The sequence below is a fragment of the Megascapheus bottae genome, chromosome 9 (assembly GCF_031878675.1).
Source record: "Megascapheus bottae isolate mThoBot1 chromosome 9, mThoBot2.hap1, whole genome shotgun sequence".
In the NCBI taxonomy this organism is placed as follows: Eukaryota; Metazoa; Chordata; class Mammalia; order Rodentia; family Geomyidae; genus Megascapheus; species Megascapheus bottae.
Genome location: NC_143517.1, coordinates 44,849,595 through 44,921,683, shown reverse-complemented (window position 1 = coordinate 44,921,683; position 72,089 = coordinate 44,849,595).

The following is a 72,089-nucleotide window of genomic DNA, read 5'->3' as shown; positions in this document are numbered from 1 at the left end:
GCCATACCTAGCACACAGTAGGGATTACAGACTTTTTGCCGACATCACATCTAGAGATGTGAAGCGTCAAATTTATTAATTACATTGTTTTAATAAAGAACCAGTTTAATTTTGTTAAAAACAGACTTTCATAATTAAAACATGTTTATGATTGTTTCACAAATAGTAATATTCCTCCATTCTATTATCCTATAACTCCCTTTCTAGAAGCATCGTTTTTAGGTCACATTTTTAGGTCATTTGTGTTTTAATGACTAAACTCTAGAATCCCTGGCTTATATCTTTATGAGCACTGGTTGAGTCTATGTTTCCAAGATCTAAATGAGACTAGACAACAATGACATTTGAAGACACTCACTTAAGTCATTTCAGGAGGCATTATATAGCACTTACACATTTCTTACACTGTTATTTATGAGGAGGATTTAAAGTAATTATTTTGGAAGATCATCTGTGAAGAGTTTGTATGTCACTAAATTCTAGAAAAAACTATTACAAACTCCCTCAGATAAAGAAATTACTTAATCATTGTTCACTCTGAATTCTCTCTCTTTCAATTCTTAGGTCTCCTTAAGTTAGATAATGACTATAAAATATATTGTTCTGGGAATTAGATACTTCTCCAGGGCAGAATCTTAAGTTCATATAAAAAATAGGCTAAAAGCCCAATAAATGGTGACGATTTGCATCATGTCTCCCTTTACATTTTAAATGCATGCCTTACCAAAACAGAAATTCCACATAAATGTCTGGCACTTGGATTAGTTTCCCTTCAGAATTCTGAGCTTAATTTTCTAGGGGACTTTGGACAGAAACAGATTAAATGAGTCCAGAAATAGTTCAAATGTCCATGCATATCAACGACCAACGACCAAGTCTTCAAGGCCAGGATCCAGAGTCCAGTAAGAACAGAAATGATGGGAAGCGTCTCTCTTGCAGAGCAGGTGGAGAGTGAGCTGTAACATGGCTGGAAGATTCCTCCAAATGCAAAATTCTTTCAAAAGCCACAAACTCCGCACTAACCAGGAATGACTTGCTCAAGGAAGGGTTGGCAAAACATCCTTAACTGAACCTGACACTCCTCTTCCTATCTCCTCATTTAGATTGACTTTCTCAGCCCGGTTTGAAGCCAATAGATTTCAAACTAGAACTGAAACAGAGAAATGTTATGGGTTTCTATTGTGACTTGCCCAACATGATGTGTGATGGCTTCTGTTAGGTGGTCAAGTTCATTTTTAACAACTGTGGAAGCAAGGGGTTTTTTCTCCTTCTCACCACCCCATGGGAATATAAGATCCACAGGTTCTTTCAAAAAATGAACTATGGGGGCCGGGAGTTTGGCTTAGTGGTAGAGTGCTTGCCTAGCATGCACAAAGACCCAGGTTCGATTCCTTGGTACCACATACTTAGAAAAAGCCGGAAGTGGTGCTGAGGCTCAAGTAGTAGAGCTCTAGCCTTGAGAAAGTCCAAGGACAGTGCTCAGGCCCTGAGCTTAAGCCCAGAACTGGCAAAAAAAAAAATGAACTATGGAAGCTGAGGAACAGAAGGAAGAACCATCACTGAAGCTGAGAGCAAGAAAGCAGTTCAAGGGTTTCTCTAATGAAATGGCTCTCAGATGTCCTGCAATGGATATATCTTGCTTAATAATTCAAAACTATCTTGCTGGTTCAGGCTAGTAATAAAAGTTTTTTTTCTAATTACCTCATGTAAAATTTCTGCAATTCTCCTAGGATTTTTAGCAGTCTTTAGTTTCATTTGTAGACACCAAAAGCTATAAAGTCATGGCCAAATTAGAAAAAGACTGAACAAAGGGAAGAGGAATGTAATGGTATGTTAAAAAAAAAAAGAGGATGCAGAAGGCCAGTAGTAAGGTGGTGGGGAGAAATGATTCCTCAAAGGAAATATAGTCTGGAGGTAGAAGAAGTATGGTGGAAATAGGGTGGCAAGGGAAGAAGTGTTTCGAATGGCCTACCATGCAGGAAAGGTTGGTCTTCATATTTCTGCAGATAACATTATACTACTGATAAGCCAGAAGTAAGGGCCATCTGTTGTGAGTTTTATTATCTTACCGACTTCAATTTAAGATCAAATTAAGGAAGCTGCTAACAAGAGTAAAAAGCTAACAATTCACTTTATAGATTAACGGGTAAAGAAAACAAAATATTATAGAAACATCAAAAAGGCTGAAATGGTGTCATTTGCAGGCCCATGAAAGATATTGGAAATCATGTGTTAAATAAGTCAAATACAGAAAGAAAACTGTCACAGGGATCCTTTCATATGTATAGCTAAAAAAAAAAAACCTCATGGTTATGAACAACAACTTCAGGAGCAAAAATAAAGCAACTGAAAATAAACAAGAAGAGAATGAGGATTGAGGGGGGAGAAACAAAGGCAGGTCAGAATTTTAAGGAGCTGGATAAAATAGCTATGCATGCATTTACTGAAATTTCAGCATAAAATTCATTTATTTATATAATTCATGCCACTTAATAATTATAATATGAGAACAATGTTTTATATTATCCAGCAGAGTCAGGAATTAATACAGTCTACTGTTGGTTGAAAAATGCCAACTGTATGACAAAATTCTAAATCACTTTAGACAGCATCAAATACATAGACAAGAAAGTATACATAAAACATGCAGACTCAGAGGCCAGGAGTTTGGCCAAGTGGTAGAGTGCTTGCCTAGCATGCACAAAGACCCATTTGATTCCTCGGTATCACGTACATAGAAAAAGCCAGAAGTGGTGCTGTGCTCAAGTGGCAGAGTGCTAGCTTTGAGAAAAAAGCCCAAGGACAGTGCTCAGGCCCTGAGTTCAAGCCCCAGGACTGTCACAACAAAAAAATGCAGGCTCAATGTGTCACACATACACACACACACACACACACACACACACTCACACACACCATGTATCAGCATTGCCTTCAGACTTCACTGCTGTCTCTTAATTGTCCTGTTGCTACTTTGTGTTTCTAAGATAAATGGGATCATTTAAATAGTGAGCTTTGGTATTGAATAGTGATTTCAAAGTAAGAAGAAAGTGCATCATATCTTTATTTCTGTACATTAAGCCAAATTTGAGGGGCATGAAGAGTTTTACTTCCTTTCTGTGAAATCAGTGATAGTCTTACCAAGACATTCTTAAGTCACAATATTTTTCCCAGACTTTTTCTGAAATGCATTCATTGTGTATTCTTTAGCTTTCTTTGAGAATGTACATTAGGTTAATTAGTATTTAGAAAGCTTTCTTTGGGGTTTTATCAACTGTCAAAATAAAAACATGTCTAATGAAAAACAATGATTTTTTTCCAGAAAAAAATTATTGTTCACTCAAAGGAACATAGGCTCAATGGTTTCCCTCATTTGTCATAATTAGTATAAACCTTGGACTCTCCTAGCAGAGGTTTACAATAGGGCAAAACCTGGATACATAAGGCCATATAGGATGAAGCTACATGAAAGGACCTCCAGGATATAGAAACAAGAGCCATATAATGTGTGATTGTTGTTCTTAATGTACTATGTTATTTCTCATCTCTTTTGTTGTCCCTTGGTTATCTCATATTGTTATAGTATCTTGCCTTGTTATCTGATATATTGTATATATGTCTATTTGTTTATTTGAAATAGGATAGGGCAGGGGGGAAAACAAGATGAGGGGAGGGGAAAGGGGAGGGAAATGGGAAATGGGAACAAAAACAAGATAAAGGGTAGCAATGTTTGTGAAGTAACGCACCTTCTATCTAGTGAATATAATGTAACCCTTCTATTAATTACAATAAAATATATTAAATAAAAAGAAAGAAAAATTATTGTTCAATAATTTTAAAATAAAAGAATTAGGAAGCAAAATCAACAGTCTTAACTTGGAGAAAAGAACAAGAGGTGCAAGTAACAGAAATTGCTTTTCACCAGGCTCACACCTGTAATCCTAGCTACTCAGGAAACTGAGATCTGAGGATTATGGTTCAAAGCCAGCCCAGGCACTAAAGTCCATGAGACTTCAACACCACTAGAAAACTGGAAGTGGTGCTGTGGTGCCAGGGATAGGGCAGTAGACTTGAGCTGAAGAGCTCAGGGATACCACCCAGGCCCAGAGTTCAAGCCCCATGATCAACATACACAAAAAAAAATGAAATGTTCTTTTCAAAGAATGGAAACTAAAAGAAATAAAAATAGACACTGAAAAATTCAACTTTCAAAATATGAAACCACAGTTAGTTAGAAAATATACAAACAGAAAACTGGAAATTAAAAAAAGAGAAGTAAGTTTGTTTTACATACTAGAAGAAACCAATAATAAATGAAAGACAAAGGAGCCTAATTATATTTAAATAAGTAGAGGTCAGATAAATAAATCACAAATGCTTCAGTAAAGAATTTCTGGATAATATTAAAGGTCTATATTTCAGTATAAAGCAAATAAAAGATGCAGTAACATTTTGGATATTGTGCTATATTTTTTAAATGCATAATTGTGCTTATAATATTTGGCCATTCTGGAGACACCAACTTCAGTTAACAGTCAAATTTCTATTCTAGGACTCTGCATGTTTGACAGGACGAATATAGTTTATACATATAAAGTTTCTTATAAAGTTTATATATCTAATGGAAAACAAGAAAAACTACCTGACAAGGATTCAGTTTAAGATTAGAAAGGTCTACAAATTAGTTCTCATGGTTCTGAAATACAGAAGATAAAAAAACTTCTTGCACAATTACATAATTACCAAGAAGACATAGAACTAGATTTACCTACACTTCCACAGACTTCCTACTAAATTAAATTTCTGGATGAATCAAAAGTATGAATGAAATCTGCTTCCTGTACTCAAGACTGAGATTCTAAAACATTCTTTTTATCAAAAAGAATGACTCTAATCCCTGTTTTCCACGATCCTTGTCTTTCCTGATTTTTATTACCCACTTGTCTTCGAAAACTCCTCTGAAGCCAATGACATATGAATATTTTATTGGTGGAACAGGAACTCCCATGTTTGTGATTAAGGACTACTTCTCCAATACCAGTCCCCTTTTACTTCATACTTTCTCCACTAACTACTTCAAATGCTCTAAACCCAAGTGACCTCATCTGTTAAGCACACTGTTAAGCTTAGGACCTGAGCTCATCACAAAATTTTGTCCACCATAATGCAATTGTAAATTAAAGTTTTACTTAGCTAGATAATATTCTAGTGTAAACATCATTATGACAATAAGGTGTTGTCTTGATTTGCTATTCTTATGAAAAAAACAGGCAATTCATATATTACCTATTCAGGCTCTGTAATAGAAGTGTTTGTTACTATATTACCATTCATTCTATGATCACATATTTATGGAGTGCCTAACATATAAGGTTTTGCTATAGAGAGCTCTAGATACTATCTAAAAATTTTGCCCTCTTTCCCTTGCATTTTATTATGGGATTTAAACAATAGATACAGCCTATGTAAAAGGCTATTATATTTTCATGTATTCCATGTATTATATTTCCATAATCGTTTACATAGAAGGCACATGATAATAAGAAGTGGAAAGATGACTCTAGTTTAAATAGTTTTGAGAATATGAAGGGCTATCTTTAGGAAGATGAAAATAATGAAGGCACAGAATAAACAGAGACAGCAAGCCCTTAGAAGAGTCTAGCCACTGTCCCATCAACATGGCTTAGGGATAGGAATTCACACTAACCATGTGGGGAAAAATCACTCCCAACAAGTTTCATGAAATGAATAGCAATATTATCTGAAGGAGGAAGACATGACTCAAGAGTGATTGTGAGTGATTGGGAGGGGGGCAGGAAGGAGAGGGAGAGGGAGAGGGAAATTTCATTAAGGTAATCTAAGCAATTTCATTAAAGACATCTTTGGGCATAATGAGTGATGAGCAATGAAAATCATTCACCAATATTTTAATAGACATTCACTAGAGTTTCACAATAATGAATCCTTTATGTGCCTTGGCATGGTGATGCAATCCTGTAGTGACAATTACTCAGGAGACTGAGGTGGAGGATCACCTGAATCCATGAGTTTGAGAACAGCCTGGCATGACAAAAGTCTTCATATCAGTAACTAACAGAAAACAAAGCATTCAAGATTAACTTAACAAAGCATATATCATTACATAAAGTTAATAATTAGACTCTTCCAAGAACTTTGTGCTATGCAGAAAGTTTAGAAATATTTTACTAGCTTTCAAATTTCAAGTTGTTTAAATGCATAGAAGAAAATAGCTTGTATCACCCATATAAAAGAAAAATAGTAAATAATGTGAGTATAAAAATATCTGCATATCCCAAGAAAGGCAAGAAAGAAAAAAATTACAGTGAAAGAGAAAATATAGAGTAGCTAAACATATGTAAGCAAAACATTTTTTTCTGGAAAAATAAGGAACTTTAGATTTGACAGTCCAACAAAACAAACACTGGGAAACTAGTACTTCACAGGAGGGGAGGGAGTAGAAGAAAGCAAGTTGAGGAGAAATACAGTCATGAAATCCAAGGCACATCCTGAAAAATTAAGAAATTTGAGCAAAGAGATAGGTTTGGAGAGGATAGGAGAGAATGATAAAAGGGGCAACATTGATCAAGATGAATTATATTCATAAGTTTGCATTGAAGTCATAAATTCAACTGATTTTTTGAATGGCAACCCCTTTGTACAATTACCTAAAGATAATTTAAAAATAAATATACAATCCAGTTTCATGTGGTTAACAAGAGACTTGAAAAGTCAAAATAAAAGTAGAAAAGGAAATGTGCAATAAAGGAAATTTTATTTGGGAATAAAGGATAGGATTGCAATTTGAGAAGCACAGACACAGTTCAGGTTGAACTCTGAAATATTCAGAGAACAAAGAAAAGGAGTTTTATTAGGACAGAAGAAAATCTGTGTGAGTTATTACTCTGTGTGAGTTCATTGGCTCTTGGGGCTGGTAAGCCCTTACCGTTAAGGAGGCAGAGTTAATATGTAAAGTTAGCTTTAAGGTCATAGTTAGCAGTTCTGTCATCAACTGCTAAGTAAACATCTCCATAAAGCTATGAGAGTTCCTGGAGCATGTGGTGTCACCCAGTAGTTTCTTCCTTCTTTCAAATAGCCCTTCAACAATCCAATTTTAGTGGCATGACAGGAATGTCTCCATTTTACATAATAAACTTTTACAATACAAAGAAGGTTAAAATACTAAACACATGCTGTTAAAATAGAAATCAAGGCAAGGTTGAACTCTATCAAAACAGAAAAAGTATTTTTTCAATGCAAAATACATCATTTCTGACACCTTCCTTTAATCTACACATTTATGCATATTTAATTAAACTACCAACAGGACATTTTGAAAAGGCTACAGGGTTTATTTTTAAAAATTCAAAGATCCAGGAAGACCTAAGTCATTCCTAAGTGATTATCTAGGGGGAAATGACTTATTTTAGATATCAAAATTTTTAAGACAACATAACAGTGGAATAATAAAGCTAATAATAGTGGAATAATTAAACTAAATGGAGATATCAGGAAAGAAAGTAAAATTCATGAAAAACGGTGAAAAAAATGAGTGGCATGTAAATTAGAATATCTGTGTGGGAGGAAATGGAAACCTGACAGTCTAAACAAAAACAGTTCCAAATGGATTAAAAATCGGAAGTTAAAACTTTTAGAAAACTATGTAAGGAAATAATCTTATAAGAATTTCTTAAGACTAAATATACACATTGAACAGTATTTCTAGGGGTTTAAAAGAAAAAGACAAGTCAAAGAAATAAAAAAAGCAAACACATCATAGACAGATATGCCCAGGAAAGGAAATGTAAGAAAGCAATGTGAGGGTGGAAAAAAAAATACTAACATTCACTAATAACAGAATAATATTTCTTACCAATCTCACCTGCAAAGATGTGAAGTGTTAGACCCTGAGGTAATGAAATTATAATCCAAAAAGTGCTCTCATTTCCTATTGTTGGTCATGTCAATTTCTTTAAAAGCCTATGAGCTTCATGTAGTAAAACTGACAACAGTGTTTCCCTCCTACATAGTTACAGAGAACAACAAGTTCCCAGTACCACTGTTTGTATCATTTACACCACCAGCGACCACCCAGATTTCCACGAAGGAGAGCCATGACTGCAATGCCTGCGATAAAGTGGTATACCACAGCAAAAGTGATACGCCCCTAGATACACATGCAAACATGGATGAACCCCCATCCCAAACACTTGCTGAGTAAAAGCAAGTCATGAAAAAAAGACCTGCAAATCTATGTAGCTAAAGCTCAAAAAAAAAATAGGTAGAACTAAGTATCATATTTTTTTAGAATATTCCTTTACAAGATATGGGGAATGACAACAAACACAAAGGAATATTAGGGTAAACTTCAAGCTTCTGAGTGCTGCCTCTTGTGGGATAAGAGGAGGACATGAAGCACATGACTCGACCCAGAGAGGGCAGCAAAGGTGTTAGTAAGGTTTGATGTCCTAGCCTGGCTGGTAGGTTCATAAATGAAGAGGTTCTTAACTTCATTACTATTGCTTCTGTATATAACTACATTTTTGTATGATGACATATTTTAACTTTCGTTTGAGGCTTATGTTTCCCATACATGGTATATTTTATGGTTTTTTTTGCCAGTCTTGGGTCTTGAACTCAGGGCCTAAGCACTGTCCTTGGGCTTTCTCAAGGCCAGCACTTTACCACTTGAGCCACAGCACCACTTCCGGCTTTTTCTATGTATGTGGTACTGAGGAATCGAACCCAACTCTTCATGAGCGCTAGGCAAGCACTCAACCACAAGGCTACACTCTTGACCCATTGTATATTTTATGAATTTTTACAAGGTGAACTGAAAGTTTACCCTATTCTCTCTCCTCAGCCTGGAACCATAGAATTATGTAGCCCCCAATCAAGATTCTTGTGCAGGCACAGAAGAGAAGCATATTAAATTTCTTTATATGATTCAGACATAAAAATTCCAATAACAAAGTTCAAAACACTCTAGGATATGGAAACAAGAGCTTTGTCTTGTGTGATTGTTGTTCTTAACATACTATGTTATTTCTCTTCTCTTTCTTTGCCCTTTGATTAATCTCATATTGTTACTGTATCTGACTTTGTCACCTGGTATATTGTATATATGTTTATTTGTTTATTTGAAATAGGAAAGGGAAGGGGGGAAACAAGATGATTGGGAAGGGGTGGGGAAGGGAAATGGGGACAAAACCATGAGAAGGGGTGATGTGTGATTACTTCTCAGTGTGTGAGAAGTAATGCACCTACTATCTGACAAATGTAACTGTAACCCTCTATACATTCTCCTGACAATAAAAAAAAGTTAAATTTAAAAAACAATGTTCAGAATAAAACAAGAGTACCAGGACAGATAAAACAGCCCATTCAGACTTTAGGGATATTGCTAGGAAGAAGAAATATAAATGATAGCTTGACTTTTTAAAATTTATACACTACAGGCTACATTGGCCACAAGAAATATATTTTTTAATGGTCTGGTGCCAGTGGCTAATGCCTGTAAACCTAGCTACTCAGGAGGCTGAGATCTGGGGTAATGATTTAAAGCTAGCCAAAGAGAGACACAGAAAGTCTGTGAGACACTTATCTCCAATTAATTACCAACGAAATATGAAGGGGAGCTGTGGCGCAAGTGATAGAAGGCTAGCCTTGAGCAGAAAAGCTCACAGAATGTGCACAGGCCCCAAGCTTGCATTCAAGCCCTAGGTTTTGAACAAAAAGAAAGAGGAAGAGGAGAAGGAGAGGGAGGAGGAGGAAAAGAAGAAAGATGAAAGGAAGGAAGAAAAGAAGGAAGAAAGGAAGAAAAGGAGGGAGGGAGGGTAGGAAGAAAGAAATGTCTAAAATTTATAAATGTTGAATGGTTTGTTGAATGGCAACTTTGTTGTATAATACTTAAAGATGAAAATAAAAATTTTAAAATGTATAATGTGATTTAATTCAAACATAAACACTTTTTACATCAAGTGTGAAACTTATTCCAGGCTGTCTAGTTTGTGTTCCTTTATCCTTTAAAATGAAGCCCACAGACAATTGAAATGAAAATGGTAATCCATGTAAGTCACTTGCAATTCTGATGTTCTTGTATGGAGCTAAAATTAGCAGTGTATTGCATCGCTTCATAAGTATGTTCCGAAATTATTAACAAATTCTCCAAGAAGCTAACCTTCTTCCAGGAAGGCTCTTAACCTCAGCAGGGAAAAGTCCTTCTGCTTCTTCTACAACAACGATAAGATGAGGCAATTATTTCCTGACTTCCTCAAGAGATTGTAATGAATGATTGCCAAAATACTTAAAGGGAACTAATTGTGGTTCTATGGAATACAAGACAAACAAGTTACTGTTATATATTTGATCCTTTTTTCCCCCTCTAATGAACTCATCAAATGATTTTGATTGGTATCTTTCCAAAAATTATAAATGATGAAAAAATATGTGTTGTCTCTCAGCGGACAGTTGAACTTTGTTCAGAATGCTTAAGAAAACATCCGGTGGGATGTTTGCTGATGAAACTATGTCAACTCATCTTCAAGATTTCTCCCCGAGAACAGTCTAACAGTTACAAGTCCAAATACCAGGAATAGTTTTGTATCACTGAGATCTCATCTTCTAGTTGCTGAAGAGAAGTTCCAACCCGCTACTGCTGGAGGCCTGGACAAACTGTTTACTTAAGAGCAAATAGAAGGTTAAAGGAAAACAGTGTTAGGGCTCGGCACAGGAATTAAATTCAAGACACATTTTCAGCTAATGCAAAGTTTGTGTGTATGTGTGTGCATGTGTGCAATACTCTTCCACTGAGAAACATTTCAGCATTTAGTAATTAGCAAATAAAAGTACATAAGGAGACCTTTTACAGACAAGACCTAAGCCATCGACACACTAGCCTTTACCAGATGAAATGAAGTTATTATCTGACCCGCAGAGAGTGTTCTTTCATTTCCTAGTGTCTTGTCTCCACCTCCCTCCCCACCACCTCTGGGGTTACAACAGCATGTATCTTTCTGATAGATTCAGAGACAGGGACAAAGGTCATGAATGTGTGACTTTACAAAGAAAGGAATTTGACAGGAGATTACTTCAATAGTTCTTCTGTTCTTTTGATCTCTTAATCAAATTAAAAGTAAAAAAAAAAAAAAGAGTTCCATGAATACAGGACAGGCATTCTAAAAAAAAAATAGTCTTATTTTTCACAATTTGAATCATGTCAGCAAACTCTATGGGAAGAGCCTATGAGGAAGCAATTCTTCTATGGGAGACTAATTGAAACTTAGAAGAACATGAAGTTTTAAGGACAGATGAATCATATTATTAATGTTTTCTATTTGCTTAAATTCATTTAAAATATTTATATGTTCAATGTACACCTGGGTAATTATAATATACCTACTATGTGATTGGCACTGAACTAACTAGACATCAGGAAGGTCTAGTCGTGATCCACATGGAACTTAGATGATGTAATTCCACATCATCCCACAAGTGTAGAAGGAACAGTTAACTAACTGTGTAAGTCAGGGAGCTAGAGATATGTAGCAGGAAGAAAGAGTGATGATCAATATCATATTCAAAAATGAAGGCTGGGAGTTTGGTCTAGTGGTGGAGTGCTTGCCTAGCATGCACGAAGACCCGGGTTCGATTCCTTGGTACCACATACATCGAAAAAAAAACCCTGAAAGTGGTGCTGTGGCTCAAGTGGTAGCGCTCTAGGCTTGAGAAAAATCCAAGGACAGTGCTCAGCCCCTGAGTTCAAGCCTCAGGACTGGCAAAAAAAAAAATGAAGGTAGTTAGCTTAGCAACAGATTGAGGATTGAGGACTAAATGAAGACAATCCTGACAATTTTAACTTAAAAGCAAGAAGGGAAGATTTTGAGTTTCAACACAGTGACAACATTCACTTTTCCTCAGAAACTGAACAGAATGTTCTCTAGGCTAAGAAACAAGGATGGGAGAATCTGGAAGAGGCTCAGATTATTTTCTGCACACCTCCTAGACAAGGTCAGATGCCAGTGACATGGAAGGTTGCTGAAACATTTTGAGATTGAGATGCCCCCAAATAGTATGAGACTCTGATGTCTCTCTCTACACATTTCTAATGGTCATATATTCTTGTCATTAGTTTCATTCCTTTAGATTGCACAACCTAGTAGAATGTCGTACACAAGCTCCATCGAGCCACTGGACATACTGGTTCAAACCCTACCTCATCCCAACCATGAGTTCCATTCTTTGTTACTCTCTCCCATTCAAATTGCTCAACAGCTCTATGGAAGCTCTCAGTTCATAAACCATATACCCTCTCTCTCTTTTTTAAAAATTTAATTGTCAAGGTAAGGTACAGAGGGGTTAGGTAATGAGTACATTTCTTCTAGAACATGGTTGCCCTCCTCCCTCAATTTCTCCCCTAATTTCTTTCTCCCTCAATTTCCCCAATTTATAAAGTTTATTTCCAACTTATTGCCTTGTGAGTATCACCATCACATTGGTTTGCCCTTTGTCTCACCATTTGGTTGTTTCCCTTCCCTCAGTCTTCACACTCTACAAGATACTCTCCATTCCCATTTTCTAGTTATTTAATATTCTAATTCAGAACCCAAGAAATTTCTCAGTTGCATTTTCCCTCAGGAATGTCTTCCCTGAAAGTCCAGGCCAGACAACATTCCTCCTGTAATCCAAGTTAGAATCATTTTTTTTTATATTCTTCACAATAAAAATAACTAGTAAATGGAATAATTAGTGATTCTGTGCCACTTGTTTTTAGTAGAATAAGTATTATGCTTCACAGTTGAAAGATTATTTTTTATTTTATTCCCAATCCATTTGTAACAACTAGCTCATAGTATACACACAATTATTATAGACTATGATTAGAGAGGAATGAAAGACAATGAAAAGAGAGACAGAGAGAAAATATACACAATTCAGAAGCACACCCACTATCTTTCAGGTAGCTTAAGTGGGTCTGGCTCCTCTGTGAGGTTTAAGCCAACACCTGTCTATACCCCTTACCACTATGCTTTATGAGTGAGCAGCTCAAAGGAGGCTAATATGTACTCTTTCCATAACTTTGGGGAGAGATGTCCTAGTTTTGTCTGAAATAACAAGATAAGAGGAAAATACAAATGGAAAATGTCATCGTTTTGGTGGCTACATGGAAGAATTTCTGTGGAATACAGACATATCAACTCAAACTTAACAGAGTTCCAAATTTAGAAGTAGAGATAGAAGAGCAGAATGAAGCATGACTTGAGTGGAAGAGCTCCAATCCAGCCACTGTGCTACCATGAATTCAAATCCAGGTACTGACAAACAATAACAACAACAAAAATGGGGGTAGAGGGGTATGAAAAGTGATCATAAGAGAAAGAGAAATTGGTTTATGACATCACCCAGGTCTTTGATTTAGCCACATTTGAAGGTTTGGGTCCCTATGCAGAGAGTTTTCTATCACACAAACCAACCTTAAATTAACTTTTCTTTTTTTTTTCTTTTTTTTTTTTTTCTTGCCAGTCCTGGGCTTGAGCTCAGGGCATGTGCACTGTCCTTGGACTTTCTCAAGGCTAGAGCTCTACCACTTAAGCCTCAGCACCACTTCCGGCTTTTTTCTATGTATGTGGTACCAAGGAATCAAACCCGGGTCTTCATGCATGCTAGGCAAGCACTTTAACCACTAGGTCAAACTCCCGGCTAAATTAACTTTTCTTAAATTTAAGAAAATTTAAATTTACTTTCAATTTCTTGAAACTCACACATATAGGAGTGATTGAATAGTTTTGACAAAAATTAAACTATCCTGATAATATAAATTTACATCTTGTTCTCAAGGTATCCTGAGACCCAAGAGCAATTTCTAGCATATGAGAATACCTTATTTGATGACTGGCTTATAAGTGAATAAGTGAATACCAGTAACTAAATATTTTCAAAACCACAGACTGAGGTTTTAAAAAAAAATGGAAAAACATAATCTCAACACCAAGCCAGACGCCAGTGGCTCATGCCTGTAATCCTAGCTACTCATGAGGCTGAGATCAGAAAATAGTGGTTCAAAGCCAGCCTGGGCATGCAAAACAGAAGTCGAAGTCTGTGAGACTTTTCTTTCCAAGGAGCCACTAGACAATCGGAAGTGGCTCTGTGGTTCAAGGTGTAAGGCAGTAGCCTTGAGCTGAAGAATTCAGGGGCAACACTCAGGCCCAGAGTTGAAACCCACAACCGACAAAACACACACACACACACACACACACACACACACACACACACACACACGAAATACAGAGGTCTTACCTGACCAGTAGAAGTTTGACATTGAACAGACAGAATGGGTAAGCTAGAAAGTGACAGTTAAGGCATGCACATTAGAGGTCTATGTCATAGCTCTAGCATTCGTCTACTGGGAGGAAAAAGCACAGAAAGAACATGGAATTCAAGTGGACATTTAACGCTGAGTGAAGTCAATCAAGCTGTCTTCGTAAGACACATACACACATACACACACATTATCACACACTAAACAAGTAGGTTACAGTTTCAGACATAACTTTGACTATGTTGGATTTCATGATCCAAGGACAAGGCTAAAATAACACCCCGGAATTCCAATTCTAATTCAAGGGGAAGCATTTGGGAGACTTTTATGCTTGTCCTTATGATCTGGGAATTAAGTTGTGAGAATTAAGTTGTGTTATGGTCCTGGGTTTACAGTTTGACAAAAATCTTTGTGTCTGAGAAGGTAATTCTTTCTTCTTCAGCTGAGTATTAAATTTTATGAAGATTTAGAAATAAAATCAAATCCAATTATCTAAGCTGACATATATGATGAATTGGTGAAATTACTGAAAGTTTATTTTTCCAATGTTTCAGTTCCATCCTCTAGTTAATGCTTCATAAACAGAATCCATTGTCATTACAGACAATGATGTTAAAGAGTTCTGTCATTTCTCACCACCAGGAATTTTTTTGTTTCTTAAATGGCATGCTGTGAGATGGGTTCCTACGTGCAATACAAAATGACATTTCCAATGGCTCATTCAGCTGAATCATATGTAACTTTTGTACTAGTCTAGGAAAATATGAAAAGCTTATGAAATTGGACTAAATTGTTATATAATTTGTGAGTACTTATCCTTTGTAAGAACTTTATAACAACTCGATATTCAATATCCAAATCAAATATTTCCATTTTTTGAATCCTAAGTACAGTTTCCAAGTCCATTTTAGGATTCTGAGTTAGCAATACATAGTACATATGTCCATTCTTACAATAACCATACTCCATGAGAATTGCTTCTAAACCATCTCCCCTTCTGCACCGACAACTCCAAGTGAGCAGAAAACCTTATCTGTTTCTATTCCTAAGCTCTAAACACTAAGCAGCAGCAAGAAGCTAAGTTTGGGGATTCCTTTTGAATATCAGTACATAAACAGAAAAGATTTCTCCATTAAACAGCTTCTATAGCCAAACTGTCCCAACCACAATTCTGCAACTATTATTTGTCAAGAGCATTGCTATTTTGTGCTCACTATCAATGTTGAAAACTTCTCCCTTAATCCTAGCTCCTGTTTTTTTTTGGCTCTATGTTAGTTAATGGCACCAAGATTCACCAGCTGCCTAAACCTGAAATTTGGAAGTTTAACTTGCCTCATCAGAATCACCACACATACATGCTCATCTCTCTTTTTTTTGCCAGTCCTGGGCTTGAGCTCAAGGCCTGGCCACTGTCCTCAGACTTTCTCAAGGCTAGAGCTCTACCACTTGAGCCTCAGGACCACTTCTGGCTTTTTTCTATGTATGTGGTACTGAGGAATTGAACCCAGGTCCTCATGTATGCTAGGCAAGCACTCTACCACTAGGCCAAACTCTCAGCCTCTTTTTGTTTTTTTTTGTGTGTGTGTTTTTTTTTTCTTCAATCTTTTCTTTATTCACTTCCAGTGGCATAGAAACAGCTTTGTGAAAAATATTATATTTGGAGTGGATGCAAAGATAGTGTCTTTCAAGCTCTGTAGTGCTAATTGGCAGCTCTGGTATTGTACTACATTAATATAAACAAATATGGGCCAGGAGTGTGGCCTAGTGGTAGAGTGCTTGCCTAGCATGCACAAAGACCTGGATTCAATTCCTAGGTACCACATACATAGAAAAATTCAGAAGTAGTACTGTGGTTCAAGTGGCAGAGAGCTAGCCTTGAGTAAGCCCAAAGACAGTGCTTAGGCCCTGATTTTAAACCCCAGGACTTGCAAACAACCAAAAAGTACAAAAGTTCCCAAGTCAAATTGAAGCCATTTTAAAATTATTTTTTAAATTATTTTAAATTATTCATACCAGGAATCTGTCATTCAGCAAATCAGTTTATAAGCACAATGCATCTTGACAGATATCATGCCTTTCATCATTCTCTCCTTACCTTCCATATCCAACCCCTCCTATCAATTTTCCTTGTTTCATGGGATAAAACTGTAGCCATTTTTACTGAACATAGGAAGGTATGTTTAAGAGAGGAGAAAATTAGCTAGATTACTTTTTCAGTAACAAAGGCCGTTTTGTATTTAAGGTGCATTCATAGCTTATGTATTTTTAAGACTTCTCCATTAAAATAAAGAACATTATGTGCACAAATTACAGGCTATGTATGATTGAAGATGATTTCTAGTTATTTCCATTATGAGGAATGAAAGAAAAAGCTAACATTTCTCAGAACTAAAATTCACTGACAATCTAAAAAAAAAAAGTACAAGCTGGTACTGTTACATATTTTTCTGTTTAAAAAGTAGTTGCAAGTTTAATATGCTTTTTCAAACTACCTTTTCTATTTTGAAACAATTACAAACATTTCATGGTAGTCAGATTCTTCTGCAACCTAATTTGTAAATGATTTTATTCAGTTCTGTGTAATAGAATTTTTATGAGCTATCTTTCACTGGGAAGCAAAGTATTCTTCAAATATTAATTACATATAACAACACTTGGAAGAACCATATGTATTAACTGTAACATTGATTTCTTTATAATATCCAGAAAATCAAGTTGCTGAGTCATTATGAATCATGATCATTCTTATTTCTTTTAATGTGTACTGTTGAATATGTCTCCAAAAAGAATGTACTCCTTCATATGTGAAATACATTAAAGACAGTATTGTAAAACCACCTTTACCACATGGCACAGCTACTAGCTTCTAGGCTTTACCACAGCAGATAGAATAGCTGTTGTATGGCAATAAGGAAAGTTATCTGCATGGAAACACTTGAATATTGAGGCAAACATACAGTAGCAACAGTTTTTCAGGGCTCAAACCACAAGCCTGTATTCATGCCAATCTTGCATTCTGGTCATATAGAATTTATTCTCCCCTAACTAGGTTACTGCTCTCAGGAGCTATGCAGGAATGCAATGGGACAGCATGAGCAAAGCAGAAAGATAGCCCGCCAAATGAAGACTCTGATGCTCAGACTGATCTCAAACTCTCCTCCTCCTGACTTAGCCTTCCACTTGCCAGCACATTAACAAGGCTCTGAACTAAGGCTCTAAGAGAGAGCTTTTCAAAGTATGCTTTTCTCTGTATGTGGTCTCTGCATCTACGTGTCAAGTCAATTTTAATCCCACTGATAGCTACTATTATAGTAACTATGTCAGCTGTGGCAGCCTCAAACTTTGATGAGCCATTTCTTCTCAGCACTCAAAGTATTGCACATAGTGACAAGTGAAATAATTTGTAGTGCTACGTGTTAGGGCTACTTCTTTACACATCTTATCTAGTAGATGTATGTCTTATAAACCTTTTTCTGCTCTCATCATTACCAGTTAGAAAATATCCAAATAGATGCAAGTGTCCAAAAGCAAAGATCTCACTTAGGAAGAGGTAAGATCAACATCAATTCCTTGCCTGTGTATCCTTGAGATCTGTCTGTCTGTCTGTCTGTCTACCTACCTATAGCTATGTATCTATAAAGATCAAGATATAGATATAGATTTTAAAGCCTTTTAACAGAGAATTGGTAACAAAACACTGTTGAGCTCCACCGGATGGTAAACCACAGAATCCATCAGCCTATCCCATCCTCCACAGCTTACCTTGTAGCCAGATACCATAAAATTTTACAATTAGGCAAGAAACCTTCAAAGAGTTCACTCTCTTCAAAGAATCAATTTTCATCATTAAGCCCACAATTTAAGGAAGCAAAATACGCTTAGTGGGAATGTGTCCTGGTAATTATCTATACAAAATAAGCAGCTCTCGACACACAAAGAAGAAATTGACCCATGTAGACTCATGTTTATAGAAGCAATCTACTACTTTGCACAGGAGGCTATATATTGGGCAGACATGGCTCCTTAAACCACTTTGGAGCCACTGTGAATTAGCTGTTTGGTATTTTTCTAAAGCCAGTAATTAAAGGACAAATGCTGACCTAGGGGCAAAGTCAAGTTCTTTATGGTCTTAGAGACAATATGAGTAGTTGAAAGACCAGAGTAATTTAAGAATGAATAGGTTTACATTTAGAAAGAATATTAATAAGTTTAACTTCTGCAAAAGTAAGTTTTCCTATAAGTTTATTGATTCCTTTTAAGTCCTAATTTTGTAATTATTGAGCATTTAAATAATTTATATCAACAACTGCTCCTTTTTTTAAACACTATGAAATATCTGCTAAAAAGTCCTATTACAAAATCTTGATAGAAATTTTTCTTCAAGTAAGCCAGACTCAAAGGAACATAGGCTCAGTGGTTTCCCTCATTAATCATAATCATTAGAAACTTTGGGCTCTCCTAGAAGAGATTTACAATATAACAAAACCTAGATACATAAGGCCATATAGTTTGGTGCTAAATAAAAGACCTTCCAGGATATAGAAGCAAAAGCCATATAATGAGTGATTGTTGTCCTTAATGTACTATGCTATCTCTCATCTCTTTTGCTGTCCTTGGTTATCTCATATTGTTACAGTATTTCACCTGGTTATCTGATATACTGGATATATGCGTATTTGGTTATTTGAAGTCTGATAGAGAAGGGAGGAAAACAAGATGAGGGACGGGGGTGGAGGGAAGGAAATGGGGACCAAGACATGAGAAATGGTATCAATGTATGTGAAGTAATGCACTTTCTATCTGGTGAATATAATGTAACCCTTCTATTAATTACAATAAAAATATATGAAAAAAAGAAAGTTTTCTTCAAAAGTGAGGGAAAAAGGAATAAATGATGAGAAATAGGAATTACGACAAATCACAAATCACAGCTTGGGATGTTGTTGTTTAGTGTGGCTGAGGCCCTGGGCTCCAAGCCTACAAAAAAAAGTGACTAATTTCAAGTAAGGATTGATTGATGGAATGGTTTTACTATGTGTGTTTGTTAATTAACCCCTCTTAAGTTTATTCAAGTCACTGAGAAAGCTTTTTCTGACATTTTGTTGTAATCATTTATATTTCAAAAAATAAGAGTTACAGTTTGGAAAGGATCTTCATACTGGAAAGAGCTCAAGTATTTTTTTTAATCTCTAAATTTTTATGTCATAAAATGAGAAAGTCTGATTTTTTTACACTGTGGGCATTTTGTAAATATATGAACCCACTAATATTGACTTATCTATCTTATGTTGTAAGAATTGGGTATGTTAGCAAAAAAAAAGTTATAAAGGCATTAGCTGATTTTTTTCTCTTGCTGAAAATACACATACTATGTGTGCCAAGTATACATATATAGGTTACACTTTAAAAATGTCCATAATACTAATGACTGATTTAAAAGACTAGTACATACACTAAAGTTTAGATTAACAACTCAACCAATGATAAATTAGGGACTAAAATGATGGTGCAGAGCTACAGTAAGCCATTTGTATAAACTTTAATGGCCCTACAGTGAAAGAGATGGCATATTTTCTTAGAAAACAGTTTTATTTAGTAGTTTCTTAAAATTTTAGTGACAGATATGACTGCTCACAAAACTGATTAAAAAGTGATAAATGAGAACAACAAAAGATAACAGTTAACAGAACAGAGCATTAAAATTTATCATCACTAATAAGTATAGCTCGTGAATCATGATGTTAATGCTCTGTCTCCTATGGAAAACAAATAGTGTGACATATCTATTAATTCTGACACAACAAAAGAGAATTTCATGTTTCTTCCCAAGATGTTGCTAATATACTTTTCTTGTAAGTAACAAAGAACAAATCTTATGCTGCACATAAAGTAATGGAAAAACTTTTCCTGAATATATCCAAAAGATAATATAATAATACCAAAGAAGAAAAGAAATCTACTCATAATTCAACCGGCTGAGAAAATTAAAAGTGCAGAAAGATAGACTTCAAATCTATCTAGAGGTAACTAACCTAATAATGAGGTTGTCTCTTCTTAAAGTTGTGCATTCCTTGTCACAAATATGAAAAACATAGTTTTGGTAGAGTCTAGTGGACAGTTGTTTAAGGAAGCTGTATGATAGCATCTTGTATCTCATTTCCTGCATATTTATGTAGCCTTTGCTTGTGCTGAGCTATTAGAACCAGGTGCTACTAGAAATGGAATCAGACTGTTCATCATACTACTTCTGATAAATGCTATGTCTTGCCAATAATGCTCCCAAACTTTAGCTTGAGCTTAAATTCCACTAGCAAATCCAAATTCCTGAAAAATCTTGTCAGTTGGCACTATTAATATAAAGCAAGGTAGACGAAGACCTGAAATTAAGTCACAATGTGACTGATATCAAGGAATTAAGAATTTGATGGCCCAAGAATTGGTCTCTATTACCATCTCAGGATCCTGCTGTGATATCTGGACAGCACTTGTGGTATAACAGGATATGGTCCATCACATCTTCCTTCCCATCTGTCCTTGGGTGGCTGTGGTTTAAAAACCTACGATCACCAGTCAGACACTGGTGTCTTATGCCTGTAAACATAGCTACTCAGGAAAGTTCCTGAAACTCTTATCTCCAATTAATCACAGAAAAAGCTAGAAGTGGAGCTGTGGTTCAAGTGGTAGGGTGCTAGCCTTGAGCAAAAGAAGCCTAGGGACTGTGCCCAGGGCCAGAGATAAAACCTCAGGATCAGCCAAAACCGAAAACATAAACCAGAGATCAGAGTGACTATATGTTTACCTAGAATAATCCCCTCCATATAACTGTTGCCCCACTATACTAATGAATGGAACCACTGTTGTTCTTAACCTTGTGTACAGTGGGGATTATCACCTACCTGTGATCCTGGAGCAACTACAAATGGCCTTCCTTTTGCATGGCATGGTATTGGAAGCATATGTATGCCAGAACTATTTCCTTTCTCTTTTTTTTAGAAGTTTTTTTTCTTTTATTAACGCTGATTTTTACATCATATTTTAAATGACAGGTTTAACAAACAAGTGTTCAAGAGGGGAATCTCTATTTATAATCACTGGGACTTAGTACTTAGAACTTAATCAAAATTAGGCTAAGGATTTGTATGTCATAGAAACATATTAATTGGGGGTTTGGCCTAGTGGTAGACTGCTTGCCTAGCATGTACGAAGACCCAGGTTCGATTCCTCGGTACCACATACATAGAAAAAAAAAAGCTGGAAATGGTGCTGAGGCTCAAGTGGTACAGCTCTAGCCTTGAGAAAGTCCAAGGACAGTGCTCAGGCCCTGAGCTCAAGCCCAGGACTGGCAGAAAGAATGACATCTCCCCATTTGTAAGGAAATGGAAAGACTTAGAAAAAATCATATTAAGTGAAGTAAGCCAGACTCAAAGGAACATAGGCTCAATGGTTTCCCTCATTTGCCATAATCAGTAGAAACCTTGGACTCTTCTAGCAGAGATTTGCAATAGAGCAAAACCTAGATACATAAGGCCATACAGTATGATGCTAAATGAAAGGACCTCTAGGATATAGAAACAAAAGCCATATAATGAGTGATTGTTGCCCTTAATGTACTATGTTATTGCTCATCTCTTTTGCTGTCCCTTGGTTATCTCATATTATTACAGTATTTCACTTTGTTGTCTGATGTATTGGATATATGCGTATTTGGTTATTTGAAATTGGATAGGAAAGGGGGGAAAACAAGATGAGGGTGGGGGTGGAGGAGAGGGAAATGGGGGCCAAGACATGAGAAAGGGTATCAATGTATGTGAAGTAATGCACCTTCCATCTGGCGAATGTAATGTAACCCTTCTATTAATTACAATAAAAATTATATGGAAAAAATTCTTTCTTTTTTTACAGATAAACAAAACAAACAGCCATTTTGGTATGCCTGTCACTTCACACACACAAAATCATCTAAAGCACTTCCTGTCTATGCTTTCTATGCTTTTAACAACATACTTCTGAAACAATCCAGCTAACTGGATTCGTAGCTCCCCTCTCTTCTTTCCTTGTTCTACATGCAGCCCAAATATATCAGGGAGACTTTTCTAATGCCAAGGAGACAGCTGTTACTGCAACTAATGTATGAGATAATCATCATAAAAATAAGAAAAGTTTTATTCTGACTCAGTTTCAGAAATTCCAGTCCCTGATCTATTTAGTGTGCTTCTTTGAGCTTGTGATGGGGTATTCGGTGGCAGAACAAACCTGAAGTTCCCATCACCAGCATGGACTGAAAAGAGGGTGGATGAGAGCAATGTCCTGCAGTTTTGAGCGGGATACCCTTCTGTATGGGCAGGCCCTACCTTTTAATAGTTTTCCCTGCCTACAAGTATTAAGACAAGTTGTGGACCACGCCCTTAATACCTTAGCTTTGGGGGCCCAGATTTCATTATTTCACGCACATTCCAGAGAACAGTCTAGATCAAAACCCTAGCATGACTTCACTTACCTTTATGGTTAACTAATATTGCACTATGCAAATAGGTGACATTTTCTTCATGCATTCACCAATTGTTGGACACTTAATTATTTATATTGCTGAATCGTTGAAAGTTGTGTGCAATGATACTAAGTGTGTGGCTATCTCTACTGCACACTTACATTTTCCTTTTGATACATGTCCAAAGGGGTCTGGTAGCATCATATGATAATTCTACTTGTAGTTTTATGAAAATCCTTAATATTAATCTCCTCAGTGGCTTCACTAGTTACATTCCCACCAAGAACCTATGAGATTTTGTTTTTACCACATCTTTACCAGCTTTCCTTTTTTCCTCAAAATTGGTTTAGTCTGACCACCATAGCCACTCCGTTTGCTGTCATAACAACGCTTTTCCTGGGCACAAAGAGAATCCTTGCCTTCTTGTACTGTGTTATTTTGTGAGGTTGATGCTTGCCACACTTCTTACAGAAAGTCTGGCAGGTTTTTTGAACATTAACCATGATGGCAAGAAGCCTGTAGCAGTGCCAAAAAAAAAAGTTAAAATTCTTGATTTATTTTTTTTCCTTTTGCCAGTCCTGGGGCTTGAGCTCAGTGGCTGAGCACTGTCCTTGGGCTTTCTCAAGGACAGTGCTCTACCACTTGAGCCACAGCACCACTTCTGGCTATTTCTATGTATGTGGTACCAAGGAAGTGAACCCAGGTCTTCATGCATGCTAAGCAAGCACTCTACCACTAGGCCAAACCCCAGGTCACTGAAATTCCTTAATTTTTTAAGCCCTTCTTTGTCTTTGAAAAGTAAGGTGTAATTTTTCAATAAGGGAGTTCTTGGCCAGGTCTTGCTTTAAAATCCAATCCATTAATATAGGACATTTTATTGAAATGTGTGTGTGTGTGTGTGTGTGTGTGTGTGTGTGTGTGTCCATCATAAAATTCCTCCAAGGTAGATTTCATTATTATTTCAGTTTTTCTAATGAAGAAATTGATATTGGAAAGAGTTGAGGTGATGTTACAAAGAAGCATTTGCTGACATTATTTTCTCATTTTTTTATTCCACATGACTCCTACTAATCACTACAACAGGAATCATTGCTTCTGTGGTTCCAGATTCATAGTGTGGCTATTATACAGCCTCCTTCGTTTTCTTTTTAAGTGACTTTTTTCTCCACCTCTCTGGGTTAGCACCCGTGAGACTTGGTAGAGTGTACCGGCTAATCTTTTCATGGAGTCAATAAGCAGTTTGGCTTACTGACCCTATTTGTTTTATACCTTTCATTCCACTTCTGAGAATTTCTATTGCTCTTTCTCTAGGCTTGTTCAGTCATTCTCACAGAAAAGCAGTCATTGCTTTTCTGAAAACATTAATGATTCACAGGTGAAAGGCTGGCTGATATTATATTATATATTGATATATATGTGATTACACTCAAATAGGCACATATTTCTACATATGATAATATATATACACATATATGTATGCACACATGTATATATGTATGTGCACACATATATTTATACATACATGAATATACATATACACACACACATGCTTTTATCTCTGGGAAAGAGAAAGAATATCCAAAGCAGAAGAGCAGGTATGAGACTAGATGACACTATTCACTTATGAGTTATATATTTATTAAAATAAGGCTGGTAAGCACCTAGTAACAAAAAGTTCTAAAAGCCAGGTCTGGGTGTCTCACCTCTGCAATCGTAGCTGCTCAGGAGGCTGAGACCTGAGAATCATGATTCTCTGGACAGAGAAGTTCATGAGATTCTTACTTCAAATTAACCAGCAAAATCCAGAAGTGAAGCTGAGGCTCAAAGGGCAAATCACTAGCTTTCAGCAAAACATCTCAGGAACAGCACAGAAGCATTGAATTCAATCCTGAGGATGAGCACACACACAAAAATCCTAAGGCTCTATGGAATGTTGAGAAAGGCACTTTTATTTTGAGAATAGTGGTCCTTTCATTTTCAGTGCCAGGGACTGAACTCAGGGCCTTATACTTACACTGTTTGCTCAGGTGGCACTCTACCTCTAGCCTCACTTTTGCTGAAGTTGGGAAGGGAATGGAGTCTTGCAAGCTTTTCTGCCTGGTCTGGGTTTTAACCTCCTGAGTAGCTAAAATTAAGCACAACCCATTGTGACAAGGCCTCAGCCCCTTCTTTGATTGCTTATCTTTGAGGATGGTTCTCATCTATAATTTGTCTCACTTTATGGCCTTGATCCTAATACTTGAGTTTCCCTATGTCATGGAAAACAAATAAACATCCCATCATGCACAGCAGTTAGTTGAGATGGAATATATTCAACTTCTTTTTCACTCAAAGTGTTCTTACACCTCCATACTCTAATCTCTGACTCCCAAGTAGCTAGGATTACAGACTGGGGCTACAATACCTAGCTCATTATCCAGCCTTAATGGAAAAGTAGCATAAACATTTCTATTAACTATGTTTGATTTTTAAAACATGTATACTACTTACATATTTTATAATATAGAGAGTCATATTCAATTATACTAAATCATGAACTAACTGCAGACAAGTACTTAGTTTTATGTATTTGTTACAATTTAAGCAATTTCAATTTTAGGGAGGGTACAGCTCTCTTTGAAAGGGCATTAATTAATTGGGAGGCGGCAGGGGTGGGGATGGAGCCTAAAATAAATGTCAGGTACCAATATCAATTTTGACCAAAGCAGAAAAGCGTATATGCTTTTTATTTTCTCATTTTTTATTTCCAAAGACATTTAATTTTCTTTTTTCCATATATTTTTATTGTAATTAATAGAAGGGTTACATTATAGTCACCAGATAGAAGGTGCATTACTTCACATACATTGATACCATTTCTCATGTCTTGGTCCCCATGGCTGTGTTTCTAATTCCAGTGAAGTGTTGATTAAAGTTAAGCAAAGTTTTGTTTTTGTTTTTGTTTTTTGCCAGTCCTGGGCTTGGGCTCAGGGCCTGAGCACTGTCCCTGGATTTTCTCAAGGCTAGCGCTCTACCACTTGAACCACAGCACCACTTCTGGCTTTTTGCTATGTATGTGGTACCGAGGAATCGAACCCGGGTCTTCGTGCATGCTAGGCAAGAACTCTACCACTAGGCCAAACTCCCGGCCCCAAAGCAGAGTTTTTTTGTTTTTGTTTTTTTTTACTGTATCAAATTTATCTTTATTCAGCCTGGCCCATGCTGAGTACATTCCAGACAGATACAATCAATATTATTTTGAAAGACTTAAGTTCTTTTTCCAGGAAGAAATTCTCAACAGGAGGGACATTGTCCTAGTAAATAAACAGAATAGGACAGTTCCAAAGCAGAGTTTTTTAAATAAAAAATAAATAGACTATTTGGCTTATAATGTGAAATTTCAGGTTAATATTTACTTTGTTAGCATAAGAATAATAATACACTTTGAATGCAGTGCTGTTTCTGATTATTATGATAATCCCCATATATAACTGACTCTCTGAAGAGACTTTTTTCTGAATTTGCAGTAGGACCATAATCATACTATAATGTATTTCATGCTGTTATTTATGAGCTTCTTATCATTGTGATGCTCATATTTTAAATAGAATTTGTTATTTAAAATAGTTTAATCTAAATGTGACTGTGGAGTTGAGGCTACGTGATCAGAAACAGGCTTCCTTGACATTTCATCTAAGAGTAATAAGATATGTGTCAGTTAGGAAATGTAGCCAAATTTCTGGGTAATGTTACATCTCAATTTATGTACAGCTACTTCATTAGATAAGCAGACTTCGTAGAAAACAGACCTCCAAACTAGCTATAAAAATAATAATAACAACTGTTAACAGTAATTCCATCACTGTTGTTGGTATTCCGCTTTATTTGTTTTATTTTCTCTGTTTGGGTTGAGGTGGATTATTTTAAGGACTGGCAGGGTCAGAAAATATTTCTAATATTGAAATGGAAGTAAAAGGAACTTTACATGCTGAGAGATGAAGAAAATAATTTAGTTTCTCTCTTTCAAAATATCTCTAAGTAATCGTGGAGGTTAAAAAATTTAAAAAATGAATATAACAATTTAGGTCATGTTTTCTCTTTGTTGTTTTTCTAAATGAAATAAAAATGGCAGTAGTTGGAGTCGGGAGTTTGGCCTAGTGTTATAGTGCTTGCCTAGATGCACAAAGACCCGGGTTCAACTCCTCAGCACCACATACATAGAAAAAAAAAAAGCCAGAAGTGGTGCTGAAGCTCCAGTGATAGAGCTCTAGCCTTGAGAAAGTCCAAGGACAGTGCTCGGGCCCTGAGTTCAAGCCCATGACTGGCAAAAAAAAATGGCAGTAATGAAAATACAATGATAACCATCCAATCAGTAAGCCAGTATAAATAAATAGAACAATGAATGGATAGGTATAATATCAGAAATGCTTTAAGATGAGACAATATGGCAAGAAGAAGTACACAAGGATAAGTGAAATAATTCAACAACAGCAATGCTACTGTTTGGAAGAAAGGCTGAACTTAATGTTTGGGCAAGAGAAAACCTTACTTCTAGGAAAAAAAAAGACAGGTATGTCCTTCCCAGAAATAATGTCTAGGAAGAAGTTTCCTGGTTGGTATCTTTGTTTCTCATTTTACCTACAATTATTTGCAATACAATATGGATTCTTATCTTTATTATATACTATTCTAAAACATAGTCATTGCTGGACCAACTACTACAGTAGATAAAATAAAACTTATTACACCATAGTACATTATATTTTATTATATATTGTCTGATGTGGGGGAGGGTGTACGTTCTCAAATTCTCTGATAGGGAAACTCCCATGAGATCTCCCATCTTTTCCCCACAGTTTGGTTCCACTAAATATACCAATGACTTTGAAGATGACCTGCCTCATCGCTTGATTTGAGAGCTGGTTCTTTCTTCCTTTTCACCATTCAATAGAGATTGTAAACCCAAATACTGGATCTCAAGACCACAAAAGCCTGGAGATCTAATAATACAGTTATGTTTGATTTTGTAAAAGAAAAAAATTCTAGAAACATTACTTTCACATAATGTTACCTGTATATGCACTATTTATATTTGATATTTTGAATGTTCCTGAGTGACCTCACAGATACTTAACACCTATATCACTACCACTATGAGTAAGAAAACATAGCTTTATCTCCAAGCACATGTGTCTTCCAGAGGTTTTAGGTTCATATTTTGCTATGCATCATTCAATATCCAGATACTTTAGATGTCCTGATGCAGTAATAGAAGCCTGTTCTGTATATTATGGTGGATTATGGTTTTGATGAATGCTTTCAGGACTATCAGAAAAACAGTGTGAGTTGAAAATAAATGACTACATTTATCCAGAATGTTGAATGCCAGCCATTTTACTTCAAAAATCTTTAGAATCAAGAATGAAATGACCTCCCGAATATGGAAACAAGATCCATATAAGTGGTTGAATGTTGTTGTTCTTAATGTACAATGTTATTTCTCATCTCTTTGGTTGTCCATTGGTTAGTCTTATATTGTTACAGTATCCTACCTTGATATCTGGTATATTGTATGTACGTTTATCTGTTTATTTGAAATAGAAAAGAGAAGGGGAGGAAATAAGATGAGGGGAAGGAGTAGGGGAGGGAAATGGGGACAAAAACATGAGAAGGGGCATCAATGTGTGTGAAGTAATGCAACTTCTATCTGGTGAACATAACTGTAACCCCTCTATTAATTACAATAAAAAATTTAAAAAGAAGGCATTCCTGTTTTAATTCCTACCCATGCTGGCCTTGAGTTATGATCATCTAGTCTCTAATCCTAGCACTCAGAAGCTGAGCACTCAGCCTTCTGAGTGCTAGTATTCGAGGGTTGGGCTACCAGAACCTGAGTGCGTTACACGCTTTATTTTTCAACACAAGAAGTCAATTGTCTTAAGTAACATACTGTACTTTCATTACAGATGTTACATCTTGACAATTTTGTTCAAGCCTTGTAAAATGGCCATCATTTCTTGATATCTGCCTATTCATTCTGCACTATTCATTTTGACACGGCAAGGAGTATAAATGTATACATTCAATGAACAAATGAAGTTCTGCACTGACATACAGCAAATCTGCTGGCGAGAGATGACAAAATATTAAGTATTACTAATTCAATTTTATATGCAGATAAGATGACATTTTGTGCGGCAGATAATAGGGGAGGATCCTAAATAGAGACTTTACTATCTGCTTCTTTCTTTGCTAATTAAGCTTTAATTATGATTTATAAAGAACATTAAAATGATTATAAGATGCTGTTCAGAGTGATTCAGGTGAGCATTCTACAAAGGAACAAACTGATACGTTATGTAGCACAATAATCATTCTTATTATTTTTCATACTAGTATAAAATTATTGTGATTAGGCCTTTTCATCCAATATGGCATAATTTTACATATTGAATATAAGAGGTTTTTGAGCTCATGATTTAACAATTTTACTGGCAACTGAATATAAAGCAAGGAGGGAAGATTAATATTCTTTATTTTTCCTAACTTATCTGTAAACATTTAGATATGTTCTTATTCCAACGTGCTCAAAGTAACCATCAAAATAACAGGGATGTAATTATAGTTTCAGTGGTAAAGACCATCAGCCTAGCAAATAGGCTACCCTAAATTCAAATCCCTGTACTGCCCCTCAGAAGGAAAGACCTGACTGTAATTACTCTTAATAATGCATAAATAATGCCAAGAACATGGATGATTTCATTATTCTCTTTCATGGCAAAATGAAATTGTTTCAAATATATGTTTAAATAATTCTTACACCATTAGTTAGAACAATTTCTTTCTTGAAAGTTTCATTCTTACACTCACATGTCACTCTCAAATCAGACCTTCATACAGAATAGCTTCTCATGGAAGGAAATTCTCACTTCCATCCAAAGGAAAAAAGTCATAGCACCAAGGAAAGTCGTGATCACACTGTCATCCAAAAACAGGAGTGCATTTGATGAAAAATGAAGTGGCTAAGGACTAACTAATAGTAATGTTATATTACAACCAAACGAGTAAAATAAATGTTTATCATGTCATGTGGACACAAATATATGATTAAACAAACAAACAAACAGGAAGAGGAACAACTCTTCCTTTCATAAAAATTCTAATAAATGTTAAGTGAAGGGTTGGAGGCAGGCTCAAGTAGTTGAATGTTCTAGCAGGTACAACACCATGAGCTAAAACCCCAGTAGTTAAAAAAAATAAAGAAAAAGGAAATTAAAAAGGAATGTTAAATGAACACAATAATAGAGAATAACTATTGCATAACTATACTAACTGTTGCATGATAAAAAATTAAGGTAGTAACAATTTGTTTACTATTCTAAACTCCAACACTGAGGCATAATGAGTATTTTTTTTCTTTAGTGTTCCTTTCAATTGTGGGATTGAACCCAGGGTCTCACACTTTCCAGGGAAGTGGCCATACCCTTAGTCCCTCATTCCTTTTTTTTTTTTCTTAGCTATAGTTTGAGATAACAACTTGAACCTTTGCTTGACTCAGTATTGGATCATGATCCTTCTCCTGTGAGTAATGGGATTATAGGCATGTACCTCAAGCTTGCTTTTCTCTTGAGATTGATTGATAATCTCACTAATATTTTTTTTGCCAGTCCTGAGGCATGAACTCAGGACCTGAACACTGTCCCTGAACTCTCTTCAAAGCAAGCACTCTACCATTTGAGCCACAAAACCACTTCCAGCTTTATCAATGTATATGGTACCTAGTAATCAAACCAAGGTCTTCATGCATACTAGGCAAGCACTCTACCACTAGGACAAACTCCTGGCCCCCGCCCTGCTAACATTTTGTCTGTATTAGCATTAAAGTATCTTTCTATCTCTACCTACTGAGTATGTGGGATAACAGATGCGCACTACTCTGCCAAGGTTAGAATTTTATCTTAAAAAAAATAATGTAAATAATGAAATAATAAAAATATCACCCATAATGACATTACCAACAAATCCTAAGTATCAAGGGTATTTTTCAAATTCACCTTATTCTTTCTAAGTCTTTCCATTTCCTTACAAATGGGACATTATCATTCTTTCTGACAGCAGCATAGAATTCCATTGTGTATAGATACCACATCTAGTTGATCCACTTATCAACTGAGGGACATCTGGGTTGGCTCCATATCTTTGCTATGGTAAATAGTGCTACAATGAACATCGTTGTGCTAGTGGATTTAGTATGTCTTTGTTTCTGGACAGTTGGGTAAATGCCAAGTAGTGGAATTGCTGGGTCATAGGGAAGTTCTATATTTAGACTTTTGAGGAACTGCCATACTGCTTTCCATAGTGGTTGAACGAGTTTGCACTCCCACCAACAGTGTAGTAAGGATCCCTCCTGGCCACATCCCCTCCAGCATCTGCTGTTATTAGTTTTCCTGATCCTGGCCATTCTAACTGGAGTGGTGGAATCTTAGAGTTGTTTTGATTTGCATTTCTTTTATGACCAGAGATGTTGAGCATTTCTTCATGTGTCTATAGGCCATTTTTGTTTCTTCTTCAGAGAAGACTCTCTTTAAGTCTTTGGCCCATCCTCTAATGAGATGGTTGTTACTTTGGAGATTAGTTTTGGAGTGATTCAATTTTTTGAGCTGTTGATATATTTTAGATATGAGGCCAGTGTCTGTTGTATGGTTAGTGAAGATCTTCTCCCACTCTGTAGGCTTCCTAATTAATTTACTAGCTATGTCCTTTGCCATACAGAAGCTCTGCAGTTTAATGCAGTCCCACTTATCCAGCCTTTCTCTGATTTGTTGTGTTTCTTGGTCCTTATTGAGAAAGTTTCAACCTGTGCCAAGGAGGCCTAGTGTGTCTCCTATTCCTTCTTGTAAAGTTTTCAGTGTGTCGGCTTTTACCTTGAAGTCTTTGATCCATTTGGAGTTCTTTCTAGTGCAGGGTAACAAAGAAGGATCCAACTTTAGTTTTCTGAAGTAAGCCAGACTCAAAGGAACATATGCTCAATGATTTCCCTCATTTGTCATAATCAGTAGAAATCATGGGCTCTCCTAGCAGAGATTCACAATAGAACAAAACTAGATACATAAGGCCATATAGTATGACGCTAAATGTAAGGACCTCCAGGATATAGAAACAAAAGCCATATAATGAGTGATTGTTGTCCTTAATGTACTATGTTATTTCTCATCTCTTTTGCTGTCCCTTGGTTATCTCATATTGTTACAATATTTCACCTTGTTATCTGATATATTTTATATATGCTTAATTGGTTATTTGAAACAGGAGAGGGAAGTGGGGAAATCAAGATGAGTATGGGGAGGGAGGAGGGAAATGGGCACCATGACATGAGAAAGGGTATCAATGTTTGTGAAGTAATGTACCTTCTATTTGGTGAATATAATGTAACCCTTCTATTAATTACAATAAAAATATACAATTTTTTTTTAAAAATCACCTTATTCCACTGAAACCATTAAGCTCACAAAAGCCATTCTTTTTTTTATTTGTTTGTTGTTGTTGTTGTTGTTGTTGTGCATCATGGTGCTTGAACTCTGGGCCTGAGCATTGTCCCTAAGCTCTTCAGCTCAAGGCTACTGTCCTACCCCTGGAGCCACAGCCCCACTTCCTATTTTCAAGTGGATAATTGGAGAAAAGAGTCTCAATCAAAGTCTTTATGCCAGGACTGGCTTTGAAACTTGATCCTCAGATCTCTGCCTCATGAGTAGCTAGGATTGCTATTGTGAGTCACCACACTGGCTACAGAAGACATTCTTTTTTTTCTGGAACTAAGTCTTAATTTAATTTTAATGTATAGAGGGGTTAAAGTTATATTCTCCAGATAGAAGGTGCATTACTTCTCATACATTGATACCCCTTCTCATGTTTTTGTCCCCATTTTCCTCTCCCCGCCCCCTCCCCTCATCTTTTTCCCCTATTTCAAATAAACAAATAAATATAGTATACCAGGTAGTAAAGTCAGATACTGTAACAATATAATATTAATCAAAGGGCAACACAAGAGAAGATGGAAAAAACATAGTATGTTAAGAACAATAGTCACTCATAATTAAGCTCTTGTTTCCATGTCCTAGAAGTTGATTAATTTGGTCTCATCCTATATGGCCTGATGTGTTTAGGGTTTGAGCTATTGTAATCCTCTGCTAGGAGAGTCCTAGATGTGTACTAATTATTACAAATGAGAGAAATCATTGAGCCTATGTACCTTTGGGTCTGGCTTCACTTAATATGATTTTTTCCAAGTCTTTCCATTTCCTTACTAATGGGGTGATGTTGTTCTTTCTGATAGCAGCATAGACTTCTATTGTGTATAAATATCACATCTTGTTGATCCAATCATCTACTGAGTGGCATCTGGGTTGGTTCCATATCTTTGCTATGGTAAATAGTAAACATCGTTGTGCTAGTGGCTTTAATATTTCCTTGTTTCTAGACCAAGTAGCTGAATTGATGGGTCAAAAGGGAGCTATATGTTTAGTCTTTTGAGGAATGATCATACAGCTTTCCATAGTGGTTGAACTAGTCTACACTCCCACCAACAGTGTAGTAGTGATCCCTCCTGGCTACATCCCACCAGTATCTTTTGTTATTAAATTTCTTAATCTAACTGGAGTAAAGGTGGAATCTTGGAGTTGTTTTGATTTACATTTTTTTATGATCAGAAATGTGGAGCATTTCTTCATGTGTCTATCAGCCATTATTATTTCTTCTTCAAAGAAGTCTCTAACTCTTTGGCCTAACTTTTAATGGCACGGTTGTTTCTTTGAAGATTTGCTTTGGAGAGATTCAATTTTTTTAGCTGTAGATATATTTTAGATATGAGGCCTTTGTCTGTTATGTTAGTGAAGATCTTCTCCCACTCTGTGGGCTTTCTAGTTAGTTTGCTAACTATGTCCTTTGCCATACAGAAGCTCTGCAATTTAATGCAGTCCCATTTGTCCAAACTTTCTTTCATTTGTTGTGTTTCTGGGTCTTTATTAAGAAAGTTTTGACCTCTACCAAGGAGGCCTAGTGGTTTTCCTATTCCTACTTGTAAAGTTTTTAGGGTGTCTGCTTTTATCTCGATGTCTTTGATCCATTTGGAATTAATCTTGGTGCAGGGTGACATATAAAGATCCAACTTTAGCTTTCTTCAGGTGCTTAACCAGTTCTGCCAGCACCACTTGTTGAAGAGGCTTTCATCCATTCTATTTTTTGGCTCCCTTATCAAGGATTAGGTGATCATAGGTCTGTGGGTTGATTTCTGTGCCTTCAGTTCTATTCCATTAGTCTTCAGCCCTGTTCTTGTGCCAGTACACAAGCTGTTTTAGTTACCATAACTCTGTAATAGAGTTATGTATGGTGTTGAACTTTTCCCTGTGCTGTTCTTTCTGCTAAGAATTGTTTTTGCTATACGGGGTCTTTTATTATTCCATATGAAATTTTGGATTGAGAAGCCATTCTTTATCTTCCTGATTCTGGAGGCTTGATGTGATTTTTATGGGCACACAAGGACACCATGCCTGTTTGAGGATTCTTTAATCAGGAAGTTAGATATTGTCTTCTGCAGATTTAATGAATAGCCCTGGTAGCTTGGAGCAGAAGACAGCCAGCCCTTGGGAGAGTGATCTGGAACTCATTCCTGATCACCAGGAACTTGTTAAATGATGTCTTCTGTGACTGATTGAAGGATTTGGAGTTAACACTCCACAGGAAGCTGACAGGGCACAGGTTACATTCTGCTTTATCTTCAAATAGGTTTTTGGAAGAAGGGAAAATAGGAGGGAGATTACAAACACCTCTGGTGAGAATTCCTTAAATGTGAGAGTTTCACCCTGCTGTCAGAAAGCTTTGTCCCTGGCACTTCTATCTATCTAACCTGTGTTATCTTGAGGAGTGTAAAAATGATAGGATATGGGTTTTCACTCACAGAAAGGCTAACCATTGGTGAAGATTCAGTCCCTGTAATCTGACACAGCAAGTGATATAAAAAATATAATCCATATTTAAAATATATTACTTTGGAACCAGCGCACAAATAATGTGTCTGCCTAGCAACTGAACTAGCCAAAATAAATAATGTTTTTCCCTCTTCTGTATCTTTACTCTCCATACAATCTATAATTCTTACTGAAAACCAAAAGAGAACCTACCATATGGGTTTTTTTCCTAAGCTCATAAAATTACAAATAAAACTCTCACAGAATCCTAACATCTGCTTCATCATTGCCCTGGAGAAAAGTCGTCTCTGCAGAATCACATGAGGACATTTCATTTAATGTCCAACTCGCCTTTTCCATTTGGCATTCATGTTGTCTTTGAGGGACTTGGAGAACATTAACAATAAATGCCAGATGAGGGGAGCAAAGCCTCTGGATATTAAAAGGCTCTTGTTTATCAAGAGTATTATCAAAATTGAAGTGTAGTGTTATTCATTTATTCATAAGAACCTATGGTAAAAAAATTTTAGTTCACATTTTCTTAAGAAACAAAGGTCTTACTTAAAAGCTTGATCTTCACTCTCAAACTGGAGCTATTGAAAGACTTCAAGGTCAAAGGCACCATTAGATTTGAAATAAACCTAGTATTTAATCTGCCTTCCTTCTATCCATCCCCCCACTACAACAAAGACAAATTCTGCCTGAATATTTCTAAAACATATACAATTTTTCCTTATTATGACCATCCCAGTCTAGGCTAACATTTTTTTCTTCTTCTCTTTTGCTTACACCTATTCAACAGCAACACCAAAACAACAAAATATTTATTTAATGCTGTTGTCCAGGTTCCAATGTGTAATGTCTAACCCCACCACCACCGCCAAGCCAATTTCAAGGTGCCAACAGTCTCAGTCCATTCACACAGTTTCTGAAGATTTAACAATTAATTGACTGTCCGTACTGATAGGAGCTGCATCAATCACAATACTTTCTCCATGTATTGTCCAGTTAGTGCATTAGCTATCATCAAGTCTTTGCTTAAAAGTCTTCATAGCTGACAAGTGCCAAGCACTCGTTTAACATTCAAGACCCCTAAAATCTGACCCACTCCCACTTCCTCAATCTTATTTAATTTCCTTCTTTTAATCATATCAGCCATATTGCTTCTGTGGCAGTTGTAGTTTTCCTTTTCTTTAACTTACCATGGTATCTCTCTCTGGTCACAGGACCAAATATATTGTTTCCTGTTCTCTTTGCATTCGTAAATGCCATTTCTTCAGGTCTCAGTTTAATCATTCTTTTTAGAAAAACTTGGACAGTCTAATCCAGGTTATTGATTACTAATGTTTCCCCCATTTACTATACAAAAAATATAATTCCTCAAATCTATGTCACTTGTTAAACTGTGTTTCTACACATAAACTAGAAGCTCTTGGAAGGCATGTAAATTGTCACTGTGACCATTCAAGGCCTAGTAAAACTGTCTGGGACCTAAAACATACTCATGTTCTTCATAAGTAATAGGTAAATGAGGATTTATACCTCACATAGCCAATTTTGGGGAAATCTGAATTCTTGCTATTTAAAAAACTCAGTTTTATTCAAAGTTATAATTTTGCCATTTGCATTCAATTGAATTTTTATTTTTTATTGTGATTAATAGAAGGGTTACATTATATTCACCAGATAGAAGGTGTATAACTTCACAAACATTGATACCCTTTCTTATGACATGGTCCCCATTTCCCTCCCACCTTCTCCCCACTTATCTTGATTTCCCCCTTCCCTATCCAATTTCAAAATAAAAAGTTATTTTCAGATTCCCGAAGGAAAAGTATGGTTTAAAATGTAAAATTTTCTGAAAGCTTAAGTCTTAGGAAAGAAAAAGTATGTATCTTAGAGTAAGGACTGAGAGCTGCACACATAAAGAAACTTCTGAGTATAATACAGGAACGGATTCTTCTTAACTCCAAGACTCATGCTTTTGAATCTTGATCCACAGCTTTAAAACAAAAAGCAAAGTTTTATAATGCCACCGTTGATATGGAAGGGACCTTTGTATCAAGAAAGCCTGTCAGATAACATGAATATCAAGTTTGCTTCCCAGTCAACATGTCTAAGATCTCATATAATAAACAGTGAAGTAGGTAGTGGTAGAATTATGTAGTTTTCTTTACTGCCTCCACTTATTGCTATGACCTGATGCTCTAGCAATGACCTTGAAGTCAAGAACAATCAAGGAAGGATTGTAGGAGGAATTACGTAGTCACTGCAAGAGCATACAGAAAGAAGAAAAAAGACAGTTTTTTTATGTAAGCCTTTAACCTCTTACCAATGTTAGTGTTGGGGAAGGAAGGAAGGAAGGAAGGAAGGAAGGAAGGAGGGAGGGAGGGAGGGAGGGAGGGAGGGAGGGAGGGAGGGAAGGAGGGAGGGAGGGAGGAAGAAAGGGAGGGAAGGGGAGGAGGAAATGGGAAGCTGGGAGAGAGATGAAAAGAAAGAAGGAAGGAAGGAAAGAAAGAAAGAGAATTGAAGGTCTAAATGCATAATCTAGAACAAAAACAAAATATAAAATAGTGGGACCAGTGCATATAAAAGTATAATAAAAGATAATTTAGATATAAACTTAAAACTTACAGATTCCCAGATTCCATTTCCATATAAATCAACCAAAAATTTCAAGTGATATATAAAGAATGTCTTATAAATATTAAACTAGATTTTTGAAAGCTCAGCAAAAATCCTAGCCCCAGAAAGAAGAATTAGTTTTTCTTTTTCTTTTTTTTTCAGGATACAAGAACTCAATGCCTCCTATTATGAACCTAAAATTAGCTCTACACGTGGAGGCAGTGGTATAGGACTAGTCTGTGCCCTCAGGCAATTCCCAGTGCAATAAATGAGACAGACACACTTGTAATTCCAAGTGATAAGTACAGTCCTGTAGGAATGGAAGAGCTATTATTTGGGGACAGGAGTAGATACCATGTGTTTCCTTTTAATTAGCTCTTTAAAGTGCACTGAATCTTTTCCAATACATCTTAGCTTGTATTATATATTATCCTTCCTACCCTGTAACACATTCCGAACACTATTAGATTAAATATGCATATTGATTTTTAATTCATATCAATTCCTCAAAAAAATATTTAAGGGGCCAGGATTTTGGCCTAGTGGTAGAGTGCTTGCCAAGCATGCACAAAGACCTGGGTTTGATTCCTCGGTACCACATACATAAAAAAGCCACAAGTATCAAGGAGTATAAGGGATATCAAGGTTCGAGAAGCAATGTACCCATTATCTGATGAATATACATTATCCCACTAGACATTATCCCAACAATAAAATGCAACAACAACAAAAAAGAAAAAGCCAAAATGTTTCTGTGGTTCAAATGGTAGAGCACTAGCCTTGACAAAGCTCAAGGACAGTGCTCGGGCCCTGAGTTCAAGTCCCAGGACTGGCAAAAAAAATAATTAAAAGAATAGTAAAGAGATGCTTTTAGAAAAGTACTAAGAAAATGTTACCTAAAGGTATGGAGAAAAAGATAACTACAACAAATTACAGATTCTGCTTAGGTTAGAGTACTAACGCAAAAGGCTTTCTCAGCAGGTACATTTCATAAGTGATGAGATCAGTAGTAATATTCTCACCCACCAGACTTGATCTTTGCTGGACAATTTTGAGTAGGGAAGGAAAATTTTGGGGCTATTGTAGGGAATATTTATAACTGAAGGAAGAAAAAAAATGAAAGACGATAGAAGAAGTGGGGGCAAAGAGCCAAAGAAATATGAATCTTGTAAATTATTTATCACATTAAGCTACTCAACATATCTATCACCTTAAAGCATTATGTGTATGAATCTATATGTGTGTGAATGAGAACTCAGAAAATCTACTATCTTAGCAAATTTCAATAACAACACAATATTAATTCCTTAATACATTGTTGCATGTTAGATTTTAAATATACACAAATTTTAATTGCCAACTGTACTACAATAAGGTGGGAGGGGAAGACCTGAACCTTTAAATATTATAGTCCTGTCCCCTTAATATGCGAGAACCCACAAAGTTTCATGTTGAATTTTAAGGAGAGAATGGCATGATCAATGTGAGATACAGACAGAGCTGAGATTATGAGCATATTATCTGTCTGGTCACCCCACCCTTTATTTAATGCTCTACTGTGTCACTTTGAAATACTTAATCTTTGGCACTTAACCATGGGAATATGTACAAGGGCTACTCTGTTTGCCTATTATGGCTTCTGTGTCCTATGAGCATAAAAATCCCAGGAACCTATGATATAAAAAAGAACAACTAAACTCAAAGTATGAATGAGCTAGGCATAGTGTAGCTAATAGAGAGTAAGTAAGGCCACTGACCGCCCTTCTTCAGCAAGCTTCCTTTCTAAGCAGAATAAAAGTCCATTCCTTTTGGGCCCACACATTTCTGCAAAACTTCACCTTTTAACTTCGCTGTTTTTTCTTTGGCAGGTCTAGGGGCTTGAAATCAGGGCCTGGACACTGTCCTTGAGGTTTCTCAAGGGCTTCGTGCATGCTATGTGAGCACTCTACCAGTAATCCACACTCCAGCCCTTAACTTCATGTCTTACCTGCCAGGCTGATTTCTGTGCTGTTTTGTAAGCACAGCAGACACAACTACATGATGACTTTCACACTTGCTCTTTGCTCTTCCTTGACTCCTCTTTCCCTGGGCATCTCAATGCTTTGCCCTCTCACTGTAAGACCTTTCTCAGAAATGTTCTCCCCATCCAGCACATTGTGTATTTGCCTTCCCTCAAAAGTAGCACCCCCATAAAAGCAAGAGTTTCTTTCTGTTTTATACCATGCTGTACCCCAAGCATTTAGAACACTAACACAATGAGAACTCAGCAACTCTGCTCAATAGATGAGTGAGTGAACCCTCACTAACTCTCTTTACTGGTGATCATGAGTCTCTAAGCAATCTCTAAGAAAACTGATTTCCCAGATTTTGTGACTTTGGGAAAATAAATTCATATAATATGTCATTTTCTACATTTCTCCCATATCTTATATATTCTTTTTGATATCTTCATCTTAATTATACTAAATCCCTTGTCACCAGAAGGTGGTGAGGTACAGAGTGGCACACCACAGATACTTCAGGACTGTAGAGAGCTGTCAGGGGCTGAAATCCAGCAGCTTAGTCAAGCACTTGCTCCGATTAACACCTTTGCATATTCTCAGCATATTTATGTTCTTGCTTTTGGTGTTGTTGATTTGGGAAGATACTTAAACCAGGTGTCCACTCCTGCTCCTGACATACACTTAAGCATAGGAGTTAGTGAGTCCATTCCAATATTAATGTTTCCCTTGACTAAAACAATTCTGAAACCACTTTGTAAACTTCAGTCTAGCTATTAATATTTTGGAGTTAAAAACTGAAAAATATTAAACACATTTACTATGTTCTTTGCAGTATATTTGTCTTTAGAAAATTATAAATGTATAAAAGGAGCAATTCATAGTTTAAAAATATATTTTCTAACACATTTAATATATCCTTTTCAGTATCCTCTTGTCTTTAGAAAATGATGAATGTAAAAAAGAAGTAATTCATAGTTTAAAAATGTCCCCCTTAGCCAAAGTCACTTCTTCTAGCAGCCAAAGTGTGTATTTTCTGACTGATTTTCATTGCAAATGACACAAATTCATCTCAAAATCAATGAAGAAAGAAGTGAAGTTTAGGGGCAAAAGTAGCTGTTGAAAGAACTGTCTTCAGAGATTTAACCGACGTTATGTCTGTCTGTCTATCTTTCCTTCAGATACTTTTTATGGTGTGTGTGTGTGTGTGTGTGTGTGTGTGTGTGTGTGTGTGTATGCACAAGAGAGAGAGAGAGACAGAGAGAGACAGAGAGACAGAGAGAGAGAGAGAGAGAGAGAGAGAGAGAGAGAGAGAGAGAGAGAGAAATAATAACTTTTCTGGCCTACCAATGCCCTGCTAATTTATCAAGCCCAGTGAAAAGAGCTTCTTTCCTTAACATTTGTCATGGAAAGCTAGAGAAGTGTTTCCTGGCTAAGATGACATACTACCCCTCTGCCCCTTAACACATGTCTTTAGCTTATAGATGGATTGACTTGGTCTAGAGTTTATGCCTACCTCTTCATAGATGATGAGAGTCAGTAGTATAATCTCAGCAAGAGAACAACAGGCAAGAATATCTCTACTATTTGAATGTTCTACTATTACACAAATACAAGGAACCATAAGTAATCAGATGAATGTTGTTTATAGTGTGTGGGTATATGAATATATGTATATACATATATATAATTTTGGTAGCACTGGAATTTGAACTTGCTAATCAGGTGCTAGTCAAGTTCTCATACAGGAGGATACCACACAGCCCTAAGTTTTCCAGTTATTTATATACGTTTATTTATATTTATAGTTCTCCAGTTATGGACTTCCAGTCTGGACATGCATTTAGTCATATTCACATTCACCTATGTTAAACGCTCCCTCATAACTAGAATAATAGGTATGCTGACACTCACTGAGAAAGCGGGGTGGGTCTCACAAACTTTTCTACCCAAAATGGTCTCAAACCACAACTCTCCTGTTCTTAAATTCCCAGGTAGTTAGGATTATTGGCATGAGCTACCAGTGCCTGGATGCAGTAATTATTTCTAGGCAGGTTTTAGAACTCAGATTGCAGAAAGGAAGAAGATTTTGGAATTCAAAGGAATTATCACTCAGGCATATTGGGTTCCTTCCATTTATAAACAGACAACTTTCCCTATGAAAAGTGCTAATGCTCTTTTCTGTTGTTGTTGTTGTTTTGTTTACTTTCAAAGTAAGTCTGACAGGTAGATACTATTACTTCTCTCTTTACGGCAGAGAAAGAAATCCCTCAGTCACAGATATTAGACATACTCACTGCTGGAGATCAATATTGGGAGTATAACTAATTCTTGGGGTCTAGAAGCATGGATTCTTGAAGGCTAAGAAGATATAATCACTGCAAGAAACAAGGATGACAGTGAAGGCCTCGGTAGTGATCTCAAGCTAGAGTTTATTTTCCATTATGAAAATGTTCAAAGATAGAGAGATCTGGGTAGATTTCTCATTCCCATGTGTAATTGATGAGTTTATTATTTTTCATCATTTCTTTATCTAATTGTTATATTAATTAATTGGTATGGAAAGTCAATCTGTGCTATAATCTTATGATACTACCATAATTGAAATTTTCTATGTACTAGACATGAAAAAGAAATCTAAAGGCCTAAAATATCAAAGCTGTAAAGATATAATCCAATGGTATTTCCCCCAGGAAAGACCAAAATTTCTGTAAGTCTCACACAGGTCCCATCATGGACTTTGTTCTTTTCCTTCTATTTTAAGGGAAAAGCATATTACAGCCAACTCTAGTTCTTGTTCTTTTTCCTACAAAATAACAGTACACTCTGAATAGTGTAATTTCCATCCAAGTGAAAACTTCCCTGCAGTTATACTACAGAAAAAGAAAAAGGGATATCTAATTTTTTGTACAGAAAGGAGGGGTTTCAAAATGAATCCTGGAAGCTATGAAATCTCTCAGTTATTTTGGAATGACCTTCACATTTATAGAACTGGAGCCACTGAAGTGAAAAGATTTTTTGTTTTATTTTTTAATTTATTTTTTTTAATTTAAAAATAAGTACCTATATATAAAGATCCCCCCATCCGTGCCAAAAAAAAAGACCCAAAGGGAACTAAATGGGGTTGCTCAATCCAGAATCAGTATTCACAAATGTCTATTCACTGAAACCTGCAGGCTTATTTAATTCCTAGAGGACTAAGTCCCACATATTATACTGACATTCTTGAATTCTATATTCAGGCTCCTATTTAGCCTTACATGGTGTGTGAGTGATATCTCTCTTCTTCAGAATATAACAACCAACTTTCTATTTCTGAACATTGTGGGGGATTTTACCTATGCACACAAACATTTTCCTTTAGGGAAAAAATGTCTTTGTCATTCTTTTAGTAGCATATTCTAACTGTAACATGCTCTAATTTAGTAGTGTTCTTTCATTGAAATGCAATTCTACATCCTGATAACTAAAAGAAAAACATTCAATCCAGATGTCTCCGAAAGTGTTTTCGTTTATGCCTATCTCTATCAGAGATATTTCATTACTATGGTTTACATTAAATTCATAAATCAAATTATGTTTACCTGGCTTTCTTAGACTACAGATTTCTCAAGTGTCCCATTTCATTTGTTTTGACATTTTTAACCAATAACACTGCTTTTGTGTAAGAGTAAGTGTTCAGTTCATAATAGATTAGTCGTATTCCCCTAGAACACCTAACGCGTACAAACTATTCCAGCCATTCAAAATACAAAGTGACACAAATAATGGCTCTAAGATAGAGGCAGTAGCTTATCCCAGATAATCCAGAGGCTGACGTAGGATGATTGCTTAAGCCTTGGAGCTCAAGACCAGTAACAAGTAGACCTATGCTTCAAAAATAGATTATAACAATAAAGTCAGTGGCTCCAAGAAGTTGATAATCTGTTTACAAATAGAAGGTACAGGAAATAATATTTTAATGACAAAATAAGGGGGAATATTTGAACAATACATAACATATGCCAAGGCTTATGCTAAGTGTTTTAAAATTATATTACATATTTAGTCATCATAAGAATGTTGAATCCATTTTCTTTTCCAGGTCCCTTCAGGAGAAGCATGAAACCCCTTGTCTTTTGCTTTAACCATGACCATTCTGCTTTTATTCTTTTGTGAGTTTGCGCTCCATGTGGGACTTCATGCATGGATCATGTAAAATATGAAATTTGCTGTGGTATGTGATACATGTGAAACCATGTATGTGGTCTATTTATGGGAGATCAGAAATAGCCCCAGAGAAAACCAGAAACGTTAAGTGAATGGGCCTTCTGAGGTTACACTGTTCTTGTCTATCTCAGACTCGCCACTCTATCATTGATATGGCTGCCCTGGACAGCATCTCCTAACCATAGCCTTAGGCAAGCCAGGCCTTAGCTGAACTAAGCAGAAACTCTCCCCAATTAATTAAGCTGGCTTAAGCTTTTCCACCTGTTTTCTACTGCTGCCCTGATCAACTATTTTCAACTCCACAGGCAATCACTTCTACTTCTTTCTACTAAACCCTTGGTGTTGTGATTTTTACGTGCATATCTCCTCCAATACAAGTCTTAATCAAGTCTTACCTCCTAAAACATTAAAAGGGAAAACCTCAGCTGATGGTCCATTTAGATACCAGTGCTGTTCATCTGTGTACAGCTGCAGGGTCTTGAGGAAGGCTAGGCATTGGTGATGGCCCAAAGAACATTCTGGCAAAGTAATAGCATAGACTTCTGTCAGTAATTTGAAGCATAGTTGGAAGTGAGGGTTCTGGAGGGCTCAGAGTTCGTCTGCTACCCAGGCTAGCTTTGAGCCATGATCCTCAGATCTCAGTATCCTGAGTAGCTAGGATTACAGGTGTGAGCTACCTGTAATATGAATATGGATATGGATAGCACCTAGCTATTCATATATAGTTTTCTTTTCTTTGTTTATTTGTTTTGTTTTATTTTGTTGCCAGTCTTGGGACTTGAACTAAGGTCCTAGGCACTGTTCTTGAGCTTCTCAAGGCTAGCATTCTACCACTTGAGTCATACTCCCAGCCCACATTTGTAGGTTTGTTTGTTTTTTTTTTAATAATCTTTAACATTGCTTGCTTTGGGTAGACAAGATCACCAAGGGCACAGCTATTCTATATTACTGAAATCAGCCTGTGGCTTTACGAGTATACAGCCACTGAACATTGTAACTAAATACAAGTGCTATTGGGTGTTATATGACATTGTTTGTATTTAGTAATCCATAGAAAGGGGGAGAAGGCCGGAAAAGAGATGCAAAATCAGAGACTGAAACAGCATGACAGTCATACTCTCTGAGGCCAAATCCAGTAGACAAGCAGTTCTAGTCTACTTAGAATGGAACAAATCTTTGTGAGGTAAGAAGTGTGTGATTCCTACAGCATGCAATTCATTAATGCACAAAGACCTCAGGAACCAATCCCAGGGCAATAGATCAACTCTATTTGTACTGGTGAAAGATTCATCATATATTCATTGTCAATAGAAATAGGACTTACAGGGAAGTAATCTCAGAAGATTCCTGTTACCATGCAGACAAGAGCAATAACATGTTTAGCATCCATTCTTTTTGGAACAAAAGTAAGAGTCTCTCCCCAGGGCATAGGGCTCAGTTATCTGAAAATATTCATCTCCTTTAAGTTCTTTAAATGTTCTGTTTCCTTCTTCTCCTCTCATTATATACTGCTCTTCTTTCCCTTACCTTTACCTTCCTCAGCACAAAGCTCTTTCTGTCACACTCTATAGAAAGATCTTTGTTTGACAGTTCATATGTTTATTCACAATTTCTCAATATGATAGCTCAATCCACACTCCTATAAAACAATATACTTATCCAATGAGATTTGAGTTCTTACAATGTAGGAAGGAATCCAACAGTGCAGCCTTTGACAAGTGGCTTAATCCTCAGCCACTGTAGCCTCATTTGTAACTTGAGAGCAATAGCTACATATTTACCTTGTAAAATTATAGCTGGCATAGATTAATGGTTCACTAAGTCTTAGCTAGTATTATCAAAATTCATCATGGAATCCCCAGTCATGATTACTTCATGAAAGCTGAATTGGAACCTTCCAGGATTCCAGGAGAATTGTAGGGATGTGACTGACACAGAGCTGCACCTCTGGAAACAGCCTAAAAGGATCAGCTTCCTAGCTTCCAGGCTATGTTCTCATATAGGATTGCATTGTGAGTTTCAGAGCTGTGGATCAATGGGTAGAGCACTAGCATTGAGCAAAATGTTCAGAGATAGTGCTCAGGCTCTGAGTTCAATTCCCAGTACAGGCACCAAAACAATAAACTAACAAATGAATGAATGAATGAATGAATAAAATCAACATAAGAGAAAAAGTAAACATAAAATTAGACACAGGATAATTGGACCACCAAAAAACTTTATTATGCTTCATATAAACCTAAAATTCTTCCCTGTAACTGAGTTGGCAGTTTTCATCAATAGCATGTATATTGTGAAAGGAACTAATTTTTTATCAGGAAACTCAACACTGCTCTAGCCCAAATCCTCTTATGACTTAACAGCTGCAGCCATGTTCTTTTTCTTTCTACTGATACTGCATGTACTTGGAGAAATCAAATAATGAGCAATGGATGTACGACATCTGCTGGCTCCCAGATTCTGTTACATCCACCTTGCCCAGAGGCTGAGCCACAGAACTTGTTGCTCATGTGAACTTGAATCTTTTCTTATACTGAAACCCTATACAAGATGAACGGGCACTGGTCTGTCTGTGCTAGAAGAATGGAGCCATTAATTTGCCAAAGATGCCACTTGTGATGAACACAACAGCCTCATTCCTTAAATCCTTTGATTTATATTGTCTTCAGAATTAATAGTCACTCATCCAATTAAATGCTCCTGGTCTGGGCTTCTGGCCAATTCTATGTCATAGAAGGTGATAAGGCCTATTAGCTGTAAGCCTTAAATTAACCAGCATAGGACCCAAAGGAATGCATATTGCCCAAATGAGCCACCTCCTTCCAATTCCATACCATCATGACTGATGTTAGAAAATATCTCTATTGCATAGCTGCAGAATAGGTTTCTATGCTGTCATTGTGACTACAAAGCTGTAAGCTGAAGATGTTATGGTAAGTTGTCAATTACTGGTGGATAATTTATAAATCCATGCAAAAATTATTCACCCTAAAGTAGAACTACATATACTTTATCTATATATATACATATATATATATTTACCTATATATACCTTACCTCTTTAGGTAAGAAAAGTAGAATTCAGACAGCAGAAGAATGTCATGTATTGCTGCTGTTATTGAAATAACACACTGGTGATCAATCATTTTATCTCCAAGTACAGAAAAAAATTAAGATCCAACTCTTTTATTACTGATAGAGTAATGGCGGAATTATCTCTATTTTCGAATTTCTAATTCTGCCTATATTCTGATAGGTTGTGTTGGGGGGAAGCACATTTTAAAGACGTAGAGACATAAGTCACTCATCTGGAAAACCAGGAGAAGGAAAATCAAATTGAAATTTAGGAAACATTTGCTAAATATCTCACTGTATTTAAGATGCAAACAAAGTCCTTAAATCTGTCAGTGCCTGAGGCAGTCCACATGGGTGTGAGCTTATACTACTTTGTAATGGGCTCAACTGAGAGCCTTCCTTTGAACTACAAATCCCGAAAAATAAGAACTGATGAAAAGGGTCAGTGGAGTTAATCACCATGGAAATCCAACCAGTTTAACACTCTTCAAGTGTCATTTGATGGAGGTCAGCATTGGTATTCAAATAAGAATGTGTCCACATTCCTATACCCAAAGCCTAATAAGTTGTTGGTTTTTTTTTTTAATGTGATTAACAGAAATGTCATTAAGCCCTCAATCTGTTGAATTTATCTTTTGTGGATAATCGATACAGGAAAATTTTTTAACAGTCATACTAGGAAAATCATAGTTTATTTAGTCTTCATTGTAAGCAAAGGAATTATATAAATTAGAATATAAAAATTTATTAAAGATGGTTCAAAGAAAAGCCCAGGAGATTTGGGGGAATCTCAAGTGACACATTCCGTTGATTTACGATGATTTTTGCATAATTTCATGACTACATTTTACCTCAAGCACTCAATGAGGCCAGAAAGATAAGGAAGACCATGAGCTCTTACTGCCTGCTAAAGAACAATCATAGGGTCATAGGATCAGGAGGGTCATCCAATATAGCTCTACAGGGGGGCACCTATGGCTTGTCATCCTAGCTACTCAAGAAGCTGAGATCTGAAATTAAGTTTCAAAGCCAGACAAGGCAGGAAAGTCTCTGGGAATCTTATCTCCAATTAATCACAATTTTAGATTCATAAACATCGGTTTCTAATTCTTTATTATACTTCTTACATAAGCATGTTTCCTTACTTAAAATACTTATTGAACTTTGAACTCAGACTCTTCTTTCAAAAGTTACACTCAGGCCGGGAGTTTGGCCTAGTAGTAGAGTGTTTGCCTAGCATGCATGAAGACCCGGATTCGATTCCTCAGTACCACATACATAGAAAAAAGCCAGAAGTGGTGCTGAGGCTCAAGTGGTAGAGCTCTAGCCTTGAGGAAGTCCAAGGACAGTGCTCAGGCCCTGAGCTCAAGCCAAGGACTGGCAAAAAAAAAAAAAAAAAGTTACACTTACTGCCTAGAGCACTGGCTCATGCCTCCTCTTATCCCATCTGTGCAGGAGGCCTAAGCAGGTCTGTGATCCAGGTTGGCCCCATCTGGAAAAGAACTACAGAAGAAGGGCCACAAGTGTGGTCCAAGTGACAGTAAGCATTGCCCACCAAGCATGAGGCTCAGCAAACCAAGCCTCAGTCCTGTCCAAACAAGAGGAAACTTGATATTCACTGATATTTATCCTATCTAAACATCTTGTAGAATGGAACTGGTATTTGATCCTTTAGTGCCAAAATTGTATCTTGTTTCGCAAAACTTTTCCTGAAGGAATAAAAGTGTAGAATTTGAATAACTGAATGATAACAAAAATCAAGTCTTTAATTTCTGATTAAAAGCCCTGAAAAATTAGAAATGAGGGGCCGGGAGTTTGGCCTAGTGGTTAAAGTGCTTGCCTAGCATGCATGAAGACCGGGGTTCGATTCCTCGGTACCACATACAGAAAAAGGCCGGAAGTGGTGCTGAGGCTCCAGTGGTAGAGCTCTAGCCTTGAGAAAGTCCAAGGACAGTGTTCAGGCCCTGAGCTCAAGTCCAGGACTGGCAAAAAAAAAATTAGAAATGAAAGAAAATATTTATTGATAATTATTTTCTTTCTACATATGGGTCATTTGAATTCTTATTTTTCTATGTATTTATATCACATTAAGTATATCACACAAGTATATCTATAGCTATTCATCTACCTACCTATATATATCCTACAAATTATCCTAACCTGAGACTATTATTTTTAAATTTATGTGAATGTGTGTCTGGGAGTTTCTGTACATTTGGGTGTGTGTCTTTGTTAAAAGCTCTTATAATTGAATCTTTTAGAAAAATTTTGAGGATACTATGATTCTAATGATATACCCCAAATGTCTAAATTATTCCTCCTCTGTTGCTGCTACTTTATACTCACTTACCAATATTTTTTTCATTTTTCCTCTTCCTTACACCTTGTGACAATCCTTGTGCTGTTTCTACAGATCCTTTCTTCTTCTTTTAGATAGAACATATATAGAACATATGTGCAATCACACATTATTTTTCTTTCTGTATCTCGCTTACTTCATGTAGCACGTTCTCCTCCAATGTGTTCATATCACCACAGGATTCTTTATTTATTTATTTATTTATTTATCTATGACTCTGAGTGGGTATCTGATACTTTCACTCATTAGCTAGCACTCTACCACCTAAGTCGTATGTCTACTTCCATGAGAATTTCTTTTTTTAATGTCTTGATAATATTCCATTTTATCTATGGAACATTTTCTTTATCCATTAGTGCAACAATGGACACATGGTTTGTATCCATGCCTTATTCATCCATGAGGAATAATACAATAAAGTGCAGAACATACACATAAGTACCAAGTGCTAGTTTTGTTTCCCTTAGACCTTCTCAAAGGAAGGTCTAAATTGTTAGTTTGATTAGTCACGTTTACATGTTATTTTGTATAATGGCTGTTCCAATTGTATTCCTGTGTTCCTTCTTCCTCACCTTCACCAAACCTTTTCTTTCATTGATAATAACTATCAAACAAGTGTGAGACAATAGCTTATTGTGGTTTTGATTTTTTGTTCTTCATAATCTATTATATATCTTTCACCTTTTTTCCATTTCAACTGAGTTACTTAATTCTTGGAATTAAAGTGTGTGAATTGCTTGCATGTTTTGGTATTAAGTTCTTAATCAGATGCATGATTTTCAAATATTTTTCAACAATTTATATATTGCCTTTTAATCTGTTGATATTTCCTTCACTATACAAAAAACCTTTTTAGTTTTTTACTTTGATGTGGTCACATTTATTTTTGCTTTTGAAAATGAATTTTCAAAATAACTTTCAATATTCACATTGAGATATTTAATCCAATGAGTTTATTTCTGTGAATGACACACTAAACATAAATTGTCATTGTTTTGTATATGACTACACAGTATTCCAAATGATATTTATTTAAGAAACTCCCCTTTCCTCATTGTATCCTACCAAGACATTTTTGAATATGAGTTGACCTTGAATGCTAAGCTTTATTTCTGACTACCCTCTTCCATTTCATTTGTCTGGTACCTATTTTTATGTCAGCACCACACTGGTGTTTTGTTTTGTTTTGTTTTTTGTTTTTGTTTTTGCCAGACCTATGGTTTGAACTCAAGGCCTGGACACTATCCTTGGACATTCTCAAAGCTAGCACTCTGTCACTTGAGCCACAGCACCACTTCCAGCTTTTTCTGTGTATGGTACCAAGGAATAGAACCCAGAGCTTTGTGCATGCAAGACAAACACTCTTACCACTAGGCCATGCTTCTGGTTCCTCCACTCTGTTTTGATAACTATAATTTCCTGGAAAGTGATGCCTCCATCCTCATTTTTCTTTCCAAAGTTGACTTTGGTTATTCAAAGACCTCATGCTTGCTAGGCTAGAATTATTTCTGAGCCATGCCTCTAGTCTTCTAAGTATCTTATAAAACTGATGCTAGCACAAATAGCATTTTATTCTTTCAGGTCACAGTTATTTGTAAAATAAAACGTTATAAATAAAACATATTTATAATTTTAATAAATTATTTGGTAAAGTGAGCCTGGGAATGACAGAGCAGTTAAAAGGTAAGAGGATTCTAAGAGTCCAGAAACAAACGAAAATGGTTTATAAGGTAGGAAATTCTGACTGTCCCATAGAGATTGTAATCTCCCCATCAACTCTGAGGTTCAAACAACCCTAAAGTGGTACATACATAGATTCTGCATAATTGCTATCAAATTCCAGTGAAATTTTTGTTGTACACAAAGTCCTACTATTTAGCCCAGGCTGGACCTAGAGGCTGTCTTACTTCCATTTGTGAAACCATTCATTCTTAGGAAGTTCTTAAATATTTCTTTCTCCCCCACACCTCTTTCTTCTTTCTTTCTTTCTTTCTTTCTTTCTTTCTTTCTTTCTTCCTTTCTTTTGTCTTTCTTTCTTTCTTTCTTTTTTTGGTGTTGTTGTTGGTCATGGGGCTTGAACTCTGGGCTTGGTCACTGTCCCCTGTTTTCTGGTGTTTAATTGGAGATAAGAGTCTCACCAGGCTGTACAAGGTGGCTCAAGCCTATAATCCTAGCTACTCAGGAGGCTGTGATCTGAGGATCAAGGTTCCAAGCCAGACCGAGCACTGAAGTCTGTGAGACTCCTATCTCCAGTTAACCACCAGAAAATCGGAAGGGGAGTTGTAGATCAAGGGATAGGGCAGTAGCCTTGAGCTGAAGAGCTCAGAGACAACACCCAGGCTTAGAGTTCAAGTTCAACAACTGATTAAATTTTTTTAAAAAAAGAGTCTCACAGGACTCTCCAGCCATGCCTGGTCTGGCACGAGCCACCGGCACACAGCATTCTTAAATATTTCTGTCCCTCCATTACTCCCACTGTAAAGTTGATGTGCAAAGTGCTAATTTCAGGGAGTATCATCCACAACATTTCTCATAAGACACTTCATATTCTGTCTCATCATTAACACATGGCATATAGTAGTTATTTTCATTAGGAGAAAGATTTCTGATAGAAGGAAATGTCGCAATAAAGTACTGAAAAATAATCAGATGAGACCTTCAGATTATGACAATATTGAAGCAGAAGAAAATTTCCGGATTAAAGACAGAGCAAGTATTTCTTAGGAAAAAATGTTCATGTATTATGGATTAGGTGAACATATATAAATCCCTACAAAGTTCTTGGCAAACAGATTGATAATACGGGGTGAATAATAACAAAAGTGGCATTGAAATCTATATGGCTTAAATCCTAGAAATATAAGTTGAAGATTTGAATAAAACAAACTCAGTTTTTGTTCAGGGAAGTGTCAACTCTTCGCTCTGGCCTTTGGACACAGCCCAAAAGGAAAATGTGTATGGTCATCATAACAGCCATACAGAGAAATAATTATCTTGTATCAAAATACAGAATTATTTGAAAGAACTAGTGTGAGGCTTGGTTATTCACAATGGAATGTGGATTGCAAAGGGTATTTAGCAGATGTCAAAATACTGGGCCATCAGGGGAGAGGTTACAAAATTTGAAGCATAAAGAAAAACAGAACCTTAGAAAAAATGAAAAATAAAACCAGAACCTTTGGATGGGGACATTTGGAAAAGGATTGGGCAAATCTAAATCATCTTAAATTTCCTATTTTTAGTATAAATTGTATTGGTTCTGGTTGAGTCTCAGGAAGATAGCAAAAGCCCAGGAAGGAAACAGAGTCACCAAATGCAACGGGGGCTTTTGCAGCAGAAACACAGAATATGATCTTAGCTCCAGTTTTGTGTCTCCACCCAGCTAGATCCAATTTCCATCCCATCCAGCAGTTCAGTGGAGCACTGAGGTGGAATTATGCCCAATGGAATGTGGCCGTTTTTGCTGTACCAGATTTCAAACACAAGTTCTTTTTCAAAAACTAAACCTTGTGCCACCTTACTCTCTCTTTTCTCTTACCTCACCTATCAGCTATGCTAACAATTTATAGTATAATGGTGGGAGTAGGGGATAATAGACCATTGTTCAGTGAGGGCTGGGTCATACAATAATGGTTTACAAATAATGGTGTACAGCATCCTTGCCCTACTCCAGTCTTCACCTGACTGTAGCAGGAGCAAAAGATAAACTTTCATTGTGTTCTCACATTCAGACTTCATGAATGTAGCCTGAATTAAGCCTGCCCTGAAGAGAACTGTGAATTAATCCCAAGGCTTAACCAAGTGTGGGTAAATTGATAACCTTGAACCAAGTTGCCAGGGGAATGGTGAGAACAAATGCATAGTTACAGCCCACTTAAGAGATTATACCAAAAGAATGTAGAGACACACTGTAAAGGGAATTATTCCTCCAAAAGAAGAAATCAGTTATACATATGTATCACTAACCAATTGATATGTGCAGTGAGGAATATGGTACACAGAATAATGTTTTCTTCCACCCCAAAGCCTTCCTCTTAATCTGTAGAATCTTGAATCTATTGCTATATGGCAAGGGGGAATGAAGGCTGTAGGTAGAAGAAAACTGCTTATCAGGTGATTAAGAAAAATAATCTCCGGGAAGCCAATATAAATGGAAAGGAGATAAAATAATCAAATCCCAGAGAAGAAGTAGAGTAAGGAAGATGGAGACTGAGCTAATCACTGGTGACTTTGAAGATCAAAGAGCCCAATAGCCAATGATACTGCACTGTGCCCTGTGCCCCTGGCCATTGGAAAAGGAAAAAAAATTACATTCTCCTCTAGAGCTTATAGAAGGAAGATGGCTCTGCTGACATCATGACTTTTATGCCCAATGAGATCCTCATATGACTTCTGATCTTCAGAACTATAATATGGAAAAAAAATTTAAAGAGAGAATGTGTTGATATAAGCTTCAAAGTTTGGAATGACTTGTTTACAGAGCAGTAGAATTCTAATCCAATGAAGTCAACTCAATATCACAAATATAACCCAAACTGGAATGTTTAAAAATAGACATTTTTAAGAAAAAAGTTCCTTGTAACATAGAGAAAAATCACAAAACTTTACTATGAATTTTGAAAAGAAAATTCAAATAATGGAAGAAATACAATATGCATTCAAAAAGGAAGGCTAAGCTAAGAGCTAGTTCTCAAACTTATTACTGAGCTCACACATTAACACTCTTTCTTCAAGGACCTATGTGTTAGTCAGGCCTGCCAAATCCAGTTGAATTAGGGTTTTTTTTTTTTTTGTAAGTGCTTTGTGTTAGAAAAAGGTGAGAAGGCATTGGCAATTTCTGATATTTTCTCCCTTTACCTCTGTTCCTTCAGACTAATTTCATTAATTTCTACTGCATAGTGGTTTCTTCATCCTCTTTAGGGAAACAGAACAGGCCTTTCTGTAATATACAATGAGTTGAGTAACCCAGTTTGGATAATATAATTATTCCCAAACAAGTGTGCAGTCAAAGGAATGGGTATCCTAATTGGCCAGGCTGGGACACGTGCCAGGCCTGTAGCCAGAGGAGGTGGCTATGGTACCCCAAGGAAAAGACTCAGATAAACAGACTAAATACTCAACACAATGATTTCCAGGAATCTATTATAGGAAAACAAAGTTGCAGAAAAAAGATACAAATGTTTTTCATCCCTTTGGATCTTTTAAAAATTAAGAAAACTGAACACCCAAGAAAAGATAATAAATGGAGTTATAACCAGTGTCACTAATTAGATATTTTATAGTCACTAAAAATAGTTTTCATGATTTTTAAGAACTTATTGATAGAGCTCAAGATGCATATAAAATAAAACCCCATGAGATATTGAGATTAGCAAAAATGAAATACATATGCAATATAGGATGGCCTAATACTACAAAAAATATTGACAACATATCTAGATAATGAGCTTAAATGTTTTAACCTCTTCTCTAGTTTCAAATACCTAGCTGAGTGTAATAAACAACTTTTTGTTTATAAGCTACATATAAAATCACCTCCAAAAGCCCTGTAAATATTTTACTAGGGCAAATAAATCTCTTGCCACTAGTGTCCAGTTCACTAGTCTGATGGTTCTTGTGTTGGCATGTACTTAATGATGACCTGCCAATCTGGTGACTCCACAGCAAGCTGAGCATCATCCACTGTGGTAGAGAGCTGTGGCATACTGAGGCCCCCACAAACTCCCGTATGATGACAATGACAATAATCTGGAATCACCACATGAGACCTACTGAATTCTTAAAAAAACAAACAAACAAACAAAACTAATCTAATCACATAACAAGGTGCAAGTACCCTTTCAGAGATACCTCTAAGATACCACTAGTTCATTCTCTGTAGCTCTACCACCATGCATGCTTTCTTCCTGCCCTAAACATCCCTGTTCAAGAACTGAACAAAGCCTTACTTCTATTGAGTTATTTCCTTAACTTCCTCATCTGAAGCAAATGACTTCTGTATCCTCCCTAAAGATTCTTAACCCGAAGCCGAAGCCAGGCAGGCGTGCAGTGGCTCACACCTGAAATCCCAGATCCTCAGGAGGCTCAGATTTGAGGATCAAGGTTCAAAGCCAGCCTGGGCACAAAAGGAAACCTGAGACTCTTATCTCCAATTAACCTCTAGAAAATGGGAAGTGGAGCTTGGCTCTAGGGTAGGGTGGTAGCCTTAAGCTGCCCAGGCCCTAGGGTAGAGCTCAAGGACAGTGCCTATGCTGATTTCAAGCCCCATAGTCCACACACACACAAAAAAATTCTTAACCTGGCTGTGATCATCTCCTCTCCATGTAGTAACCAAATGTAGCTCTGATTGTTGAATGATCTGCTACTATGTAGGAGGAGATGGTTATTGCAATTGAATCAAATTGGACAGATGACCAAATAGATTCCTAGAAATTAGTTTACATTTTTAGTATCAACTAGATAAAAGCACAGTCAAGTCTCAGCTCTATTTTTTCTGATGGTGGCCTTATCTTTTCTGCATTATTGCATGCCCTCCCCCAATTACAGATAATGGAGTCTGTGTATATAGAGATTTTCAGCTATCCACTACAGTAAAATCAGTTTGATTCAAATATAATAGATCTAAGTGGGCATGATAGTGCACACTTGGAGGTGAGGTGAAAAGTCAAGGTCAAACTGGACAACCTAATAAGACCCTGTCTCAGTAAAGAAACCAAAAGAAATGAATCTGAAGACTTAATCTTTGTAGCTTTGTGGATTTTGTTTGTTGTTGTATCTCATATGGATTTATTATGAGAAAAGGTCTCAAGATGTAGCTAAGCCCTCCTCAAAATGAAGATTGTCTTTCATCAGTCTCCTGAGGATTGGAATTATAGCAGGGCACTATCAAACTCAGCTTTGTCATTAAAACTTTGGGAAAAGCCACTAGTCATAAAATATTAGGAAAGCAGGATACTAATTCTTTGTTACCATAAAACAAAAATATTTACACTTCTTTGTTAAATAAATTAACATTTTGTAAAATATATATCTTGTGTATCACAATTCACCTGTTATATTGAGATTTAAGTTCACAGTTCTGACAATGAAAGGAAAAAGTCAACAACATTATGATTTTAAGTAAATAGGAATAAGTATATCATTTTTTTTAGATTCCAGGCTTAGGAATCAACTTAAGTTGGAGTCCTGGGTCTATATTGTACAAGTAGAATCACCAACATTTCTAGCCTAGTCTATCTTAGTAGTAATATTAAAATACCAATAAAACTAGTATCCTCCCACACAATTTTTGCAATAGTTAAACCAAGAATGTAACCTAGAAGATGATAAATACTTAAGTGAAACAACACTTCAGGGAAGGGATAGCTCTTGTCAAAAACTATAAGCTTTGAAAGTGGCATATATCACAAATAGCAAGTCAATAGCCAAAAATATCCAAGGGCTTTCTGTTTGTCTGCTTGTTGCCTTCAACTGACCCCTCATAAACCAGTCAAATAGATTCTCACAAATGGTTGCTATTGTTGAAGTTGCTTTTCTTCCCTTCAGATACACATATGGGAATAATAATATCAATATAATAATTAGCATCTATTTTCTACCTTTTATGCATTTCTAACCTTCTAACATTTTCCTAACCCAAAACAGACAATTCTCTTGTCTCTATTTATTTTTGGGGGTGGGTCATTGGACTTGAGACTCAGCCTGGGTGCTGTCCCCAAGCACTTCAGCCCAAGGCTACAACCCTACCCTTGAGCCAAGCCCCACTTTCCACTTTTTAGAGGTTAATTGGAGATGAGAATTTCAGATCCTTTTGTGCCCGGGCTGGCTTTGAACCTTGATCCTCAGATCTCAGTGTCCTGAGTAACTAGGATTATAGACATGAGCCACCTCGCCCAGCCTGTCCCTGTTCTTAAACCGGCCAAACAGATCTTCTGTGTCTTATGTGAGGCCTCCATTTTTCCACATAACCAACTGTAGTAGATTAATAATAACTTAAATATTCAAGTCCTGTTCCCCACAAGGAGATGATAAAATAACCATATAAAATTATTTAACAGTCATTTGTAGACTAGGCCTGTAGATTATTATGTCTCTGTCAATAAATAGCCAGTTTTATATTGTACCTCTATGAGTAGAAAACACATCAATGTGCTAGTAAACATTATTCTCTTTGTCTGACAAGTTATCCCAATGTGACAGAAATACCAGGATGACAGAAGATATTTAAATACTACTGTGGTATTTTGAGTTCTGACATTAAACACCCCAGGTGTTACCCAAATATAGTTCTAATTTCATTCTTAATTAATTCTAATCTAATTCTAGGTTAATTTCCACAATCAAGATAAATACAGTATAGAATTTCAATCCTGATATACACATGTTCTGCATCTACAGTTGCAACTAACCATCAACTAACCATGTACTTTTTTGAAAAAAAATATAAAACAAGTGCACATGTACTTGATACATGTAGATTCTTTCTGTTATTTCTTTTACTGAATAATAGAATATAATTACTCTCATACAGAGATTATGATAGATTAGGTTTTATAAACAAGATAGAGATGATTTAATTTATATAATAATGGCTGATGGGTTATCTAAAAACAGTTTTCCATTTTATAAAAGGGATTTAAATGTCATGGAGTTTGGTACCTACAGCAGGTTTGTTAGTCATTCTCTCTCACATGTTCCTTTCTTGGTTCATGGTTACCGCTAAAGTGATAAATGCTTGCCCTATTGTTTTTAGAAATGATTTCAATTTAAGGAAGAAATATGCATTATCACATGGAGAAAGTAGGCCTTAATAAGTCAGTTTTTCTAAATTATAATATTAATTTCTTCAAGCTCAGTCATGCAGTTTCCCACTTCTAAAAGAGGATGTTCAAAGAATATTTCCTAAATATGTGGTAAAAATATTTTATGCGGTATGAGAGATTGTCTTTTAAACTTCCTGAAATGAAATGCTAGTGAGAACATAGTATTCAATCTGTATAGATTTCAGATATTTATGATGAAAAGGATACAAAAATAGGAATTTAAAGAAGAGGATTCACAATTTTGATACAGTGAATACATTGATATAATAATCCAAATTTTTCAACTATATTTTATCCTCAGTGAGTTTTTTCAAACTTGAAAGTAGACTTACTGTGAGTATCATTTTTCCATTTGAAATGTTAGCACCTACACAATAGACACATATATGGCTAAAAATATAGGTACTTTAAAACTATAAGATATGGCTTGTGATTCTGAAGGAATTTAAGTATGAGATGGTCTCAGAATATTTAATCTTAAAATGTTCCATGAGTGAAGTGAATGACGGCTTCTGCTTGTCATACTTTTGGAGATGTAGTGAAACTAAAGTTATCCTCTACTCCCCTCACTTATTTCTGAAAATAACTTACTGACAATGGGTTATCAGAAGAAAAACATTCATATTTATTTAATGTACATTTTATATTTTATAGAGTATGTGTTTGCCCATGGCTAGTGCTCTGTTGCTTTAGCCATAGATTTACTTCTAGATTTTTGGTAAGTAATTGGAGGTAAGAGTTTCATGGACTTTCCTTTCCAGGCTGGCTTCGAACTGAGATCCACAGGTCTTAGCCTCCTGAGGCATCAGCACTCAACTGAGAATTGTGTCTTTTGATGCTAAATTTGGAGAAGTTGACAGCTGTGAAAAGTATGATTAAACAGAAGTGTATCATCTTGCAGCTGTAAAGCGAGAAACTGAGGAAAGGGCTATTTGTTCAGATTCTTCTGTTACTTTATCTTCAAAAACAAAAATGCTTTTTCTACAGGATAGAGCTCTGTTCCAGATGACAGTCAAAAACTAGTAGATATTAAAACCAGTATCAGAGAAATAGGTGCAAGTTACTGAATCTCTTGATTTCTTTTAGCTTAAAATTTTAAGTATATCAATATGCCCTATTATGAGATAGATTGTTCCAAGTCTTATCAAAGGAAAGAGATGATGTGAAACAGAAAAAAAGACATACTCATACTTTTGTTTTAATTTCACTAAAATTAACATTTAATGTTTTCTTGGGGGATCTCTCTTTTGTGCCCTGTCTTTATTTCTTCTTACACTTAAGTAGGACCACATAATTGCCCTTGTTACCAGAAGCAATGCCCACATAGGAATGAGTCAGCTTTGATCATGCATCAATCTCTGAGTACATATCACATTAACAACACTAATCTTGAATCTCCCTATTGGCACATCCAAAGAGATACATTTTTTTCATTATTTGTAATGTGCTCATAACTATTTTACATCATGTTGTCTTTGCATATTTTGACCATGGAAGTGTCAAAGTAGACTTACATGTTTGACCTTGTCCATTTGTCTTATTATGGATGACTAAACTGAATTTCAGAGGGACTAATTAACTTATGAAGGATTCAGCTAAGAAGCATGGAAACCATGATTCAAAACAGAGGTATGACTCCATGCCCTATTCTCTACTAAGGACTACACTAGATTTTGGTCAATTGAATTTGGGATTCTCATCTATGTACTAATAATTCTTACCATCAGTTCATCTGGATTATAAATTTTTTGCCACTCATCTTTTATACAGCTAAATCTGTTCTCATCACAGTTGACTATCTTCCTACATCAAACAGATGCTTTAAAGATGAAGGAATCGAAAATGACTCAAAAGATAATCTATCTTTTCAGAAGGCAAATATATACTAATGTTATTGGTGGAATACAGAGAACCATATTTTAAGGGTCAGAGAAAAAGTAGACTATCTAAGCAAGACCCCAAACCCACAGGAAAACCATAATCCTTTATCCAACAGTACAATCAGTTGAGTGTTCCAAGTACCCATCATTATAAATATGTCTCCCAAAAGATCAAATGAAGATGATTGGTCCAATCAAAATTTTTTTGTCTGGAACATTCTTTGACAGGCTGTTCACAGAAAGATTTCTGCCTGGCTGTAGATAAGTAAGCTAGTTAGTAACTGAATAAGTTATTTCTGATTCTATTTCAGTCCTAAATAGACACAATTACTAGATAGCCACTAAAAGAGGGTTCTCATGACCTCTCTCTGAAGGGCAATTGCATTCTATCCTAAGTATTCTTCATAATTTGTCTGCTATGATTGTTGTATTGCTTTCAGCTCTATTGCTTTCTGTCTGAATTGCTGAAAAGTAATCTTAGCACATCAAGTACCTGTTTTCGTTCATATATGCAAGGAAGGTAGTAAAATAGAATAAAAACTAGATGTGATAGATAATATTGAAGAAATAAATTGATCTTTTATTATCTGATTCCTAACAATAGAATAGTGATTGGCATTAGGGTTCCCACACTGACCTATTTCATTTTAGACAGTGCCTCCCCACATATGTGGCCAGGCTGACTTTCCTCTCATAACGTGCCAACAGCACCTCTCCTACTACAGAGATTACAGGAATGTGCTGTCTGACCTACTTAGGTTTAAATTAAACTTCAATTTTAAATGTCACAGATATACAACTATATTTGTAGATTATTAATCTCTGCATAAGTATCTATCCATAAGACTATGAGAGATGAGTAACTAGATATAGGTACTTTCGGCTTTGATACAGAACTAATTCTATTTCCAAACATTGCAGAAAACTTGAGTCACATGTGATTCAATTAAAGTCCTGGTCTAGTCACCTCACTCTCACCTTCATAGTCTACCTTAGATTCCAGTATCCAAATTGAGATAAATAAGTTTTAAGATAGTTTTGACCAGGCCAAGTAAGCAGTTTGTCATTATAATTAGTCTGTGATTAAACTGACAAATGTATACTGTTGGAATATTTTAAAAACAATAATACCAAACTCCAAAATAAAAATTAACAAACTAATGATTTAATACGTTCTTATTCCACAACAAAAACATATTTTAATGCAGGCTCTATTCAAATTATAATGTTCAAGTTTTATATCAGATAACCAGAAATAGAATTTTATTAGAAAAACTACACATCTGTGCACATTTGTTTTTGTACTACTTTGATCTTTTGACATACTCTTCCCTTGCAAAAATTGCAGATGATTCAAGATAATTTTTGGACTAAGACTTATGAACTAAGCCAAATTTGGTAAGGCTATACTTCAAAAACATAGAAAATAACTTGGGTACAGCTGACTATGTTTCTCTCAACTAGCCAAACTTAATTTATTTTTAAAAAAAATCTAGCAACAAAGACATCTACAAAAGCCACTCTTGAATGAACTCCCTGAACTTGCCCCTAAATGTCAAATTTTGTGTTCCTTCCAAAATCTTGTTCTAACATTTATAACTTTGAGTGGACCAACTCTTAGGGAATCTCTTTTTTTTTTTTGCCAGTCCTGGGCTTGAGCTCAGGGCCTGAGCACTGTCCTTGGATTTTTCTCAAGGCTAGAACTCTGCCACTTGAGCCTCAGGACCACTTCTGGCTTTTTCTAAGTATGTGGTTCCAAGGAATTGAACCCGGGTCTTCGTGCATGCTAGGCAAGCACTCTACTACTAGGCCAAACTCCTGGCTTTAGGGAATCTTTTCAAGGTCTCTATTCTCTCTTTTATCACTTTTTGTTTTATTAAATCCACAGAATTCTACTACTCAACTTCTCATCTAAAATTATCCCTTATTGAAAGCAATGAAGTACAATAAAAACCTTGCTGGTCTTACAAATCCTACATTATGTTCTTTTCTCTTCCATTCCACTATTTGAAAAGCCTTGAAGAACAGCACTGTCTACTTGCTTTCACTCCCTCACTATTACTGCCTTCCTATGAGATTTCTTCTCCAGGCTATTTTCACCCAGTGCCTGCTTACTAGTCCATAATCTCAAGTTATACTTTCATTCCTCACACAAATTTTCTCCCTTTACTTCTAGATATCTTTAATCCTTCTTTTGCATTTTCTCTTCACACTATTTAGTTATTCACCAAGCTTTCTAACTTTCTATTTTTTCTCCATAAAATGTCGTATGCAGTCAATAAAATGCTAAATTTTATTTCTAAACAGATGGTTGGTTAATGTATGTCCAGCCTGACTTGTTTACTGAACTCTAATATTTAAAAAAAAACATCTTCCTGAATGTTTTCACCCATATCCTAAAAAAAGATCAAACTCATCATTTCTAAAACTTAAGCCACCTCAACCCTTGTTCTCTCCTATATTTCTTTGAATCTTTAAGCTCCTAATGTCTCACATGTAAAATCTATACAACTATCTTCCTTCCACCTTCACAGATATCATCACAGACATGGAAAGCTGTTAGCTAAGCTTCTCTAATTCTGTCATACTTGGATTGCTTCTTCTTTCTCCATATTCAGCAAATAACTCTCCTGTGCAGTTTTCACTTGACAGGTTACTCCCCATAAAGCATAGCTTCAAACATGAAATTTCCTTACCCATACCTTTGATACATTGATTCTTTAATCAAAGAATCAATTTTTAGACTCTAGGCCGGCTACACGTAGGTAATCTGACTTCAAATATTCTTTGAAATGCTCTTTTCTTTCAAAAATATGCATGTATGAAATCATTCATTCATTAAAGTTTTTATTTTGGAATTTGTTGTTATTGTTTTAAGAATATTCCAACAGTGACACGATTGTCAGTTGAACCACAAGTTAACAAGGTTAGTCTTCCATAAATTCCCTAGAATGACTTGAAATTTGTAATATATACATACCGTGTACTTCCTATCTCGGTGTGTTGAAAGATGTTATTCACTAAGCCTACTAGCACTTCCTTCAAGATATGATTACACTGAAAAAAGTGATTGGCAGCTGGGTGCTGGTGACTTATGCCTGTAATCCAAGCAACTCTGGGGCTGAGATCTGAGAATCGCAAAGCAAGCTGGGGGAGGAAAGTCCAGTAAAACTCTTATCTCCAATTAACCCCCAGAAAACCAGAAGGGGAACTGTGGTTCAAAGTGGTAGAGTGCTAGCCTGTAAGAGTAACAAAAAGATTATGGAAAACTCTCCCTAAGTATGTTCTTGCCTTCGAGCCCCAGCATAGTAGAAAATTTTGGGGGACATTTAATAACTGCACCTGTGCTAGTCTATACTAAATTTCATTGGTTTAACTTTTTCTTGCCAAAAGACTAAAGCAGTTAGCTTGGCTTTTGTTTGGTTTTCTTTTTTTTTTTATAAAAAGAAATAAAGTGGAAAATTTTATTATAAAGAATGGTTTTGAAGATTTCACACAGAAAAATGTCATATATTTTTATGGTCACAAATGTCCTGCAGAAGCGACTTTTAGAAATTAACTTTAAGAAGTGACTTGGCCATGAGAATTCCTCTTCTTAACATGAGATTCAGACATCAAAAATAAAGAATTTGGATTTTTTTCTCTTCTAGTAGGTGAAGTTAGGGAAAAGACTTTCAAAAGCTGCCAGCAAATTTTATTTTAGGTTTCTCAGATTTCAGAGCTGTGAAGAAGTAAATTTCTGTTCCCTATAAGGCAATGAGTCTCAGCTATTCTGTTACAGCTTTTCACACTAAATATTTCTTACAGCAGTATCCTCTGAATGTTACTGTACAGATCTTATTTCAACACAAATGCATGGGCCCCAGTCCCAGAATTTCTGATTAAATATAAGTAGGTCTTGGACTTGTGTTTTAAGAGCCCTAGAATCTGTTTTTCAATCATACTCTCCAATGATATTAATGATGTTATTCTAAAGCCCATACTTAACTACTCTACAGAATGTCTCTGCTTCTTGAAAAGACGTTGCCAAAGCATTCTATATTGATACATTTTGGTGATTTGTACTTTCTAGATAAGAGAAATACATTCTATATCACAATCACCTTCTTGCTACCTTGGTTTGAGGTTTCAAGTATCCACCATTAGAAGAAGGCCTTGGTTTACTGAACATTTTATTTCACTGTAGATTATAAAACTATCCAATAGGTTTTACTATTTAGCAGTTTATGATGATCTTGAATTAAGAAAAATCTATCAATTTCCAACAGTATATGCTTATTTCCTATCTCTATGACACTCCAGTATTTCTGCTAATATTCCAAACATTTTCATTTATCTGCTATTGTTATTTATGACAGGTGATTTTTGATGTTACTCTTGCATTTAGGGGAACCACAAACAATACTTATGTAAGATGTCATGACTAATAAATACATGTGTGTATATTCTGATTGCTCCTTTAACTAAAAGTTTACATGTTATAGCTTTTATTTTTTAATAATATTTCATTCACTCCTAGTTTCCTCAGAATTTTGTCACAAAGCCTTGTCAAATTTGGTAAAGGCATTTCTGTACCTCTTGAGGTAAATGTGATTGTTATTTTGATTCTGTTTAGATACAGCATTATGTTTCTTATATATATTGAACTATCCTTGCATCTCTTGGAAAAAAAAACTAGCTTGATTATGTGGAATTATCTTTTTAATGTGCTAATGAATATGGTTTGCACATACTTCATTGAGAAATTTTGCATCAATTGAACCTTTCTTCCATATATTTTTTATCGTAATTAATAGAAGGGTTACATTGTATTCACCAGATAGAAGGTATATTACTTCACAAATATTGATACCCTTTCTCATGTCTTGGACCCCATTTCCCTCCCCTCCTCCCCCCACACATCTTGATTTCCCTCCTTCCCTCTCCTATTTCAAATAACCAATTAAGCATACATAAAATATATCAGATAACAATGTGAAATTTTGTAACAATATGAGATAATCAAGTGACAGCAAAAAGATGAGAGATAACCTAGTACATTAAGAACAAAATCACTCATTATATGGCTTTTGTTTCTATATCCTGGAGGCCCTTACATTTAGAGTCATACTATATGGCCTTATGTATCTGGGTTTTGCCCTATTGTGAATCTCTGCTAGGAGAGCCCAAGATTTCTACTGATTAGGACAAATGAGGGAAATCATTGAGCCTATGTTCCCTTGAGTCTGGCTTACTTCACTTAATATGATTTTTTCTAAGTCTTTCCATTTCTTTTTTTTTTCTTTTTTTTTTTTTGCCAGTCCTGGGCTTGAGCTCAGGGCCTGAGCAATGTTCTTGGACTTTCTGAAGACTAGAGCTCTACCACTTGAGCCTCAGCACCACTTCTGGCTTTTTTCTATGTATGTGGTACCAAGTAATTGAACCCAGGTCTTCATGCATGCTAGGCAAGCACTTTAACCGCTAGGCCAAACTCCCGGCCCATAAGTCTTTCCATTTCCTTACAAATGGGGCAATATCGTTCTTTCTGACAGCAGCATAGAATTCCATTGTGTATAAATACCACGTCTTGTTGATCCACTCATCAACTGAGGGACATCTGGGTTGATTCCATATCTTTGCTATGGTAAATAGTGCTGCAATGAACATTGTTGTGTTAGTGGATTTAGTATGTCCTTCTTTCTGGATGATTGGGTAAATGCCAAGTAGTGGAATTGCTGGGTCATAGGGGAGTTCTATATTTAGTCTTTTGAGGAACTGCCATACTGCTTCGCTGTGGCTCAAGGGGTAGGGTGGTAGCCTTGAGCGGAAGATCTCAGGGACGGCATCAATTGAACTTTTATGTGAAGAAAGTTGATCTCCCACAAATTACAGATATTTTCTCATATACAGATATTATAACACTGGGCCATGATAAATCATACAGGTCTTTAGACATTCACACAAAGTGACACCAAAGGAGAATGTTCTTAAGAGAGGACCACAAAACCACAATGCTTTTGTGCATCTGATCATGTAAAATAATATTTATCAAAATTCACTCCAGGAATTTGAAACAAGAAGTTTTTTCTTCATTGTTGTTTTTATTTTCTTTTTGTCCTGTTTGTTCATTTACCTGACTTTGGGAAGGCAAGAGAGGGGCAGAGAAATGGAGGGACAAAGGAAGAACAATTGCAGCTTTGGTACTCACTAGACACAATGTTACAATTAGTGAGTGGGGATGAGAGCAAAAAACTGGGAGAACAAGGGAAGGATTTACATTTTCCAAAAATAAACATACTCATCATTTCACATGTAACTATAATCCCTCTATACATCATCTTTATAATAACAACAAGAGAGTGTAAAAGAAAAGAGTTGGTCTCTAATTTTCCTTTTTTGTTGATGTTGGCCCCAGGCTTGACGCTAGGCCTGGGCACTATCCCTAAGCTCTTTAGCTCAAGGCTACCGCCCTACCCTTGAACCACAGAGCCTCTTCCGGTTTTGAGGTGGTTAATTGGATTAAAGACTCAAGGACTTTCATGCCCTGGCTGGCTTCGAACCACAATCCTGAGATCTCAGCCTCCTGAGTAGTTAGGATTACAGGCGTGAGCCACCGGCACCTTTTTTTGTTATTGTTTTTAGTCTCTTTATTCTGTGATAGAATCAAAATACTGGCCTGATTGAACAAGTTTGGTAGTATCCCTTCTCTTATTCTATGGAAAGATTTGAAAAACATTGGTATTAGTTCTTCTTTGAGGCCAATTTGAGCTCAAGTGGGATGGCACTTGCCGAGCAATTCTCTGTTTAAGCTTTCAGCATTCTTTCTTAATCCTGGACATCTAATAGTTGAACTATAATTTGACAAAAATCTTCTGTACATGGATGATCCTCTTTCTCAAGATTCAAGATTTTCTTGAATGTTTTCTAAGACTTAGCTTATATCTCTTCTCCTTCCTCTATCCCAGTGATTCCTAAGTTTATTAATAGAGCCCAGATGTGTTATATATTCCATTTGTTCTTTATCATTTTTTTACATCTGCATGTTCAAAAGCATCTTCTTTGTCTTCAAGATATTTGGTCTTCAATTTATTCCAGTCATTTGGAGAAGCTTTCATTAGTCTTTCTTTTAAAAAAATGCTGAATATTTAATTTCTAGATTTCATTTCTTCTCAAAACTTTTATATTTTTACTAAAGTCCTCTTTTATGTCCCACATTGTCTTCTTTATTTAGTTTAGCTCTTTTATAGAGTTTCCTTGGGATTTATTTAGGTTTTTATCTGTATCTTTTTAATTGTGTGAATCATTCTTACAGTAATTAAAAAATGTGTCTATGATTTCTTTCACTTCACTATACTTAGTGATTGTTACTATGGAGTTGTTGAGTTTTGAAGAGTCATGCTGACTTGGTTTTGTTTCATTCTTGCATCTGCTTTGCTGTTTTTGCATGTGAGTCTAGATCAGTATGTGGCAGCTCAATCACCTATAGCCTTTCAGTTGAAATATAAGAGAGTGGAGTGGAAAGTTTATTTCCCATAATTGGACTACAGTGTTTCATAGTAGACTGGCATCCACCCAACTGCCCAGTGCACTGGATTTTGTCCCCAACATTGATCAAATTGAGGAAAACTATGTGCAATTTTTTTCAGATAAATGAGGTGTCTCTTCTTACTGTAGAAGCTTCCCTTCTTTGTGTACAGCAAGCTGCTGCTAACAGCAGGAAAAAAAAAACAAAAACAGTCACTGAGTTACACAGCCTCCAAATTGCCTCACTAGGCCCCAAATTTTGTCTCAGGAGACAATAGTTTCAAGAGTGGGAACACATATAATACTGATTTCAGTGATGGGGGAATTGAGAAACGAAGGCATCTTCACTGCCTGCTAAATGGATTTTGGAGCAGCTCAGTAGGGTTTTCTTTCTCTGTAAGGACTGTAGAAATCACATGATTTAGAAGGGAAGGACTTAGAGCCTTTATTCCCCCCTGGCAGCAATCATCGGGAGAGACTTCTGTTAGGTGGAACTTAGTTCTTTCAGACCCTAATTAACAGCTTGCCGTGTTGTAAGAGGGAAGGGGATGTAGAAGTCACATCATTTGGGTAGTCTGAACTCATGTTTCTTCATGCTGATAGATGCTACAGATTAATGTGTGTGTGTGTGTGTGTGTGTGTGTGTGTGTGTGTGTGTGTGTGTGTGTGTTGGTACTGGGACTTGAATGCAGGGCCTGGGTACTGTCCTTTCAGATTTATTTTCAAAAGGCTTGTGCTCTGGCCTTCTCCCACTTGAGCCATAACACCACTTCTGGCTTATGATGGTTAAATGGAGATAAGAGCCTCATAGAGTTTCCTGCCTTGCCTGACTTTGAACCATAATCTTCAGATTTTAGCATTTTGAATAGTGAAGGTTACAGATGTGAGACAGCCATTCCTAACTCTAGATTCTCTAATGAGTCTTGTGGATTGTTTTGGTTTAATCATCATCTATATTTGTTTTAACAAGAGAGGAAATGAAGAGTGGTATTTCCTGCTCTGCCATCTTAGCCATCTTGGTGAAGTCACTTTTATTGTCATTTTCATTTTCTAAGTGAACCCATTCCCACATGGCAAGAACCCAAGAATCATTGATTGAACTTAACTAGAGTTGTCTCACATGCATTTTCTAAATAATAAATATTATCACATAAGTCACAAGTAATGAGGTTTAAATACCCTTATGGATGAGATGAAAGCAATTTTTTGTAAAAGGCTTTTATAGAACATGCATGTTTTTAATCATTTCTTGGATACCAATCAACCAATAGCCCTGAAATAATACAGCAAAATAAGAAGTACACATAGGAACTAATATAATAGGTCCCTAATTATCTTTCAACAATTATGCTGTATTCCCTGACTATGAGGACAGTTTTTTCACTAAGCATGAGTAAAGAGAAAAAAAATACTTTTTCTCTGGAAATATGTGATTCCCCCACTGAAATTTAAAATTTGGTCATCAACCTACTCTTTCTAAAGGACAAAAACATCAATATTATTCATATGTATTTGATTGGTAATATTCCTATCAATGATCAATAGAAGACTATTTTTCTCTGTCACTTGCCACAGTTCTGTCTAGAAAACATAGTGAATTTACCGTTGGAAGTACTAGGAAAACAAATACAATTAGAATCTTGATTACAACCCAGATGTTAAAAATTCACAGCCAAACACTAGATCAAGAATCTGTAAATTTTATGGGCACATCTGCCAAAGGAATTCAATTCAAAAACCAATGTTGACAAGAGACCAGCAGTGCAAGATCACAGAAAGGGAAAATGCATATAATTAGATATTTGATCTGTGACATATTAAAGTTAAGTCAAGATGATGTGATTTAAGTTATGCCACAGTTTGAGGGCCTACCAGGAAGCCAAAAGTAAAAAAATAAAAGTATTGCATAGCCAATGGTCTCCAAGCAGAAAATAAACCAAGACATGCCCTGAGGCAGTGTGACACAGCTCTACTGATGAGTATCTGGTGGTCATCAACTATATCTGAGTACAAATAATCTTTTATGAATGTACTGATATGCAGATATTCTATATGTTTTGAATTGTCTCCTGTGAATTATTCAAGAAATGCAGGTTGTGGTTGTCATGCTTATTATGTCTTTCCACAATGTCATATTCTGTTTTGAATAATAATAAATTCATAAGCTACATGAGATTTTTTGAAGCTATTTTGTCAACGGATATTTATTCATAGTACTTATTTGATACCCACTAGTGAACAAGTCCTTTTAGTCCATCTTGTTTATTAAGGTTAAGCCAGGTCATACACTACAATTTAAAGTGATATGTGTGTTGTGAGGTGGCTAAGGAAGATTTAAATGGGCTATAGGTTTCAAAAAATGCCTTGCTCAAAAGCGAGAGCAGAGACAAAGTTGGAGAAATGTTATGTGGTTAGGAGAGCTAGTAACATCGGGAACCCTGCCCAGACCTCTGAAGGGGCTGGTTGAGAGTGTAATGCTTGTACAAGACACAGGGCTGTTCTAGGCTTAATGGGTAGGGAAAGATGACAATGTGAGTGGGTTAAATCAAGCAGAGGGATCATGTAAACTGAAGTCCTAGGGAGACATGGGAGAATATCATCTATTAATCTGTAATGTATGCACTGGATAGTCTAATATTAAGGTTTTTCCTTTCATACTCCAACAATAAGTACCCCTTCTGTCATATGATATAGATAAGGAGCTGATGATATATTTAGTATATTCATGGGACTTTTTTCTTATATGAATTTAATGTTTTCCTGTTTTCATTTGGTAAGTTTGTAAGTGGTAGAATTTTGTTTGTAAAAGTAACTGATCTGGAGCCCAGCACAGTGGCTTAACCTGTAATCCTAGCTACTCAGGAGACTGAGATCTGAGGATCCAGGGTAAAGCCAGACTGGGCACTAAAGTCCATGGGACACTTATCTCCAATTAACCACTGGAAAACGGAAGTTGTCAGAGACCAAGGAGTTAAACGGAACAAAGCAAAGACCCTCCAGCCTTGAGCAAATCGCATCTGGTTGAGTCATCTGCACAAAGTACTTCTCGGAATAACCGCAGGTTGTTGCTTGGGTTAGCACAATGGCCAAAAGAACAGCCTGACCCACCCCTAACCTTGAGATTTCCCGTTCTTGTTATCACAAAAACTCTCCATCCCCCGCCTCTATACTCCCTTCCTTACACTCAGGGTATATAAACCCTGCTTTACTTTTAATAAATGAGACCTTGACGCAACTCAGATTGTCTCTGTCTTTCTTTATGCGCCTGGTCTCCTTCCTCTCTTTCCCCCATCGGTTTTCTTCTTTTAGGAGGTGCCTCCTCGAGCCTCATGAATAGCTGAACCCGCGGGACGGGAGAGGAAGTGAAGCTGTGACTCAAAGGGTAGGGTGGTAACCTTGTGCTGAAGAGCTCAGGGACAGCTCCCAGGCCCAGAGTATAAGCTCCATGGTGCATGAAAAGAAAAGAAAAAAGTAATTGATCTGTCTAATGCTTTATGGTTTATGCTGGAAAGAGTGTGCTTACCTATCTAAAAACAAGATCTAGAACCATCCTTCTTCAATATTTACCTAAAGTGGGGCAAAGTGCTGTTTTGTGAAGTGAAGATTCTCAGGGCAAGGCACAGCCTGAAATCTGCTTCTCTATACAATGTGGATTATCTTTAGAACAGGCCCCAGAATGACTTCTACTTGAATAGTGATTTGTACCTATCTAGAACCCAGGATAAAATGTCAATATGCCAATTGTCAATACACAAAGCTACTTCATGTTTGGATAGCTCCAAACTAGCAAAGAAACAGAAAACTCAGTAGCCTAAGCAGACACTAATCAGTGCATGGGGAACAATGTGGCCTTCTGTATTTCTGCAATGCCCAGTGCTAGAGTTGACAAATAAACCAAAGCCTAAAGCCAGTATTTCCACAGATTGACATACTCTTTTTTGGAGAAAAATAATGCATATATGAGTCTAAATGTGCCCTGCCTAACTTTTACCAAGAACAAAACATGACATTTCTAGACTGTAGGCATTATTAGTACTTTTTTTTTTCTTTTTTTTTTTTTTTTGCCAGTCCTGGGCTTGAGCTCAGGACCTGAGCACTGTCCTTGGATTTTTCTCAAGGCTAGAACTCTACCACTTGAGCCTCAGAACCACTTCTGGCTTTTTCTAAGTATGTGGTACCAAGGAATTAAGCCTTGGTCATCGTGCATGCAAGGCAAGCACTCTACCACTAGGCCAAACTCCCAGTCCCAAGTACTATCTTCTTAAAAGAAGTAGCTCTTAGAACAGAAATCCATGGTCAAAAATTAAGCTAAAGGATGGGAGAGGAAAAAAAGGAAACAGTCTTTCTACTTATTATTATGTGTAAGTATTCCTGACACAACCTTTAATATCATTTCCAGTGGTTTGTTAATCAAATATTAAACATTTGCATAAATAATAAATGATTTTGAATTAATAACACCTAAAAATCATATCCTTTCTAAGTGTGTGTGCATTCTTAGGCAGCAAGTTTCTTAAGCTAGGTTTCAAGTACCTAAATTCTGAATAGAATTTTTAAAAGAATGAATCTATTTAGATCATTTTAGAGAAATCAATTATAAAATGGAAGATTATTGTGTTCAGTGAGATAAACTTCCCAAGAGAAATATTACATATATTTCACATGTATTTGTATGTGACATCTAAACTTAAATTAAAAATAATATAAAAAAATTTTTAAGAATGTGTTTATCTTTTTGAAGGAGCTAACTGGGAGGGAAGAAAGTAAAAGTGATCAAAGCAATATATGCAAAGACAGAGAGAAGGCAAGAGCAAAACAAAGTCTACTAAAGATTGTTTCAAAAGTAGGAGAGAA